The following is a 61,207-nucleotide window of genomic DNA, read 5'->3' as shown; positions in this document are numbered from 1 at the left end:
AATATCTGACTCAGGAGTTTTATTGTTTGAAAATCCAACAAATTAAATCAAAGAAAACAAAAGGAAGGAATTTTAAAGGTAAAGGAGATAAAATGAGACTTGACTTTTTTAAAGTAGAATACATAAATACAAAATTTAGTTCCTTGAAAAGAAATTTAAAGATAAATAACCAATTTACTAAGAAAAAAAATAAGAAAACAAGGGGAAAATCATTACTCAAAACAGGAGATTATAAAAGGAAAGTCACAGAAACAGAATTAAATAAATCATAAAGGAATAACTTGCACCACTCTGTACCAATAAATTTAAAGGCATGAATAAAATAGTCTTCTAAAGAAAATATACTTTGTAGAAACTGAACCTAGATGAGATAAAAAAAATCTAAACACACTAATTACCACAGAAGAATTAGAATTAGGAAATTGTCAAATAATACTATCTTATATTTTCTGCACCCAACTTCCAAAAGCACCCAGATGATTTCTCAGGGAAATCTATCTATCCTTAAGAAGCAGATAATTCCTAGGTCACTCGATTAATTTATCCAGCTGACGAGTTGACTGCAACATTACATGATTTTGCAAAGGTCATTGTTGCCCATGAGCGTCTGAGCTCGTGAGTATCTGACCACAGTAACTTCACGGTCTGGAGAATCTCAGACCCTTCAGCTCAGGACTCCTACTTCAGATCATGAAAAGCAGAAAAGCACCTTCCGGTTCCTTTAGCTTAATTCTTGTAAATTCATGGCAGTTGCTAAAATCACATTCTTTATATTGATTCACTAGACATGTGATCAGTGCTTACTGTGTCCCCAGGCTTGTCCTAAATGCTGGAGTTAAAGCAGTGAACAAAGCACATAACATCCCTGAGCTTGTGGAGCTTATATTCTAGTTGGGGAGATAGACAGCAAGAATAAAATAAAACATAGCCTGCCAAATGATGATAAGTGTTTTGGAAAACAAGCAGATAAAGGTGCTAGGGACAGCTGGTGGGGAGAAGTGCTGCTATTTTGGGTGTCATAGAATTCATTGATAAGGTAATATTTGAGCAGAGACATGAAGGAGGTGAGGGAGGGAGCCTGGACATCTCAGGAAGAGCATCAGAGCAGAGGGAACCTTGCTAATGTGGGGATGCACCTGATATGATTGAGAAACAGCAAAAAGACCACCCAGGAGGGAGCACCATGGGTTGGGACGAGAGTAGTAGGAAATAAATTTAGAGGTAATGGAGACTGGTTATATAGGGCTTAGTAAGGGACTGTAAAAATGTTGACTTTCAATCTGAGTGAGATGGGAAGGCATTGCAGGGTTCTGAATAAAATGTTCTATTCTGACATTTAATAGGAACACTCCACCTGATGCAGAGAACAGTGACAGAGTCAGGCAGACCAGTGAGGAGGCTGTGGCCACAGTCCACACAAGAGATGATGATAGCAGGTTACTCAAATGCGTACAGTGGAGGAGGTGACAACCAGTTGTATTCTGGTAATGCCATGAAGATCTTTTCAGGATCAAACAATATGTACAAACATACTGGTGCATAGGCATAATGGTTGATGATATCCAGTAGGAGTTTCAAGGTGACCTTGGGTGAAGAATAATCAAAGCTACATATTGGGTACAATGTACATTACTCGTTTGAGAGGTGCACTAGTATCTCAGACTTCACCACTGTGCAATTCATCCACTTACTAGTGCAAATGTAACCAAAAACCACTTGCACTAGCACAGCTATTGAAAAAAAACATATAATTTTTTTTTAAATTACCACTCCTTTATGTTTTGGTTTTCAGAAATAAATTTTAAAAAAAAATTTAAGAATAATCAAAGCAAAATCAATAGCATCTTTTATCCAGAAAAATAAGAGTGAAGAGCAGGAAACGTTAACCTCATGAAGCCCTAAGTCCTATGAGTGGAGATTTTAAGTAACATATTAGTCATCACAGTCCAAAACGAATCCAAATTAAACTGACTCAGATTATTCATTGTGCTTATCACTTGTGTTTGAATAACAATGTTTCTTTTCTTTTCTGAATTCAGGTTCACAAACTATTTTGAATTTTTGCATGCCAATTATTTCCAGAATGCAGAACTGCTTAAAGGACACAGGTATTACTCGGTGGAGTTATTAAGGTCCCAGCAAATAAGAAAGAACAAGTTGTTTCCTTGTTGTTGGCTCTACAGCTCTGTAGTTTTCCAGAGAGAAGGGTGGTTTTCAGATTATCATCCATTATGAAAGTTTTAAAAGATGCTCAGCTGCCCACCAAATCATAGGATGAAGGAAAGGGCCTAGCAGAAAGACAGTCGCTCTGACTTCCCTTCAATGGACAGCACCAAAGTCATACTGAACACCAGTTTTTAAAGACTTTTCTGAAAAAAATAAGAAACACTTAGCCCTTTGCTACCAAGACCTGGTTGAAGAAAATGCTGTTGGTTCCCTGAGGGCTGGCTCTGCCGTCTTGTTCATTTCTGCATCCCTGATGTCTAGCACAGTGCCTGGCATATAACAGATGCTCAGTAAACATTTGTCTGAGTGAATAAACAATTCAAGAAGCCAATGGACAAATCTTCTTTCACATCATTCTATCCCTTTATGGAATGTCTATTACAAGTGAAGAATAACACAATAGCGGTTTTATAATACTCCTCAGGCCCTGAGGCTAACCAGACCTGATTTCAGTCCTCACTTTATCACTACTCACTATAGAGCCCTAGTCAAGTTCTCTCCACCTCTCTATCTATGTCTCAGTTTCTTCATCTGTAACATCAAACGAATAATAGTACCAACCTCCTAGGCTTCTTAAGAGGATTAACAAAGACAAAATATGGGAAAAACGTAACATGGTGTCCCATAATTATGAGATCTTATTATTGACACTACAGTGGCATTAAAATTACCAAAAGGAAGACAGCATCTTGTAGGTAACCTTTATTTATTTATTTATTTTTTTGAGATGGACTTTCGCTCTATCGCTGCCCAGGCTGGAGCACAGTGGTGCAGTCTCGGCTCACTGCAAACCCCACCTCCTTGACTCAAGCAATTCTCCTGCCTCAGCCCCACCGAGTAACTGGGATTACAGGTGCACATCACCATACCCAGCTAATTTTTGTATTTTTAGTATAGACGGGGTTTCACCATGTTGGCCAGGCTGGTCTGGAACTCCTCACCTCAAATGATCCACCCACCTCCACCTCCGAAAGTGCTGGGATTACAGGTGTGAGCCACCGTGTCCGGACACATCTTGTAGATAAACTTTAAAAATCTTTTTTCTTTGTTATGAACAATTTTAACTATATACAAAAGTAGAGTGTAATAAACCTGACAACCAGTTTCAACAATTATCAGCTCATAGATGGTCACCCCCTTTCCCAGGCCTTTGTATTATTTTTAAGCAAATCCCAGACATGATGCCATTTCATCTGTAGTACTACAATAGGTAGCTCTAAAAAAATAATAAAAATAAAACCCAAAATTCCATATCACACCTAAAAATAATGAATAATGATTCCTTAATTAGATAAATGGTTGGTCTACTGAAAGCCACAAGAAGAAAGGAAGAAGAGAATCAAGTCTGTTCAAGACAGGGGCTTAAGCAAGTTCTCTCCAGAGTCAACACGATGATGGAAATACCCATTGTCACCATCAAGGTGGACTCTCCCTGCTGCGGAGTGGGGCTGAGGAGGGGGAAGGGCAGGGAATGAAGCCAGCATTTCATGCCTGAAAGGAGTCAGAGCGGAGATCCCCTAGTGATTAAAACTTTCTTACTTCCCAAACAAAACGGCATTTCATTTGAAACAATTCTGTACAAATTCTTCTGCTTCCAGATTGATGGGAAATTAGAATTTAATTTTATCTTTTCATCTACCTTGAGGCCTTGTTGACAGTGTTGGTTTTTATGCAGGTTCTATTACACAATTAGAGCTAATTGAACAGTGACAGAACTGGTCTGGTTTGTGAAATTTAACAGAGCATGAAAGCTCATGTTTTGGGGAGAATTCAATTATTAAATACGTTTTGCTTATCCCACTTCCCCTAATTTCCCCTCATTTGTTTGACAAAGCAACCCAGTGGAAACCTCAATATCATTCACTGCTGCTCTCATCATAAAACGTCGAATTTAAATATTTTCCTTTTATTCTTAGCTGGAACTTGGAGCAGTTTGATTGCTTCAAAATGAGATCTATTGGTATTGAAGCTGTTGAACATCAATAGTTCAAACCCAGATTATCATCCCCCATTTAAATACCAAAGTCAATGTGAAGTCTAGAGCTCAGTGGGCAACGTTAGCAGGGAATTGAATACCAATGCTGAGAAGGTTGCAAGCTAAGGAGCATGAGGAGGTGAAAAGGGAACATAAGATGTGCTGCATGTTTCTTCTTTCAAAGCAGAAGCTACCTTATAATCACCAAAAACTTCAGTTGGAGGAGATACAAGCCTGGATTCAGAAGACTGACATAGAACAGAGGCACTGGGAAACCTGATGTTATCCTCACAAACCTTTCCATATAGGGCTGGCCTTAGAAAGCATGCATCGCAACTGCCCTCCAATAACTGAAATTTGTTAAATGACAAATGATAGTGGCCTGGTCCACTGGGATCTGGTTTCTGAAGAAATTTCTGATAGGCTGTCTTCTAAGACCCTTTGATCAGGAATAAGGTTTTCCCTGCGTGGCCCCAGCTCCACCCAAGGCCTCACAGTCTCAGGCACCCAAGTGTCTAGAAATGTTCACAGGTGCTGGGTCATGGGGTTGGGATGGAGGGTCTACACTTGAGAACACCTCCTCTGCTCCTGTCTGTATGCAGAAGGCCATCCTTCCCTTTCTCTTTGAAGACTCTGCCTCCTCCACTTCAGCAGCACCCAGTCCTCTCCTTTCAGCACTTGAATTTTACTCCCTTCCCCTCCCACATTCTAGTCTTGGTTAATGGTTGTGATGGAGGGTGGGAGGCAAAGTGGCTTTACAAGCCGGCTTCTGACTTTTCATCTCCCATTTAAGAAGGAGAAGAAAGACACAGAGAAGGCTAGATGAATAGAAGTCGTAACCCTGCCATAGCTCCTTATTGTCTACTTTTCCCTTGAGAAGCAAGCTTAAGGAAGGTAGGGGCAATGTCTGTCTTATCTGCTGCTGCATCCTTGCTGCTAAGACTAATTCCTAGTTTATGGTGGGACAGCAAATATTTGTGAAATGTTATTGGATAGGTGGACGGATGGATACTGCTTAGAAGCCATCATTATTCCTTACTAAAGGAGTTACTCTACCAAGAACTTGAAAGAGAGTATACAAGAGAAAGTAGAAACCAGTATACATTTCCCCTTTTGAGCTAAAGAGCCTCTCTTTTTAACAACAACAAAACCTTTATGAGTTGTGGAGGCCGAAGCAACTTCATCTTAGATGCTAATCTGCCATGTTGACTTCTGATTAATCCTTCTCCAGGAAGCCTTCTAAGATATCTGGTTTATCTATTGTTCCTTGTATGAGAACACATACTTGTCATAAGTCCTGCCTGTACGTCAAAAGTACCTTGATGTTATCATACTTCAATTGTCATATACATTCCTTCTGAATCACGCAGGCCCCTTCCCAGTGGTATGTAAGCCCTGGGTCTGTTGCGGGACAATCAAAGACTGGAGCAACTGAAAAAAGTTCAGGAAAGTTTATTAAATTAAGGTGATCACCGGCTCAGCTAGTCTGAGCCCCAAACAAAGGGCTTTTCCTACTTTTAAATATCTTAAGGTGGGAACCACGTGAGGCAGGGAGCAAATTACAGAAGCAAGAAACAAAGGCAGCATTACAACATTTCTTACATTTTGAGAAAGAAATGTCTTGCAACCTAAACTTATCACTCTTGTGACCCTGCAGCCACGCAGGAATTCACCGGGTCTTAGGGGCATTAGGGGTTGACCAATTTGGACTTCAAAGAAGAAGTCATAGAACAAGAACTCTGGGTCACAACATACTTGGGGCTGCCCGTTTCCAGGATCACAGACTGAGTAACTAGTCTGGTTATAAACACAAGTTCCTGTATGAGTCCCTGTACACTCACAGTAGGTCTGGTACAACAGAGTTTTAGTCACACGTTTTCCGGATCAGGCTTCTATCATACAGTGATGACAGTCATCCTGGTCCCCTTTTATAACCATAGGTGAAAGTGTCCATGGCTTCAGTATTACTAATATGATTAAGCTTATACTATGCATGGGCACCTTTCTAGGCAACAAGCTTGGCAGCATTTGCAGAGATAACAGGACAGCAAAATAATTACTACAAGTAAGAGTATAACTATGTTTGTAAATTTAAGCCACATTTACTTATGTATCATTGACTTCCTCAGGCTTCAGCCATGCATAGACTAGTCAGCTTCCGTTTGTGTGACTAGAGCAGGGCTCAATGTTTCCTCAAGCTTCAGTCATGCGTGGACTGACCAGCCTCCGGTGTGGTCAGAGCAGGGCAGTTGTCCTTGTCAGCAGTGGCTTGATTTCACCACAGGATCAACCATGTCGGGTGGTCTGGGTTTTGTTGACTGGTCCACTGGTCCTGGGCGGTGGCTGTTGCTGGTTTCAGCCAGCTGTGATGAAGTCAAGGTGTGATACCTGCAACTCTAACAGCAGTGGGGGTAGACAAGATCACAATATGGGGGCCATCCCATAAAGGCCCTAAAGTGGTTGGGTTCTCATCGTTTGACCCAGACAGAGTCTCCAGGTTGGAAGGGATGTACTGCATCTGTGAGGCTAACAGGTATTCTTTCTCTTACTCACCCTGTATTTCCTGCATGGCCTCACCTAAGACTTGCATTTGCCTTCTTAAGGTTAATTCCCCAATTTTTAAAATCTCCTTTTATCTGAGTTATGATGGGGTGTCAGCCAAACACTATCTTACAGGGTGAATACCCAGTTAATTTAGTAGGGGTACACCTGACTCAGAGAAGGACCATGGGCAGCACCTGATCCCACCTTAGATGAGTTTCATGGTAGAACTTTTTCAAAAGCTGTTTGAGTGTCCAGTTTATTCTTTCAACTTTCCAGAACTCTGTGGGTGATAAGCTGTATGCAGTTTTCATTGGATTTTTAACCTCTGCGTTAGCTGTTGTATTATTTCTGCCACAAATGCTGGGCCATTGTCTGATCCTAAAGTTAGAGGCAGTCCAAATCTAGGAATAATGTCCTTTAATAAGATTCTGGTTACTTCCTGAGCTTTCTTTGTCCTGATGGGAAATCCCTTGACCCAACCTGAGAAAGTGCAGACAAACACTAGCATGTACCGGTAGCCTCCGGCCTGAGGCAGCTCAGTAAAGTTCACATGTAGGTTTTCACAGAGTGTAGCTCCAGTTTCCTGAATCCCTGAGGGCCATGTTGGCCCCTCCTATGGATTGTTTGGGGCACAAGTTAAACGTTACTCACAAATGGCTTGAGTGATGGCAGTTACGCACAGCAATAGAAATGCCATCCTACAAGAGTCTCTAATGCAGTTTTTCCCATATGTGTTCCTTGATGAAACTGTTTTATGAACTGGGGGCTATTGCTTCTGGGATGGCTGGTGAGCCTCCCGTTTGAGAACTTCCACCAACCTCCTTTCTGGTAACTTCCACTTTCCTGCTCAAACCAAGCCTTTTCATTAGAGGAGTAGTTAGGGGGTTCCTTAAGGGGAAGCTCCAATAAGGGTATGGCAAAGGTTTCCTCTTCCTTCTTAGTTACCTCTGTCATTGCAGCTCTTTTGGCTTCTCTGTCTGCCTTTCTGTTTCCTCTAGCCTTGTCACCTCCTCCTGTTTGATGCCCTTTGCAATTGATGATGGCTACTTCTTTTGGAGCCCATACAGCTTCTAAGAGCTGCTCTACTTACTTTTTATTTTTGATTTCCTTTCCTTCAGTAGTTAACAACCCTCTTTCCTTATATATGGCTCCATGGGCGTGCAAAGTGGCAAAGGCATACCTTGAGTCAGTATAGATGTTCACTGATTTTCCTTTGGCCAAAAGCAACACCCTAGTAAGAGCTATTAGCTCAGCTCTTTGGGCCAAAGTTCCAACCGGCAGAGGGCAGGCTTCGGCTATTGAATTCAGTGTTACCATTGCATATCCAGCCCATCTGACACCTTTAGATATGAAGTTGCTTCCATCAGTAAACTATTTAACATGTGGGTCTTTTAAGGGCTAGTCCTTTAAGCCTTTTCAGCTTGAGAAAACCTCATCCACAGTTTCCACACAACAATGATACCCTGGGTCACACAACAGGGGCTTTCCATGCTCCACCCATTCTATTGGCAGCAGTGTGGCTGGATTTACAGTATTCACAGTCTCCAAGGTTATGTAGGGGTTTTTACACAAAAGTCCTTGATATCTTAACATCCTAGGGTTAGAAAGCCAATGATGCCCCCTCTGCTCCATCAGGGTAACAACTGTTTGGGGCACCCAAATTATTACCATTCCTCTGTTGTTGGGACAGTAATGGTCATTATCATGGCTTTTCTTTGACCTAGATTTAGAGTCATGTCCCCTTCTGGTGCAAAGGAGATTTGTGCTTGCAATTTCTGGAGCAAGTCTCTTCCTAACAAGGGCACTGGACAATTTGGCATTCATTCTTCTAGTGTCCCATCTGCTTGCATCTCACACGTTGATCTCTCTCAAGCCTAGGTCCGCCCTCTTGTCCTGGCTTAGCTTCCCGGTTTTGCCTAGTTTGTCCTCTATCATGACCGCAACTATGACCACATCCTCTCACAAAACAAGTTTCTCTTCCAACTAAGGCCGCTGCCAGCAAGTCTGCCTTTTCCTTAGTTCTGCATCTAGCTTTTCTCTTGGCCTCCTCATTCTGATTTACAAATACCTTAGTAGCCACCTAAGTTGGGTAATATTCATGCCTTCAAACTCTTCTAACTTCTGAGGCTTTTGCTTTATGTCTTCTTGTGCCTGGCTTACAAATGCCACATTAACCATACACTGATTACCTGCAGCCTCTTGGTCAAGTGGCATGTAAAGCCAGTAAGCCTCGCAGAGCCTCTCATAAAATTCACTGGGACTTTTATCTGCCTTCTGGCAGACCTCTGAGAGCTTTCCGATATTGGTGGACTTTTTCCCTCCAGCCTTTATTCCATTTAGGGGTGCTTCTTGATACCGTGGCAAACTTTGTAGCCCTTGAGCCTGGTTAGGGTCCCAGCCTGCATCAGCCTCTATCTGGAGTGCTTGTTGTATATACTGCCTGATATCTCTTGTGCCTGCGGGTACATTGTTCTCCAGCCACTGGAGAGTGGCTTGTATAACTCTACAGTGCTCTTCCATATTAAATAATGACAGAAGAAGTTGTTTGCAATCAGCCCAGGTAGGATTGTGAGTTAGGAAAATGGACTGCATTAGATCTATAAGAGCCTGAGACTTCTCTGTATAGGATGGAGTATGTTGTCTCCAATTTAAGAGATCAGTAGTAGAGAAGGACTGATAAATGAAGAGCTATTCTCCCCCTTGGACTTCATTCTGTGCATTCAAATAAATTTGTCCCCAGGTTTCTCAGAGTGGCATCTGCATTGCTTGCACACGAACTGACCTAAGGCAGCTGACCATATCCCCCTGGAGTTCCTCCCCTGGCTTTTCAGGCAAGGGCTCTGGCTCCTCTCTGCATGGTGTTGCCTGAGGGGTGCTTCCTTCTGAGTCTGAGTCTCCGGAGGTAGCCAGGGCAGCCTCCTATCTAAGCCTTGCCAGGGGCCAAGGGAGGATAAGTTGGTGCATAGTGCGGTGGAATTTCTAACTCTTCAGGTGGGGCCTGTAGGACAGGTTTTTTGTTTTGTTTTGTTTTGTTTTGTTTTGTTTTGCTTTTGCTTTTCCTGTGACTCCTTTTCTTTTCCTGATGCCTTGCAGTTTCTTTCTATTGCTTCTGGTTTTGTCTTGGCCATTAGAGTCTTACAGTAGGTCTCAAAGCAGGCCTGCAGCCACTTAGGACGGGTCTGAACTACATTTAGCCAGGAGTCAATATATGGAAACTGATCCAGCTGCCCAGGCTGTTCTCCAAGCCTGGTAACCACCTGAAACACTCAGCCAGTTATCTCCCTGTCTATTGTCCCCTTGGCTGGCCACCCTACATTAAAATATGGCTATTTTATCTCAAAAAAGGTTCTCAGTTTCTGTGGAGTTAGCTTAACCCCATAATCACCATTAAAATCTTTTTTTAAAGTTTTTCAGCATGCACTCCAGCGGAGTAGGCTTTGACGCTTTTCCTCCCATTTCCTCCCTCACGACATGCTTTCACTCTTGGATCCCCCAGACCAGGTCCTATTATAGGAGGTTCGGACACTGCTTAGCCAGGAGCATGCCTTAATTCGTGTCACAGCTACCTGCAGCCGTGGAGCTGGTCCTGTGGGCCGTATGCAGTGTCCTAGGTCTGGTTTTTCCCACACTCACCTCGGAGCACACAGTCCACACTAAGAGATTTGTGCCTCCCCACATCAACCCTGCCTTGGTCTCTCCTGAGACCATCTCTTTCACACACTTTCACACACCTCCCCCATCCCCAAAATGATTTTCCTTTCTGACCGACTCACAAGCCCCACCTGCGTCTGGTGTCAGTTAGAGTGTGAGTTTCATCTGAATCAATGGGCCTCTCCCATTGTTCCAACCCCCTTGGATTGGACTAGTTGTCACGCCCTGGGAGGTGACCAGGCTCCCCTTCCATCCTTATGGGACAGGTCTTGCCTTAGGGCCCAAACCTTACCATGGTTCATATGTCTGCATACTGTTCCTGTGACTGTCCTGCAACCCTTTCCACTGGTTCCAGTTGTGCCGTTGGGGGAAGGCTCCGGAATGTGGAACGGCTGTTCTTCTGGGCTAAAATTCTCCCAGCAGGACCAAGGACCCCAGATCTCCCACATCCTGGGACTCTAGCCCACAGGCAAAGGAGACAGAAAATCTGCCATCTCTAATCCCGGACTGGCCCCCAGAAATGTTGTGGGACAATCAAAGACTGGAGAGACAGAAAAAGGTTCAGGAGAGTTTATTAAGGTGATCACCGGTTCAGTAGGACATAAGTCCAGAAAGTCTGAGCCATGAACAAAGAGCTTTTCCTACTTTTAAACATCTTAAGATGGGAACTACATGAGGTGGCAAGTGAGTTACAGAAGCAAGAAACAAAGGCAGCATTACAACATTTCTTACATTTTGAGAAAGACATGTCTTGTAACCTAAACTTATCGGTCTTGTGACCCTGCAGTTGTGCAGGAACTTGTTGGGCCTGTAATAAACTTTGAGGAATGTGGAGTTGGGGAGTATAGATAAGGTCCACTGTTTACAGAGAGAAGACAGGCTGTTAATATTCCCTTTTAACTTCAGTGTAACAGTGGCGGGGGGTGGGGGGGTCACACTTTGCAGTAACTTTAAGAGGATTTTAACATTTCTATTACTACCACTATTAGGTTATAGCTGATTTCCTTAATTCCTTCTTCAGGTCTACAGGGCAATGGCATGAGGGTCCACCATCTTGTCTTGCCACTGTCCAGGACACACATATGGCTCTGTTCATAAGTCCCTATTAAATGCTTCTTTCTGAGAAACTGGATATGTCAGCCTTTTTCTTCGGCCTCTCAGCTTCCTTGGACTTTAAGGGTAGGTTTGCACAGACTTGCTCACTATGGAACATGACTTTTTTGTTCTTTCATGTGTAATCTTAGTACCTCTAAACACATGGAGTAAAAAAAAATGGTAAGAAGAATGATATAATGAATCATAGAGAACAGATGAGCTGGTTCAATCAGATTTGAAAGACAATGTGAAAAAGATCTAATGTAGCTCAAAAGGAGTGTCTTCCCCATTCATCTTTTAAAGGAATCGTGCAGTTTGACGGGCTCAAAATCTTTTTCCAGCTCACTGGAGACTGCATGTGAAAATGGAAGAGGAATAGGCATTAGCTAAACGGAGCCCAGGGCCACTATGGAGTGGAGAAGGCTGAGGGGTATGGCAGGGAGCCCTGTGGAGAGCTAGAGGCAGTGGGAGGGTATGGGGCATAGCACGGAGATTAACTGGGGAGCTACCAAAAGGGGAGGAAAAGAGTGAATCAACGAGAGACCCCTCTTGCTTTGAACCAGTGGGCCCGATAGCTGCAACTGCCAAGCATATTACTCAAAATCACACTGGCTGCCAAGTCTTAGTCTTTGGCAGCCTCTCCGCCTCCTGGGGCCAGATTCCCTTAAGGCCCCACAAGTCGTTTCATTCACTCACCTGCTTGCCACTTGCACAATCCCTGCACTGCCCTGCCCTTTGGGTCTGCCCATCCTCAGTGTTTTGCCTTTCCACAGCTAACAAAGCCCCAACAAAAAACGAGCTTCCCAATAAAAACAAGCTTCCACATAAAAGTGACAGCAAATGCTTTTGAAGTGATTTTATACTTTCATAACTTGCCTAAAATAAAATAATATAATGCCGTATCAAAATAAAACTGTAGTTGCTTCAAGGAACCATCTGCCTCAAACCCAGGAGTGATGGTCTGTTTGTGGATTTTAGTTTCCTTTTTGGTCCTGAGCTGGTTAAAGGGAACACTGGTTGCCTGAACAGTCACACTTGCAACCATGAGGCCTAAACATTGCTTTCTAGGCTTCCTCATCAGTTTCTTCCTTACTGGTATAGCAGGTAAGTGCTTTGTTTCTTTTTAATTGCTCATAGCTTTGTCATCTGAGTCCGATCAAGGATCTGTTAGAAATAGCACTGGTGCTTTTTTGGACTTTATAAAGACTGCAGCTTTTGATGTCACTAAATGACCAGAGCAGGCATGGGGTTAGTGTCTATCTGCAGCTTGAATAACCGCACATATACTTAATGAGTACCCACTAAAGAAAAGGCTCTTTAGAGCGTGCAGAGACTCCATACAGAACAAATGCACATCCATTTCTCTCTCTCTCTCTCTCTCTCTCCCTCCCTCCCTCCCTCCCTCCCTTCCTCTCTCTCTCCCTCTCTTTCTCTCTGGCTCTCGCTCACCTTAGAATGTCTTTTACCTTGAAGGAACACTATATCATGGTGGTTACCAGCATAGGCTCCTAAGCCAAACTGTCATAGTCTGGATTTCAGATCTGCCATTTACTATGTAGGAAAACTTGGGGACTTTACTTAACTGCCTCAATTTCCTCATTAGTAGAATGGGGATTCTAGGTCACTGTGAAGATTAAATAAGTTAATATATGCCAAATGCTTAGAGAAGTGCCTGGCACAGGATAGGGACCACAAACAGCAGGTGAGAATTTGCTTCTGGTATTCGTGGAGGACACTGCAGGAGTGTAGAGCATCTTATCACCACCACATACTTCTGAGCAAGCCTGTAAGAATCTAAGTTTACAGATAGGTACCCCTCAGTGTAAGTGATTCAAGTAACTTGCCAGTTGTCTAGTGACTAATACATAAAAGCAATTCAAGCCTTAATCTTGCAGAAATGTTTGGATTTGAGAAGACTCTGGTCCTTGGTAACAGCAAGGGCACATTTAGCAAAATATGGCAGGAATTCAAATGCTACCAAAATGTTCCTGGCTCTGCGTCTTACCAAGCCTGTAACCTTGAGTATGAGATGCAACTTTTTAAAGCCTCAGCTTCCTCATCTGTAGAATGCGATAATAAAAATATTTATCTTACTTAGTGGCTGTGGGAATTAAGTAAGTTGTAAAGCTTTGAACATAGTGCCTAATATAAGTTAATGTTCATATATGTTCAATGTTTGATGAATGCCAGCCAGAAGGAGGAGGAGGAGGGAAGAAGGAAGAATATAAAGTATACCCTCAGCTTCTAATTGGTCTGTCTCTTTCATTAGCTCCTCTCTCCCATGGCTTTGCTCTTGGCTTTCTGTTGGAGGGAAAAGGCAGGCTCTACAGTCAGACTGTCTGGGTACAAAATGAGCTTCACCATTTGCTGCCTGGCAAGCTCCTTCGGGTCTCCAAGGCTTTGTTTTTTCAGTCTCTAAGAGGAAGACCATAATGCACAGTACTTTCCTCATAGAAGAGCTGGGTAAATTAAATGAGTGAATGCAGATAAAAGTCCCTTAGTGCCTAGGCCAGTGTTATTACTGTTGGTGGTGGTAGCACTGATGTTACAAAAATGAGAGAAGAAATCCATAGACAGAGAGATAAAAGGCATTAAGCCATCTATCTTCATGTTAGCAAATCACTTCTAGGCAGGCCTTCAGGAAATTGTGCCTATCATCTCCTGAAAACTCCTGGAATTTTTATGTTCTAAAGATGATTGATCAGGCAGTGATTTTTGTGAGCAAAATCAATTGTGGCTGTAGACTCTTTCCAAGAACACAACACCATTTGATGCACTGATGGTAGTCCAAACAATAAAAGTGAAAACAAATTAAAAAGCAAATAACAGTATTCATACTATTTGGTTAGTAAGAAGAAAGGCCTGAGGAAACAGTCTTGTTCATTTGAAAATAACAAATCTTGAAAGTTCAGAGCTGAGAACATGGGCTTGGGAGTATTTTTTTAACCATCTCAATAATGTGATACAAACGAGCAAAGACTTGAAGGAGGTGGAGAAATGAACCATGTGAGATCCAGGGGAAGGCAGACCAGGAAAAGGGAAGGGCCAGTGCAGAGGCCCTAAGGCAGAGTCATCAGGGTCATGGTGGAGCAAGTGAAGGAGACAACACTGCAAACACAGGGGTCGCGGTGACAGAAGATGAGGTTAGGGAGAAAACAGAAGATACGCTCCCTGGCCGGGTGCAGTGGCTCACACCTGTAATCCCAGCATTTTGGGAGGCCAAGGCGGGCGGATCACTTGAGGTCAGCAGTTCAAGACTAGCCTGCCCAACACGGCGAAACCCCGTCTCTACTAAAAATACAAAAGAATTAGCCGGGCGTGGTGGTGGGCACCTGTAATCCCAGCTACTCGGGAGGCTGAGGCAGGAGAATCACTTGAATCCAGGGGGCAGAGGCTGCAGTGAGCTGAGATCACGCCACTGCATTCCAGCCAGGGCGATGAGTGAAACTCCATCTAAAAAAAAAAAAGATATGCTTCCTGACTCCTCCTCCTTCTGCCCCACTTCTTATCCCTTATAAGAAACCTTGAACCCTAAACAAAATTTTGCCAAAGTTCTCTTGCCTCCATGTGACTAAAGGCAAGTGAGGTTGTAGCACCTATGTTGCATGATTCGAGGAAGAAAGCACAAGTCATGCCAGTGCAAAATTATCCCATCCCCTGCCATGATTAGTCTCAGAAACACTAGCCCCCCAGCAGGGTCTTGGTCTGTTTTCCTCATTAGCATGGCCATTTCATCTGAGGGATTATGCTTGGATACTTGGAGCCAGGATGTAGGCAGGTAAATACAGCCATTCAAGAGTGGGACAGCAAAGGCAGACCTACTTGGAAGCAGGACCCAGAGATTGAACAAGAACCTGTGAAAGGAGGGACTGAGTGCTGGGCTGAGATCCTGGAGCCAGAATTGGTCCCTAGCAAATTTTGCTTGAGTAGTACCAATATAGTGGTTCCTAAGAAGATGGTTGTTGGTCTCAGTGTGGGTCCTTTATCTCAGTCATTATATTCCATCACTATTTGGGGATAAAGTAATAGCAATTTTTTTTCTTTTTTACTGCAATTTACTTCCCCCACAGCCTGGGAAATAGGGTGGGAAGATAGCATGTACATGTTTATGATCTGGAACTCATCATTCTGAGACTTTAGCGTGTATCAAAATTGCACTGAAGATTCAAAATGTTGATTTCTGGGCTCCACCTCTACTATCTGCACATAGAGCAACTGCTTTAGGGAATCCTGATGCAGCTATTCCATTGAAAACTACTGCTGGGAACAACAGTGCTCCTAGCAACGTTCAATGTTCTTCCTTCTCTTATTATCTTAGGAACTCAGCCAGCACATGAGTCTCTGAAGCCTCAGAGGGTACAATTTCAGTCCCGAAATTTTCACAACATTTTGCAATGGCAGCCTGGGAGGGCACTTACTGGCAACAGCAGTGTCTATTTTGTGCAGTACAAAATGTAAGTAAATTGAGTCTCCTTCAGCTGACAGAGATGGCACTAGGATAATATGTTCTAGAATGCAATGGAGTGTTAGTATCCGAGCTTTTTCTCCATTTCAGAGGGGTTGAGAAGAAACCAAGGTCAGTATAGCAGTGACTTGTCTCCCCTGCAGGCTGCCTGGGGACTCAAAATGCATGATGGTATGCAGTGCATTGGGCAGATACTTCAGCCCTAGACCTGCACCAAGACCTCATAGGCTCAGCCTTCACCTCCATAGTGGAGCCTGGCACATGGTGGATTCTCAATACAGATTTATCAAGCGAATGTTGGAAGCAACTTATTTAGCCCATAAAAAGTACTCAGTGAATGAAACTATTGATAGTTGAAAAAGAAGTTGTGGCAAACATGGAGGTGAGTGTGTAAAATAAATTTTTAATTTAAAAGTCACTTTCAGAGTGGATTTACAATTTAGAAAATTCTTTTCAAAAACTAATGAGTCTCGTAAGCATGAGCACAAACTAGAACACGCTGCTGCATGTTCCTCTCGTGTGATCCTCAGGCTACCCCTACTGGATCATTGCCAAAACTCAAATATAATCTACACCTTTCCTGGCTCAAGGCTTGGAAACAAATATTTCTGATTTGAAAATGTCAGGTTTTTCCCCCTCATATATTTTTGGGGCGCAAGAGGGGTTGAGGCTCAATCCTGTCTCCTGACAGTGAGACAGGAGATATTACAGTTTAACTTTCATGGTTTTTCACTAGAAATTCAGAAAATCAAATGCAGCTATGGCCAAAATAGCAATTTGTATCCCATAAATTCATCCATGTCTCTCCAGCATGGGGTAGGTCCTAGGTCAGATTTTCCCTCTAATTACTTTCAGAAGGAATATCCCCAGAAGCATTTCCATCTTTAACCACTGTTACTTCTCTCTACATATCTTATGTAATGATTGTAAAATTCGCAAATCTTTACAATGCTCATTTCTTCATTACAAAAGTAGATTTGTGCATAGCTGGAGATACTTTCAGCATGTAGGAAGTAAAGTTTGGTACTCTTTTTATACTTCCCCTTGAGCAGTATAAATAGGTCAAAAGTGAACCTATTTGTGGACTAAAGTACTAAGAAGATTAGAAACTGTTTTACCATGAATCTAAGGAAGATTAAACTTCAGGACCTCATGCAACGATTTTATATTTATAAATCTTTTCTTAAAGAGGACTCCCAAGCTGCTATGGTTTGAGTTTGTCTCCACCAAAATTCATGTTGAAATTTGATACCTAGTGTGGTGATGTTGGAAGTGGAGCCTCGTAAGAGGTGTTTGGATCATGGGGATGGAGTGCTCATGAATGACTTGGTACCATCATTGCTGCAGTTGAGTGAGTTCTCACTCTTGCAAGACTGAATTTGTCATGGAAATGTTTCTATCAGAGTGGTTGTTGTAAAGCCAGGATGCCCCTTGAGTTTGGCCTCTTCACATGATCTGTTTTCCCCATGGACCTTCTCCAGCATGTTCTTATGCAATATGAAAAGCTCTCACCAGAAGCCAAGTGGATGCTGGCAGCACACTTCTTGTAACTTCCCAGGCTGCTGAACATGGGCTAAATAAACCTCTTTTCCTTATCAATTACCTAGCCTCACATGTTCTGTTATAGAAACACTAAATGGACCAAGATTATATAAATTTCAGACCCCAGAATACCTGAATCCATTCCTGTCTCTAAGGGATTTTCAACAGCACAAGACAAATTTATAATTTTGAAAACTTTCACTTTGGTGTATCCAGTTCGTGGACTATAGTACTGTTATATCCCTTACATTTAGAATGGGATAAACAATGAGAAGTCAGTCATTACAGCTAAGTTAAGGACTTATTATAAATAAATAATAATTTTGAAACATCAAAGTATACTCAATACATGTTGTGGTACTGCTTTAATTGTGATAGAATGAAATTGCTATCACCATGTAGATTACTGAGTACAGATACTGTCAATCTTCCTTATTATGTGTCTAGAAAGTTAGATTTCAAGTCTTTCAATAAATAATTTGGGAAACCTTTCTCCCCAGACTCCAATTCCTTCTCTGTTCCCCACCATCACTTTGTTGCATTGGTCTGATTTATGGCAGGTAAGGAAACAAAGCATGAATCTTCTGTTTGACTATTACACCATCCTGTGGCCTCAGGCTGAGTCAACCTCTCTGTCTCTTGCCTCACTACCTTTTTTCATGGGTTTCACTCCCCCTCTCCCAACCCCTAATTACAGGGCTCCATATATAGTCCTCACTAAAAGTTCCCGTCAATTTTCAATAAAGAGATTAATCATGTATGTTGGGTAAGCAGCACCTGAGATGAAAAGTGGTAGCAACTTCTCAGAAGCAGCCGCATTACTCAATAACGAGCTGATGAGAAGTAAAGAAAAACCACAAACACTCAAAACCACAGAGCATTAAGGATGTGGAGAGTGAGTATTCAAAAATGGAAGTCAGTCCACACACCTGAAAGAACATTATGCCAAGTATTAAAAAATAAGTTAAAACCCTTATGTTAGTGATACAGAAAGTGTCAGGGATGTTTATCTTCCAGCAAGACAGCACTTTAGGTAATGCTGTGGCTTCTATGTGTCCCCCAAAAGCTCATGTGTTGGAAACTTGATCCCAATGCAGCAATGTTGAGAGGTGGGACTTTGGGGAGATGATTGGGTCATGAGGATTCTGCCCCCATGAATGGATTCATCCATTGATGGATTAATGAATTAAAGTGTTATTGAGGAAGTGGGCTAGTTATAAGAAAAGTCGGTCTGTTTTTCTGTTTTTTTTATATATATGTATTTAAAGCCATCTCTCTTGAATCCCTATGATGTCCTCTGCCACCTTAAATCTCTGCAGAGAGTCCCCACCAGCAAGAAGGCCCTCACCAGATGTGGCTCTTAGACATTAGACTTCCTAGCCTCCAAAACTGTAAGAAATAAATTCCTTTTCTTTATAAATTACGCAGTCTCGGGTATTCAGTTATAGCAACAGAAAATGGACTGAGACAGTTAATAACAAGGAATTTTTTTAAAGATTCTGAAGAGTAGCCATAAGCTATCATGGTGATATTGATACTAGAATCAGGTATAAAGAATTATTAGTCTGAAAATATTGAAGACTCCTTGAGTGGAGAAAAGAAACTCAGATCTTTGCCTTTTCCCTGCTACAGATATGGACAGAGACAATGGAAAAATAAAGAAGACTGTTGGGGTACTCAAGAACTCTTTTGTGACCTTACCAGTGAAACCTCAGACATACAGGAACCTTATTACGGGAGGGTGAGGGCAGCCTCGGCTGGGAGCTACTCAGACTGGAGCATGACGCCGCGGTTCACTCCCTGGTGGGAAAGTGAGTTCCATGGAGTTTCTTTGCCCTTGTTCTTCCTGCTTTTGGACAGCCCTCCCAGAGCACGGCTAGTGACTAGGCCTTGTGCTTTGCTGAGGGTTCTACATAGTTATCTCATTTGGTCTAATTCTCAGAACAACTCTAGGAGATAGCTTTTATTATCCTAATTTTCTAGCCCAGAACATCAAGATGTAGAGGCTTTAGTCATTGGTCCAGTCTCATGACCTGTATTATACAAGTCAGGGTTCACATTTACTGCATCTGACTGCAGAGCCTGTGTGTGTGTGTGTGTCAGGGTCTTGCTTTGTCACCCAAGCTGGAGTGCAGTGGCACGATCTTGGCTCACTGCAACCTCTGCCTCCCGGTTCAAGCGATTCTCCGACCTCAGTTTCCCAAGTAGCTAGGATTACAAGCGTGTGCCACTATCCCTGGCTAATTTTTGTATTTTTAGTAGAGACGAGGTTTCACCATGTTGGCCAGGCTGGTCTCAAACTCCTGACCTCAGGTGATCCGCCCCCCTTGGCCTCCCAAAGTGCTGGGATTATGGGTGTGAGTCACCATGCCCAGCCCCCAGAAAAGTATTTTTAGACAGCAGAATTTGTCATAGTGCCCTAGTCCTTCCCCAAACATGAGGGTTAAGTTCATGAAAATACTCATTAAAATAATTTTCTGTTGAGGAAATTAGACTTTCAGTCTCACCTCCCCAAAAAGGCAGACCAAAAGTGCTTTCTCAGTATCCATCCTGAATGATATTTATTCCTCTTTTAGTTTAATCACAATCATAGAATAATATAATCTAAGATATAGGTGATAAAATGAACCATTACCAACAGACATTGGCTAAAATAGTAGGGAAAAGAAAAAGAGAGAGAGAAGGGATTTAATGTATAGATATAAAGATGTGTATAAATAGAACAAGAAAGAAAATAAAGATATTTACCACAGTCCTCATAACTGCAACTAGTCATGAAGCTGTAGTTAATATTTATGACTTCTTCTCTCATTATAAACTCAACATTCACCTTCTTTTAAGCACTTCAGCTTTTTATCCATGAGGAGTTTCAGTCCTTTTGGTGTTTCCTATCTCAGCTTGATCTAACCTTATATTATTTTTAGAGCTGAATAGAGAAGCTCTAAGAGGTACACCAGAGGCTACCAAGAATTCTTCCACCTGACCCCAATGTATTTATTACTGTATTATGCCTTGAAAATCAGAATAAATCACCCCAGACAATATAAAAACCTCATTTGGAGCTTCACAAGGAGCTCCAAATGGTCAGGCAAGAGCCTCAACTTCCAATTTTGGAAACCATTTTTGTTATAAACCAGAAGAATTCAAGGCCAAGCATATGGGAAACAAAAACATGTCATGAGTTGTTCTCTATGGGTAACAGTCAGAGTTGCCCCTCTCACTTCCACTTCTTGTATCCTAGACCAGTGAATTCTGTCTATGGAAGAAATAGCACCGTATATTAGCCCCAGGCTTAGCGAAGCATTTACCAATTGGAGCATTTACCAATTCATATGCCAATTCACAAGACATCTCTCAAATTGAGTTTTCAATTACCCATTTCACCTTCCTATAGAGTCATGGATTTCTGAGTGACAAATATATGACATTATATGACATATATTTGTCCTGTGGGTCTTGAGACCTTACTTCACTCCTTTCACATTAACTTAAGTTCTTTGTCATAAGCAATATATTGTGGAGTACTATGCTCATGAATAAGGCATTGACTACATCTATGGGTGTATGTGTGGTTCCAGGAGTGGTGAGGGGTCTGCTGATAAAAGCATTGAAGCAGTAAATAAAAATCTATAAACAGAATCTGTTACCAGAATCTATACCCAGCAGTAAAGAAAAACTATAACCAGTGTCTCTTGCCCCCTCCGTTTTGGAAGGGAACAAAAAAAACCTACCTGCAACGAGATGGAAGATGAGAGCCCCTGGAATATGGCACTATACTAGGGGTTCAACATTGATCATCCTTCCTGGAAAGGAAGATCACTCTGCAATGACACTCTGAAGGTCAGACCAAATTTGATAAGAGGAGATCCATATTGTTAAGTCTCCATATATCCTCCATCATGTAATTATTTTGTTCAAGAGCCCATAGAGCAACTATAGGACACTGGGGAAATAGATTGTCACTGCATCCACTTAGATTTTTTTAAACAGCCTTATTGAGGTATAATACACACAGCTTATACTTTAAGCATATAGCATACAGTTTAATGGTTTTTACTATATTCACAAATATGTACCACCATCATTCACAGTCAATTTTAGAACATTTTTATCACCTCAAAAAGCAACTCCATACCCTTTGGTTATCACCTTCCAGTCTTGCCATTCCCCTAGCCCTCAGCCCTGGCAACTATTAATCTTTCTGTCTCTATAGAGTTCCCTGTTCTGGATAGACTCATAAAATACATGATTTTTTTTTTGACCAGCTTCTTTCACTTAACATGTTTTCAAAGTTCATTCAGATTGTAGTATGTATCAGTACTTCATTCCTTTTTGTGGCCAAATAATAGTACATTATATGGATATACCACGTATTATTTATCTATTCCTCAGTTGATAGACATTTGGGTAGTTTCTACTTTTTGGCCGTTATGAATAATGCTGCTATAAACAGCCATGTAAAAATTTTTGTGTGGGAGTTTTTTTGTTTTTTTTCTTGTTTGTTTTTTTTTTGAGAGACAGGATCCTACTCTGTCACCTAGGCTGGAGTGCAGTGGCACAATCATAGCTCACTTTAGTCTTGAACCCCTGGGTTCCAGCAATCCTTCCACCTCACCCTCCCAAGTAGCAAGGACTATCAGGCATGTGCCACCACGCACAGCTGGGCATACATATTTCTCTTCAATATATACCTAGGAGTGGAATTGCTGGGTCTCAGAGTAACTCTATGTTTAATCATTTGAGGAAATGCCAGACTGTTTTCAAAGCATCTGCACTATTTTACATTCCCATCAGCAATATATGAGAGTTTTGATTTTCCACATTTTACCAATCTTTTTTGACTATAGCCATCCTAATGGGTATAAAATGGTATCTCATGTGGTTTGTATTTGCATTTACCTGCTAATTAATGATGTTGAGCTTCTTTTTTATGTGTATTGGCTATTTTGTACCTTCTCTAGAGAATTGTACGTTGAGATCCTTTGCCCATTTAAAAATTTAATCGTATTTTTTGATTTTTGAGTTGTAAGAGTTTTTATATATTCTGCATACCAATGTCTTATCAGATATATGATTCTCAGCTAGCTCTTCCCATTTTGTGGGTTGTCTTTTTTACTTTCTTGATGGTATCACTTGATACCAAATTTTAAACTTTGATGAAATCCAACTTATCTATTTCTTCTTTTGTTGCTTGTGCTTTTGGTGTCATATCTAAGAATCCTTTGCCAAATCCAAAATCAGGAAGATTTACCTTATATTTTCTTCTAAGAGTTTTATAGTTTTATGTCTTACATTTAAGTCTGATTCATTTTGAGTTAATTTTTGTATATGGTGTGAGGTAAGGGTCCAATATTATTCTTTGACATATGACTATTCAGTTGTCCCAGCACCTTTTGTTGAAAATTATCCCCATTGAGTGTTCTTGGCACACTTGTTGAAAATCGATAGACCATAGAAGCATGGTTTATTACCAGACTTTCAATTCTATTCTATTGATCTATACATTTATCATTGTGCCCATACCACACTATTTTGATTATTGTTGCTTTGTAGTAAGCTTTGAAATTGGGAAGCGTGAGCCCTCCTCTTTGTATGTCTTTTTCAAGATTGTTTTGTCTATTATGGGTTCCTTACAATTCTCTAACCACCTAGATTTTTTAAGACTGCCTTTCAGTATGAGCCTTTTGCTTTGCATTCATATGGCCACAGAAATATTCACATTCTGTATCGTAGTACTTAGGGATCCATCTATACACCTCTTCTAACTGGTGCAAGGTCCAATTAGATCCAAATTAATTGGATCATGTCCAAAATGCTAGATGCATTTCCCCCCAACTCTCTAATTAGCAAGAGGGTGGAATAGAGTTGAGCAAACTAATTCATGGTAACTCTCACGTTGTTTCTTGGATACATTGAAATTCAAGGCCAATACACTCAACCAGCAATTCTCTAGTTGAGGAAAAGGAGATTTCATGACTAAACTGATGAACAGCAGTGAAGGGAATTTACAGATCAGTTTGATTATTATATTCAAGCCTAGAAATAGGGTCACATTCAAATTAACTTATCAAACAGAGCTTCCTTCAGTCTAAGCCATTAGGCCAGTCAGGTAAGAATAGCCAAAGACGTTGACACAGCTTTAGCTCAATTCTATTTAAATTGGGATAGTATTGAGTTAAGAAGGGTTTGTGTGTTTTCTGTATGACCATTCTCCCTAAAAGAATCAGAAAAGAAAAGAAAAGAGAAAACTTTAGACTGGGTCCTTTAAAAAGTCATTTGATTTCAGGCCTCTTAGTAGAAGAGTAAGAAACCCAGTCTATAGCTACTACTCTTGTTGATGCAGTAGTGAGAGAATCACCCATTCAGTTGCCTCCTCACCCCCAGCTTTGCACTCTCTTACCACAGCTCCTAAGAACTTCTGAAGGACGTATTTCAAAAAACATGTTTCTAGGTCCTCAGGACAGCATGTTCCTGGCATCTGTGATATAGACTAATGAGCCAGCTGCATGCATTGGCTCCTCTGACACCTGTTTTTGAGCAGCAGGATGTTATCTTAGATTAAGAAGTTATGATTTATGGTTTCTATCTAGAGACAAAGCAATATTTTAAAAATAAAATAAAACAAAATAAACTTTCTTCAGTTAAAAGCAGCATTTGATACTTAGTGAGATTTCAGTATTATTTGACCCTAGAATTGCTTGGATTAAAAATAGATGTGAAAGCCAGGTGCGCTGGCTCCATGCCTGTAATCCCAGCGCTTTGGGAGGCCGAGGTGGGAGGATCACTTGAGGCAAAGAAGAGAGCATTCCAAGCAATGGAACAGCGTTTGCAAAGGCCCTCTGGCATAGCAAATGCAAGAGACTGAAAGACAAGCAGTATATTGAAGAAGAGCATGCAGGAAGGGGTCCATAATGAAGTGAGACTGGAAAGGTAGGGCAGGTACAATAATTTTTTAAAGAATTGTGACTTCCTCCAGAAAAAAGTAATTTTACTCAGGAGCCATATGATCAGACTTGTGTATAGAAAAGGTCATTTTGACTATATTTGGAGGAACAGGTTGGATGCGGATAAGTGAAGTAGTAGGTTACTAATAATAGTCCACAGGAGACAGAATTTGGCTGATGAAAAGGACTAGAGAAAATTTATTCCTGGAGGGACATTTAGTAAGAAAAATTGGCAGGACCAGGTGATAGACTGGATATAATGGTGAAGAGAACATGTCAAAGACTACCTCTAATTTTCTTGCATGCATAATTAGCTGAATGGGTGAGATGTTTTTGATGGGGTTTGATGAAAAAGACTACTTTGGTGGGATGCAAGGTAATAGAGATTATGAGTTTGGTTTTGAATATGTTAAGTTTAAGATGCTTTTGAGAGATCCAAGGGACAATCTCTTCAGATCCAAGACTCAAAGGTAAAGTCTATTAGAGACAAAAATTTGTGAGTCATTTCATGCATACAGTACAGCGGGCGTTGATAGGATTGCCTAGGGAGAGAGTAGTGAGTGAGAGGCAGTTTTGAGTAAGACCAGACATTGAGGGCTGAGTAAGATCAGATATTGATGCCTGAGTAAGAAAAATCTTAGAAGAAGACTAAGAAGGAATAGCCAAAGAGATAGGAGGAAATCTGTGGGCTGATACATTCATGAATAGTGTGGGAAGGTAATATTTCAAGGAGAAAGCTGTTAACGAGTAAAGTGCTATGAGGTCAAATAATCTTGACTTGGTCTTGTAATACAATCACAATCAGTGAATGGGTCAAGAAATCTAGCATCACAGATCATAAGTCAGGAGCCCTGTGATGTCTGCAGCTGACTCACTGATAGGCCAATGCCTGAAATATGTGCCTGACTACAAAAGAGACATGTGTATTTAAAGTTAACTATCACATTATTCCAATATAGTTGGAAAGTGGTTTAAAAACTTTTGGTTCCAAATTAAGTAGCCTGGGAGTAGGAAAGTCTCTTCTTCTAAAACACTTAGAAATTCTGGACAAAATAAAACACATTCTCCAAACTCCACAGAGGGGCAATAATGAAAATAAAGGGAATCCTCGGGGGGCCAAAACAAAGTACAGGGAAATCAAAGGGGAACCAGAGGATCGACATAGTGACCCAGCTGCCCTGAGGGCATTTGCTGGATGTGGTAACTAGACCCTCAGTGGTAACAGCCACTCCCAGGACTAAAGACAAGGTTTTAGGCCAGCACAAGGCAGAGAGTTATAACTAATACCCCCACAAAAATCTTAGAACCTCCAAGGGCTACACTGTCAATAAAAAGTCAGACTAGCCTGGGTGTTGTGGCATACACCTGTAATCTCAGCGACTCAGGAAGTTGAAGGAGACTCACTTGAGTATGGGAGTGAGAGACCAGTCTGGGCAACATAATGAGATCCTGTCTCAACAAAAACCCAAAAGCAACCAACCAAACAAACAAACAAAAGGCGGACTAAGAAAGCCCTTCCAATAAACAGAGGAAAGTAATTTGTATGTTTCCATCTTTACTCTGATAAGAATCTTTAACACCCCCTAAATTTATAAAGGTTTGAGATTCAAATATATGTGCAATTTTCTTTTTTCTTTTGTTTTGCTTTTGATGTGGGTCTCACTATGCCGCACAGGCTGTAGTGCAGTGGCATGATCATAGCTCACTGCAACCTCAGCCTCCCTGGGCTCAGGTGATCCTCCCACCAAGCTGATTTGTCATTATACATAATGTGTCTGTATATAATACATTCATTTGATGATATGTCAATTTTTACGTTTTTTCTCCAGCAAAAATAGATCCTCCAGTCATGAATATAACCCAAGTCAATGGATCTTTGTTGGTAATTCTCCATGCTCCAAATTTACCATATAGATACCAAAAGGAAAAAAATATATCTATAGAAGATTACTATGAACTAGTATACCGAGTTTTTATAATAACCAATTCACTAGAAAAGGTAAGTTCAGATGAATAGATATATTTAGTGTTTTTTCTTTTGTTTATTTAACCAATATTTTGGTCATATGAGATGCTCTCTTCTGCTACTCTGCCTCCTCTTATTTTTCCTTATCTTTAATTTCTTCTTACTCTCAACCAGTATTGATCCACCGTTGGTGCTCGCATCACCATCGAATGTGTGTGTGCCCTTTCCATCCTTCGGTTTGTCTCCACGGTTTTCCCTGCATATCTAAAGATTGGTATTAACAGTATTTAATTCCATGTGACTGCCACAAATAATCATTTTTATGGGCTTTGCACACCTTATTTATTTATTTATTTTTAGACCAGGTCTCACTCTGTCACCCAGGCTGGAGTACAGTGGTGATCATAGCTCACTGTAGCCTCTAACATATGGGCTTAAGTGATCCTCCTGCTTCAACCTCCTGAGGAGCTGGGACTATAAGCATGCACCATCACATCCAGCTTTTTTTTTTTTTTTTTTTCTTGTAGAGGCGAGATCTCACTATGTTGCCCAGGCTGGTCTCAAACTCCTGGCCTCAACCAATCCTTCTGCCTTGGCCTCCCAAAGTACTGGGATTGCAGGCATGAGCCACTATGTCCAGCCTCACACCTTATTTTAAAATAGCTTTTGAATCACATGATTATTTTTGCGCCAGTTTTGCTATTTTTTTTTTTTTTTTTTTTTGACACAGGGTCTGTCAGACTCTGTCATCCACGCTGGAGTATAGCGATGCAATCACAGCTCACAGCAGCCTCAACATCCTGGGCTCAAATGATCCTCCCACCTCAGCCTCCCAAGTAACTGGGACTACAGGTGCATGCCATCATACCCAACTATTGTTTTTTGTACTTTTAGTAGGGACAGGCTCTAGCCACGTTGCCTGGGCTGGTCTTAAATTCCTGAGCTCAACTGATCCACCTGCCTTGGCCTCCCAAACTGCTGGCACTACAAACATGAGCCACCATGCCCGGCCTTGCTGTGGTATTCTAATCTACCATCGGTGCTTCTGTCTGGACTTGGTGGATAATTGAATTTGTTCCTTTTTTGGTGTCATCTAAGATTAGGGGTTTTTGTTGTAAGGAGCAGAAACCACAGTCCAACTGGTTTAGAAACAAAGGAGGGAGGGATTATTAGGAGACAGGCAAGCAATCTCAGGGACAGAGGCAGGACATGGAGTGCCGGCAGGCTTAGTGGTGACTGGGAAGGGAAACAGAAGCGAGTTCTAAGGGATCCTGCTCTGTCTCTTGGACTTTCTGTCTCTCTGTGGCCACAGCTGCATGCCTGCAGTTATCTCTGCTCATCTCGCTGCACACTTCAAATTCTTAAAAAGAAAGCCAAGTGGGGTGGCTCATGCCTGTAATCCCAGCACTTTAGGAGGCTGAGGCAGGCAGATCATTCGAGGTCAGGAGTTCAAGACCTGCCTGGCCAGCATGGTGAAACTCCGTCTCTACTGAAAGTACAAAAATTAGCCTGGCGTGGTGGTGTGCGTCTGTAATCCCAGCTACTTGGTAGGCTGAGGCACGAGAATCCCTTTAACCTGAGAGGCAGAGGTTGCTGTGAGTCGAGATAGTGCCACTGCACTCCAGGCTGGGCGATGGAGTGAAACTGTGTCTCATAAAACAAACAAAATTCTTTTTTTTTTTTTTTTGAGACAGTCTCGCTCTGTCGCCCGGGCTGGAGTGCAGTGGCCGGATCTCAGCTCACTGCAAGCTCCGCCTCCCGGGTTTACGCCATTCTCCTGCCTCAGCCTCCCGAGTAGCTGGGACTACAGGCGCCCGCCACCTCGCCCGGCTAGTTTTTTGTATTTTTTAGTAGAGACGGGGTTTCACCATGTTAGCCAGGATGGTCTCGATCTCCCGACCTCGTGATCCGCCCGTCTTGGCCTCCCAAAGTGCTGGGATTACAGGCTTGAGCCACCGCGCCCGGCCCAAAATTCTTAAAAAGAAGACTCTGACCACAGGGTCAACCAGCCAGCAGCCCTCAAGGAGAAGTCAAGTTGCACCTACACAGCTACTTGCCTTGTCCCTTTACCTTTACCTAGGCTATGGCCTAGGACTCTAGGAAAGAAGGGTGTGTCTGGGAAGAAACCCCACAACCCATCTACTGCTGTGACCATGTACAACTTGTTAATTTAAACAAAAATACAACTGTGACTTACTGACAGCCATTTACCAACTGATTATTTTCTCTCTTGTGTGTAGGAGCAAAAGGTTTATGAAGGGGCTCACAGAGCTGTTGAAATTGAAGCTCTAACACCACATTCCAGCTACTGTGTAGTGGCTGAAATATATCAGCCCATGTTAGACAGAAGAAGTCAGAGAAGTGAAGAGAGATGTGTGGAAATTCCATGACTTGTGGAATTTGGCACTCAGCAATGTGGAAATTCTGAAGCTCCCTGAGAATGGGATGACTCGTGTTTGAAGGATCTTATTTAAAGTTGTTTTTGTATTTTCTTAAAGCAATATTCACTGTTACACCTTGAGGACGTCTTTGTTTACCCATTCTTTCATCCTTTATATTTCATTTGTAAACTACATTTGAATGACATTCCCCCAAAAAATTGAAATGTAAAGATGAGGCAGAGAATAAAGGGTTCTATGAAATTCGGAACTTGATTTCTGAATGTAACATCCCTAATAACAACCTTCATTCTAAGACAGCAAAATAAAAATTTAACAACCAATGAAGAGTATTTAAGAAAATGTTGAAATAATTTTTTTAAATAGCGTTACAGACTGAAGCAATCCTGAAGCAATCGGTTTTCACTCTCTTCTTGAGCCAGTTAAATTGACATTGCTATGACAATTTAAAATTTCTATATGGATGAATATTTTTCATGCATTTCTATTTTATATGAATATACTTTTATGTATTTATTATTATTAAATATTTCTACTTAATGAATCAAAATTTTGTTTTAAATTCTACTTTATGTAAATAAGAACAGGTGTTGGGAAAAAAACTTATGATTTCTAGATTGATATCTGAATTAAAACTATTAACAACAAGGAAGTCTACTCTATACAATTGTCCCTCATTTAAAAGATGTATTAAGGTTTTCTTTTCTACGTTTGTTTTTGTTTTGTTTAGTTTTTAATCCTGTCTTAGAATAATTTATCTTTATCCTCAAAATTAAATGTAATTTTTTTAGTGACAAAGAAGAAAAGAGACCTCATTACTCAACCCTTCTGGCCAAGCATGTCTTGCTTGTAGCGCCTTCCTCATCTCTATACAGGAGGATCCCATGAATGATGGTTTATTGGGAACTGCTGGGGTCCATGCAGAGCACTCAGCTTGAAGCTGGAAGCACACAGTGGGTAGTAGGAGAAGGACTGGTGTTGGTGGGTGCCTACAGAGATTATAGAACTAAACAAAGCCCTCCAAACTTGCCCCTCCTGCCCACTGCCTCTCCTGAGTAGAAATCTGGTGACCTAAGGCTCAGTGTGGTCAACAGAAAGTTGCCTTCTTCACTTCAGGCTAAGTCTTTATTATGTTTAAGGTTGTCTTTCTAGTGAGGAGATACGTATCAGAGAACATTTATACAATTCCCTATGAAAATTGCTCCAAAGTATGATTAACAATATAGTCAGTGCTTCTGGTTATATACAAGTACTCAGTGATAAATGGATTAAAAAATATTCAGAAATGTATTGGGGGCTGGAGGAGAATAAGAGGCAGAGCAAGAGCTAGAGAATTGGTTTCCTTGCTTTTCTGTATGCTCAGAAAACATTGATTTGAGCATAGACGCAGAGACTGAAAAAAAAATTTACTTTGATCTCCGTTTTTGAATTATTATTTATATCTTGCTTACTAACTTTTTTGCCTTTTGTCCTCTTGTGGGGAGGGCGATGAATTAAGAGTAGTGGGGTGGGTGGGGAGTAAGTAAAATTTCAAACAGCATTTTAGTGAATGCAATTCAGTAGTCCTGAAGCCTGATTTAATAAAACAAAATTCATTTATGGTTGTTTCATGAAACTTATTAGATATCATCAAATTTTGTTTGTATGTTGTTCGCCTTGCTCTGGTTTTGCTTTTGTGCTTAGGCAAGTGCAAAATACTATGTGAAAATCATAATTGTCATCTTCTTCATTGTGTTAGGGATATATTGTCACACGATTTCAATAAATCCTTTAATTTTTTGCTTTACATTTTAGAATATTTGTTATTTGAGCTTTTAAAAGAAGAATACAATGTTTACGTCTGCCAGATGAAATTCCAGTTAAACATCTGAGGCCCACATGAAGTTCCAACTAGGAAGGAGCAAACGGTGTTGAGCCCGACTGAGCTTGCCCTGTGATCAAATACAATCCCAGCCTTACAGCTGCTCAGGCCAAAAGCGTTGAGGTTATCTTTGTCTCCCCGCTTTTTTTCACATCATATATATTCAATGCACCAATAAATTCTATTGATCTACCTCCAAAATACAACACTTCTCAGAACTACCTATTCCAGGCCGCCATCCAGAAATCTCCTCTGGATGGTCACTATGGCTACCTCACTGGTGTCCCCAATTTGCTTGTCTCCCTCCAGTTTTGTCTTAACAGGGCGGCCAGCATGAGCCTTGGAACGTAAATCAGATCATGTCACTTTCCTGCTCTAAAACCACCAATGGCTTCCCATCTCATAAAGGTAAAAACCAAAGTCTTTATAATGGCCTCCAAGATGCTGTATGACCTGTTTCCTTTCCTCATAATCTCTCCATCCTCACTCTCTAATTCTCACCTTGCTCACTCTCCTCCAGCACACAGACCCCTTGTTTGCCCTCAAATACAAATGCCTTAGGCTTCTGGATTTTTGCACCTGCTATTTGCTGGAAGGCTGTATCCCCAGGTTTCCATAGATTCACTTCCTCACCTCTGTCAGATCTTTGCTGGAAGACTGCCTTATCAGTGAGGCTAACTTCACTATTCAATTTAAAATTGCAGCCTACCCTCTGCAATGATCTGTACCACTCAGTTTCCTTCCTGGCACTTAAATCACCTGACATGCTATAGTTTGCTTGTTGACCTTGTTTATTATTTATCTTCCTACTCTTCCACTAGAATGTAAAGGCAGGTTTCTAGTTCTTTTTCCACAGCCATATCTTCATTATCTATAACAGAACTCGGTACCTAGCAGACAATTAGTATTTGCTGGATAAATTAATGAAGCAAGAGTAGAAGCACTGAGAGCATGAGGGGGTGGGTCAGGAGATCAGGAGGGAAGCTTTTGTTGTAATTTCTTACAACTGGCTGCCTCATCTTCCTCCGTGGGTAAGGGTGGGAAAGTGAGCCATTTTTTACCAGGATGCAGACACCAACATGTGCAGAGACCAGATCTCGTGCAGTTCTGGTGCAACAGCAGAGAGCAATTCTAGAATAATCGTTCTTCCTCCAACTGAGTGTCACTTCCTAGGCATTGTTTCTTCTCCCTGGCTGGTGCTTAAGCCCAGAAGTCCTGTCCAAGATTTTCTTCAAAAGAAGAGAGGGAGTAAAATTGGGTATGGAAAAAAGACATATCCATATTGACAAAAAAGAATTTTAGAGTCTTCTCTAAAAAGGTTGAGGCAAGTAGATAAAACCATGAAAAACCAGGATGCCCTATGTGAGGGTTAATATTGAGTGTCAACTTGATTGGATTGAAGTATTATTCCTGGATGTGTCTACGAGTATATTGCCAATAGAGATTAACATTTGAGTCAGTGACTGGGAGAGGCAAACCCACCCTCAACCTAGGTGGGCACCATCTGAGCAGCAGCCAGCGCAGCTAGAGTAAAGCAGGTAGAAGAAGATGGAAAGAACAGACTTGCTGAGCCTTCTGGCCTCCACCTTTCTCCTGTGCTGGATGCTTCCCGCCCTCGAACATCAGACTCCAAGTTCTTCAGCTTTTGGACTCCTGGACTTAAACCAGTGGCTTGCCACGGGCTCTCAGGCCTTCAGCCACAGACTGAAGGCTGCACTGTCACTTCTGAGGTTTTGAGACTCGGACTGGCTTCCCTGCTCCTCAGCTTGCACACGGCCTATTGTGGGACTTCATTTTGTGACTGTGTGAGTCAATACTTCTTAATAAACTCCCTTTCATGTATACATCTATCCTATCAGTCCCGTCCCTCAAGAAACCCTGACTAATACACCCGATAGGCAGATGAGCCTATTTCACCTGGGGTTAGATCAAAGTTGTTTGAGGGAGGGGGGAACAGAAGAGAGCTAACTTCTTTTGTGCCAATGAGACTGAAGGAAAGATTCCAATAGACACACAAGATGTATTTGAAATTTGGAGAAATGGTACTTGAAATTTGGAGAAATGGTTCAACAGGGAACACACAGCTCCTAGTGAGGATTAAGCACCCCCAGTCCTTACATTCCCCTGTGAAGACAGGGCTGTGGCTAATGCCAGTTGCTTGGAATAACGCTCTGGCATGTGAGAGGCCCTCTTTGCCATCCTCACAGGGATTTGAAGCCCCTGGGTTCTCCCTCACCTGTCTTTTGAGGGGTCTGGCTAAAGGTCTGCCTGCTCACAGGAGCAAGCAAATGGTGACAAATAGTCTCACCCCAATCCTGCAAACTGGCTGTGAGAGAGGATATAGTGATAGTCATTTCCTCAGGCATATTTCTCAGCAAGTTTAGGCTTTGGCCTGCCCAAGGTGACACTTGCACGTATGCTGTTTTCTATTTCTTCATACTGCCTACAAGGTAGTCATGATTGTTTCTACTTTACAGGTGAGCCTCTGATGGTTTGAGAGATTTGCCAAGGTCTGGAAACCGTATCTGTCTAATTCCACAGCTTATTCTCTTTCTATCAGACCCTTTAGAACTTCCTCTCAGCCTTTGTACATAGAGATTTCCCTTTAGTCTCTTAATTAAAATTTCTTTTTAAAATGTCAGTTTTGCCCTGTTGAACTCTGGGACTCTTCTTCCTGTATGTTGAAGGGTGAGTGTTAGATAAGAGAGCATGGGACAGGGAGATCTGATAAGGCAGCTGGTCAGGTGGTGGGTGGCTGTCGGCTCTCAGGGACAAAGAAGAGCAGTGCCTTAGAGAGCCTATTTGTTGGCCAGGTGCGGTGGCTCATGCCTGTAATCCCAGCACGTTGGGAGGCTGAGGCAGGTGGATTGCGAGGTTAAGAGATTGATACCATCAGGCCAACATGGTAAAACCCTGTCTTTACTAAAAATACAAAAATTAACTGGGTGTGGTGGCACGCAACTCTAGTCCCAGCTACTCAGGAGGCTGAGGCAGGAGAATTGCCTGAACCTGGAAGGCAGAGGGTGCAAAGAGCCAAGATCGCACCACTGCACTCCAGCCTGGTGACAGAGCACGACTCTCTCTCAAAAAAAAAAAAAAAAAAGGCAAAGAATCTATTTATCCAGCATGAATGGAGGTACATATGGATGCTCCTCAACTTACAATGAGGTTACATCCTGATGAATCCATCGTAAGTCAAAAAATCTTAAGTCGAACCATAGTAAGTTGGAGGCCATCTGTACTCACTAGAAAGAGCTCTGAAGTCTACACAATTACTGGCAAACATTCACTCATTGCTAAGTTCCATATCTAACTAGCTTTTAAAAAAAAAAAAAAAGATTGTATTGCGTATATTTAAGGTATAAAATGTGATGTTATAAGATGCATGTGTGTAGTAAAATGGTTACTACAGTGGAACAAATCAATGTATTCATCTTCTCAGTTACCATTTGATATAATTTGTCCCCTCCAAACCTCATGTTGAAATGTGATCCCCAGTGCTGGAGGTGAGGCTTGGTCGAAGGTGTTTAGGTCCTGGGGGCAGATCTTTCATGAATGGCTTGGTGTCCTCTTTGCAGTAATGAATGGGTTCTTTCTCTGTTTGTTCACATGAAAGCTGATTCTTAAACAGCCTGGGAACTTACCCCTTGCTCTCTTGCTCCCACCTTCATCATGCAACACACCTGCTACCCTTCACCTTCCACCATGACTGAAAGCTTCCTGAAGCTTTCATCAGAAGCAGAAGCTGCCGTGTGTGGAACCATGAGCCTCTTGTACAGTTTGTAGAATGGTGAGCCAAATCAATCTCTTTTCTTTATAAATCACCTAGCCTCAGGTATTCCTGTATAGCAATGCAAAATGAGCTAATATACCATGTTTCCCCTTGTGGCAAGCAACTATAATCTACTTAGTTTAGAAAAAAATCCTGTATATAACACTATTATTAATTTTAATCCACATGTTGTTGTACATCACATTTTTTGACCTGTTTATTCTATATATTTGCTACTTTGTAACGTTTTACCTAGATCTCCCCATTCTCCCATCCCAGACTTCAGCACTGGTAACTCTGTTTCATTCTCTCTATATATTTGATCTTTTGGGGAGAATACTACACATAAGTGAAATTATACAATAGTTTTCTTTTTGTCTCTGGCTTATTTCTCCTAGTATAATGTCCTCCAGGTCAATCCATGTTGTGGAAAATGGCAAGATTTCCTCATTTTCCTCTTTTTAAAGGCTGAATAATATTCCATTGTATGTATATACCATAGTTTATCCATTGAAGGACATCTAGGTTGTTTCCATATCTTGGCTATAGTGAATAATGCTGCAGTTAACATAGGAGTACAGATATCTTCATGAGGTAATAATTTTATTTCCTTTGGGTATATACCCAGAAGATTAATTGCATATAGTAGTTCTATTTTTAATTTCTTTAGGAACCTCCGTATTATTTTACATAATGGCTGCATCAATCTCCATTCCCACCAATAGCAACAAGGCTTCCTTTTTCCCCCTCATTAACATTGTTATCTTTTATCTTTTGATAACAGCTATCCTAACAGCTAAGAGGTAGTATCTCATAGTGGTTTTGATTTCATTTCTCTGATAATTAGTAATGTTGGACACTTTTTCAACTAATACTTCCAAAGTATCTGCTGTCCATTCTTATGTCATTTTAGAGAAATGTCTATTCAAGTCATTTGTCCATTTTTTACTGGGTTATGTTTTCTTGTTATTGATTTGTATGAGTTCTTTATAAATCTTAGATATCAACTCCTTATTTGATATAAAGTGTGCAAATTTTTTCCCCAGTCTGTAAGTTGTCTTTTCTATTTGTTGACTGTCTCATTTATTGTGCAGGAGCTTTTTAGTGTGATGCAGACCCACTTATCTATTTTTGCTGTTGTAGCCTGGGCTTTTGACGTGATATCCAAAACACAAAATAAATCATTGCGAAGGCCACTGTAAAGGAGTTTTTCCTCTAAGTTTTTTTCCTAAGAGTTTTTTGCTTTAAGGTCTAGTGTTTAGGCCTTTTATCCATTTTGAATTGTTTTGGGTATGGGGTAAGAGTCCAGTTTTATTCTTTTGCATATGGAAATCCAGTTTTCCCAGCACCACTTACTGAAGAGACTGTCCTCTCCTCCATTGTTTCTTTTTCACGTCCTTGTCAAAAATTAGTTGACTATACATGTTTGGATTTATTTATGAGCTTCCTACTCTGTTCCACTGGTCTATGTGTCCATTTTTTCCCAGTACCATTTTATTTTGATTAGTATAGCTTTGTAATATAATTTTAAATTAAAAAGTGTGACATCTCCAACTTAGTTTTTCCTCTCAGGATTGTTCTGACTATTTAGGATCTTTTTTGGATTTATACAAATTTTAGGATTTGTTTTGTCTATTTCTGTCAAGAATGACATTGAGACTTTGATCAAGATTGCATTGCAACTATATATTGCTTTAAATAGCATAGGACATTTTTAACAATATTCATTCTTCTCATCCATGTGCATGGACTATCTTTCCATTTATTTGTGTCCTCTCCAATTGCATTCATTAATGTTTTATCATTTTCAATGTAGAGTTATTTTACCACCTTGGTTAAATTTGTTCCTAAGTATTTTTTTGATACCGTCATAAATGGGATTGTTTTCTTGATTTCTTTTTCAGCTGGGTCACTATTTGTGCAAGGAAATGCCATGGTCTTTTGCATGTTGACTTTGTATCCTACAACTTTATTGAATTCATGTATTAGATCTAATAGTTTTTTGGTGGCGTCTTTGGGGTTCTCTACTTACAAGATCATGCCATCTGCAAATGGAGATGATTTTACTTCTTTCTTTCTGGATTGAATACTTTTTATTTCTTGAGAGTACTTTTGGTACTGTGTAGAATAAAAAAGTGGGCATCCTTGCCTTTACCAGATCTTAGAAAAAAAGCTTTGAGTTTCTTCACGTTGATTATGATACTAGCTGTGGATTTTTCATAAATAGCCTTTATTATGTTGAGGAAATTTCTTATACCTAAACTGTTAAGAGTTTTTATCGAAAAAGGATGTTGAACTTTGTTAAATGCTTTCCCTGCATCTATTGATATGATCATGTGGATTGGGTCTTTCTACCTGTTAATGTTATGTATCACACTGATTGACTTGCACTGATTGACTTGCCTATGCTCAACCAGCCTCCCATGCCAGGGATAAATCCCACTTGATCATGAGGTATAACATGTTTGGTGCGTTGTTAAATTTGATTTGCTAATATTTCATTAAGGATTTTTGCATCGATGTGCATCAGTGCTATTGACCTGTACTTTTCTTTTTATGTGGTATCTTTGCCTGGCTTAGGTATCGATATAATGTTGGCTTCATAAAATGTGTTAGGGAGTATTCCTTCCAGCTCTATTTTTGAAAGAGTTTAAGAAATATTGGGGTTCATTTTTCTTTGAGAGTTTGGTAGAATTCAGCTTTAAAAGCCATCAACTGGTCCTGGGTTTGCTTTGTTGGGATGTTTTTAATAACTACCGTAATCTCTTTGTTTATTATTATATTCAGACTTTCTATTTCTTCCTGATTCAACCTTGGTAGGTTGTATTTGTCTAAGAATGTATTCATTTCCTACAGGTTATCAAATTTGCTGGCATATAATTGATCACAATAGTCAGTCCCTTATGATCCTTTTTATTTCTGAGGCATCTGTTGTAATGTTTCCACTTTCATTTCTGACTTCACATATTTGTCTTCTTTCTTTTTTTCTTAGTCTGCCTATGGGTTTGTTAAATTTCTTTTTCAGAAAAATTTTAATCACTTTTCTATTCTCTATTTGATTTATCTCTATTCTCGTCTTTATTATTTCCTTCTTTCTGCTAAATTTGGGTGTAGTGTGTTCGTTTTTCTAGTTCCTTGAGGCACAATGTTAAGCTGCTTATTTGGGATTTTCTTACTTTTAACACAGGTACTTATTGCTGTGAGCTTCTCCCCTAGAACTGCTTTGGCTGCATTTCATAGGTTTTAGTATGTTGAATGTGCTACTAAAATAAGAATAGAGATAAAAGAGTTAAGAATAGATTAAGTAGCAATATCCATCATATACCTATCAAAAATATAACAATGATATGCAACACTTGCAGGGAACTAAAAAAGAAGAAAAAGATATAATATCAAACTAATGCTAATATTATTCCAATAAAAAATCATAGTTTTGTATTCTCATCAGTTCATCATTTTCTCTTTTCTTCTTTTCTTGAGACAGAGTCTTGCTCTGTTGCCCAGGCTAGAGTGCAGTGGCATGATCTCAGCTCACTGCAACCTATGCCTCCCGGGTTCAAGCAATTCTCCTGCCTCAGTCTCCTGAGTAGTTTGGATTACAGGCACCCGCCACCACATCCGGCTAATTTTTGTATTTTGAGTAGAGACGGGGTTTCATCATCTTGGCCAGGCTGGTTTCGAACTCTGGACCTCATGATAAACCCACCTTTGCCTCCCAAAGTGCTGGGATTACAGGTATGAGCCACTGTGCCTGGCCCATCATTTGTCTTAATTAATTCTTGCCTCACTGGATATTGAGGAGCAGTCTAGTTTCAAGAGTTCATGTCTTTCTGGACTGGAAAAAGTTCTGGAAATCTTAGTCCCATGGAACAGTCTGACAGTTGTCTAAGTAATGTCCACTCAGAAACCATGTTTGCATGAGTCCAGTCTTGCAAGTAACAATAGGTGTAGAAGTTTCTGGAAGAGTTCTTTCTGCTAAATTTCTGAAACTATCCTTTTTTGATAACAATCCATTTCTAGAATTGTAGCTTATAGCACAGCCTTTAGGCAAGTATAAGAGAAGGGCTGAGGCCACTGGTTTATAAGAAGACAGACTGGATGCAGTTATTGTAATGACTAACAAAATCAGAACGAAGGACAGTAAAATTTTCTACTAGTGTATAATACATAATTACTTTCTGAGGATTTGATCAATGTTTCCCCTGAAGATAAGAATAGTCTATAAACAGAGTTTTTAACAAATATCCAGGGCTTTCCAATCCATCCTGCCAAGTTGTAACAAGCTCTGAAACAGACTTATCAGTAAGACTTTACCAGCACAGAACTAATCTAGGAAAAGCTGAGCCTCATTTATTTAACCTTTTCCATGCCACTCTTACGATAGCATTGAACGAGTTAAGAAAAATAGACCACCCCAAAGTTAATTATTTTAGCCCCCCACTTTTATAAAGTTAAATAAACAAACAGATCAATTTTAATCTGGGAAGAACCTCAGAGGAACCACATAGTTTGTTTAGGTGCAAAACGTTTTTAAGAAAAAAAAATTTATGAATCTAAGATATGATCTTGGGAAGGCAAAACTGAAACAACATAGGTGGATGTGTTGAAGGATTGTGATTGAATAAAATAATAATCAGATTTTAGCCAGGGCCAGATTTCCATTTTAGAAACATCACTCTGGCTGTAATATGAAAGTTAGATGGAGGAGGTAACACTAGAGAGGAGACCAGGCAGGAAGTCAGTGGCAAACCCTGACAGCGGACACACAGCCATGGTGTCCAAGGTTTTGGACTAAAATCCCACCCTCTTCAGCAAATAACTAGTCTCATTCTGGAAAACGTCTGTTGGCTTATTACTCACCCTAAGAGAGGCTGAAAGCCTGACCGGGGGGTCCCCTGGGACCATGTGGCCCATACTTCTCATCGTGAATGGGTCTTCTCTGGACCATCAAGCCATGAGGCAAGAGGAGCATAGCAAGATTGGATCCAATCTTACAGCACAAATAAAACTGCAGGATGTCAAGGATCAATGGACAAGGTGACCTGCTCTGTGGACATGTGATCTACTCAGTCTCTTTCCCAGACACCCTGGTGTTTTCTCAATGTGCTCATGAGCAAATGTCCATGCAGTAGGGACAGGGGTCCCACATGGCTCAGAAGCACAGGCCTCCTCTCACTGAGGCTGACCTGGGCTGCTGTAGGCCCAAGCGTCCTGTCAACCAATGGCAGGAAGCAGCCTGTGAACATCTTGGATGTTAGCGTATTGGGGAGGGGGCAGTGATCTATCCCCAGTGGGGTAGACACATCCAGATTTGGGTTTACCATCCTAGCTTATCGTGTTTCTGTCTGGGCCAGCACCTGTGGACTTATTGAGCGTCTTATTGGCCATCATGCTTTACCACGCAACACTGTTTCTAATAAAAGAACTCTCATTGCAAGGAAGAAGTAGAGGAACTATATCTAATTTTCAACCTTTTGGATGTTTTGGAGGCACCTCATGCTCAACATAACAAAACACATGATCTTCTCCCAAAACTCAATTCCCTCCCACAATTTTCTAAGTGAATGGCACCATCACCAATCCAGGTACCCAAACCAGAAACCTTGACCTCATCCTTAGCACCTCCCTCTCATCCTTCATATCTAATTATTTCCAAGTGTTATTAATTCTCCCTTCTAAATATTTCTTAAATCCATCCACTTTCCTCTATTTCCACCATTTATGCTGGGTAGAACTTTCAAGAAGACTTTATGTTATTAAGTAGGTACTGCCACAACTTTCACCCTTACCTCTTCCCCCTAGTTCCTGATAGTAGAGTTGACAGAAGGCATCTTGTGAGGTGCAGAAAGCATCTTTTAGCCCTGAGGCAACAAGAATAAGGACAAAAGCCCCTACATACAGGAGGATGTGAAAGTAGAAAGATAAGCTGTGCCCAGATTTCCAAGGGCTTGTTGCACTACCAGGATGTGCCTGACCCACCTGCCTCCATGCACAAAGCCCTCTTTGTATAAATTTCTGAATGTATGTAAGTAACCTCATTGCCACTTAAACTAGTGTCACCAGAGCTCCCTCTAGACTTTCTCTCTGACTTGTAAAGCAGTGGCCATGTGGGCGCATGTTTTGCTCATTCTTAAGGAATTAGAATTTTGTTTTTGCTTCAAAAAAAAAGCTGGCAAAAAAGAGTGATGGTTATATACTATTTGTCCTTTTGACTCAAGCTAAAATGCTTCTAAAACCAACACACTCAAAAGCAATACTAACCACTACCCTAATTCAATCAATATCAAAAGATAGGAAAAAATAAAACTTTACATCAAAAATTTCAAGAATGTTTGGGCATGCCATACCCGTCTTAGCTTAAGTCTCAGCCAATCTCCCTCTTCTTATCCCAACACATGCACACGCAACATACACACAACACATATACAACCCCCAAACACATACCACATACATACCATACACCACACATACATCACATTACACACACACCACACACAGAAAACACACTACATACACACTTCACACACACCACACACACACTGCATCCACACACATCACTACATACACACTAACTCACACGACACACACACCACATCCACACATGTATACCACACACATCACACTACATGCACACCACACACACACCACATCCACACACATAGAGTATACACATCAACACACTATGCACACACCACACACATACACCATATGCGCCATATGCATACACCACACCCCCACTACACACACCATACATATCCATGCATGACACACAATGCACTACACACATACAAACACAGACACCACGCTACAGACACACCACATATACCATCCATATACACCCACCACACACAATGCACTACACACACATACCACATGCACACACCACACACAGAAAACACACTACATACACACTACACACACACACCACACATGTGCCATATCCATGCACTTACACCACACTACACACATAACACAACATACATCATACACATATATCACACCCCACACTACACACACCATACATATACACCCACCACACACACAATACACTAAACCACACACACAAACACACACACACAATACACCACACATGCCACACACCACACCACATACACACCATACACATATACCCACCACACACAATGCACTACACCATGCACTCACATACCACATACCGCATACTCACACATTACACACATACCACATACCACATGACACAACATATCACATACAAACACACATACATACATACATAAATCTTTTCCTCTGGATGACCCAGCTGGAGGATCTCACTAATCCCCTAAAAGCACATTCTCTCTTCACTAAGCTCTGCTTTGTCACTGTTGAAAGATTTTTTTGGGGGGCTCTGTCACCCAACCTGGAGTGCAATGGCACAATCTCAGCTCACTACAACCTCCGCCTCCCAGGTTCAAGCAATTCTCCTGCCTCAGCCTCCTAAGTAGCTGGGAGTACAGGCACGTAGTCCCTAGCTAAATTTTTTTTTTTTTTTGAGATGGTGTCTTGCTCTGTTGCCCAGGCTGGAGTGCAGTGGCAACATCTCAGCTCACTGCAACCTCCGCCTCCCAGGTTCAAGCAATTCTCCTGCCTAGCCTCCAGAGTAGCTGGGATTACAGGCGCCCGCCAACATGCCTGGCTAATTTTTGTATTTTTGGTAGAGACAGAGTTTCACCATGTTGGCCAGGCTGGTCTCGAACTCCTGACCTCAGGTGATCCACCCGCCTCGGCCTCCTAAAGTGCTAAGATTACAGGTGTGAGTCAGGGCCGGCCTGTTGAAGGATATCTTGGTGGGTCATAAAACCATTGACTATAATTAAAATGAGATATGGCACTAGCATAAATTTGGAAGATTAATGTGAAGCCATAACCTTAAAAATATCTTTACCTTTCGTTCAATCCATAGTAGCAGTGACAGCTCTCACCCTTCACAATTCTCAGATGCATCCCAACCCTCAGATTTAGGTCTCTAACACTAAACTCCAATTCAAAGATACAGGACTCTTCAATGAGTCCGTATGGAAGAAAAAACCCAGATGTTTCTTATGATACTATTTTTGTCATAAGAAAATTAGGGGCAGAGCTAAAAGGATGAAGTAGAAGGCAGCTTACTTCCTGTCAGCCAACTTATGCCAATTTGAGAATGAGTTCAAAACAAAGCTCAAACGAGAAAAGTCAACATAGCATGCAGAAAAAATTGGTTGTAATAATAAAATGAAAATAATTGGTTTTAATTTTAATGACTTTTAAATATATAACATATAAAATATATATAAATACAAATATAAAAATATTGAAGAAATCATGAATATATGAAAGGGTGCTATTTATGGAGATTTTGTTCTTCAATTAAGCATCTATATATATTTCAAACTGTATATTTGTATTTGTTTCTGTCTATGTAAACAGGAAAGGGTGAACAAAAACATGTGAGTTAACCAAACAATCCCAGAAAAGTAGGAACCGTGCCAAGAACAGGAAGATCCGATCAGCTCTGCTGATTTTATACAACAGGCAGAGAGAGGAAGGCCCAGCACCTGTGGGTTCTCTTAGTAAGATCAGTTACAAAGACAGGCAACAGGAGGCTTCCGAAAGGGCATATTCACCAAATGTTAAACTACCCAGACAAACTCAAGCTCCTATTTTCGAGGAAAGGAAAATTTCTACCAATTATAGCTAATTTTAATAAAATACTGATAAATACTTGTATTTTTAAAATATCAGCAATCTATATCTATATACCAAAATGTACAGCTATTCTCAAAACTTAAAGGATGCCCCGTTTAAAGAAAGACATGTCTCAAAACTGAGAATCTTCATAAAAGGCAAGGACCTGCGAGTCCCATGATGAAATGAGTGCATTTTTATAGAACAGGCTCAGTCTGCTACCAACACTTGGGTTTGAATTTCTTGGATGTTGCCACTCAAGAACTTGTGATTTCTACCCAAGAACCTGCAATATCACCTATTCTGCAATAACCTTCATTTTTCTTTGGGTCTGGTAGGGTTACAAAAATCATAAGCTAGTAATAAAACAATGGCTGGCAGGATTATTGAAACCCCTAGAAAATGTAAAAAATAAAACCCTGGGAAGGTGCAGGATAAGAACAAAAAGTAATATTTTGTCTCTTCTGTTCATAATCATTTTGGTATAACATCTTTAACTGGTTTTGTAAACTTTGCAATATTTTATACATTTGTGTTTCTTATGGGATTTTAAGTACTTATGAATCTTCGTTTAAATTAAAATGTAAAAGGCCTTTAATTAAATGTTTAATAAATGTTTAAATATTTGGCAAAATCTAATTGGTAAAACTCATAAGACTTTTTTTTTTTTTATCACTTGTGTAAGTGTCGTGTAATCCTTTTGGAAAATGTCACCTTTTTAAAAATGGCAATTGATTGGCCGGGCACAGTGGCTCACGCCTATAATTCCAGCATTATGGAAGGCCAAGGTGGGTGGATCACCTGAGGTCAGGAATTCGAGACCAACCTGGCCAATATGGTGAAACCCCGTCTCTACTAAAAATACAAAAAAATAGCCAGGCGTGGTGGCGCATGCCTGTAGTCCCAGCTACTCGGGAGACTGAGGCAGGAGAATTGCTTGAACCTGGGAGGCGGAGGCTGCAGTGAGCTGAGATTGCACCACTACACTCCAGCCTGGGTGACAAGAGCGAGACTCCATCTCAAAAAAAAAAAGGCAATTGATTAATAAATTAAAATTATTTCTTAATTGAACATTAAACAATTTACAACCATTAAGAACATATTTTCTTCAAACATTAAAGCTCCTAGGACATTAAAGAATCTTTCAATATCCTTCTGCTTTGAGTCTCATGGCCTCAGCAGCACTAGATCCAGTCTCAGTTAAGGTGAACTAATTAGTATAGATAATTTGACTCAGTAAAAATACATTGAACATATATTGTACACCACATCCAATGTGCTGGCATGTGTAACCCATAACTCAAAACACCTGCTCTCTTGACCAATACCAGTTATACCCCAGGAATAACTGTGGTTCACACCTCTTACCCTATGGCTAGAAATAAAGTAGGGTGTAGAGTGATGGGTTCTGCTATGGAGTATGCCAGAAAGACATCAAGGAGGACTTGTGAGGTAGAAGTGCTTAGAAAGAGAAAAGAAAAATATGTTTGCCAAATCATTCCTTCCTCACAGCATTAAACTAATAAATGTTTGCATCATGAAGCACCATGTTCCAGAAGCATCCATTTACTTGCTTCTGTTCATGCTCCAAAACATGTTTTAGAGGCTTTCACAAATCAGTGTGAGATGTGCAGCAGTTGCACATATTAGTAGCTAAAAAATACTTTTCTACACTGAACAATTTATGTTTTTCTTAAAACTGTATCTAATAGGTGTATATGTAGTATCTCAATTACTTATCTAGACAACTAAAGCAAGATGGAACACTAGAATTATAAATTGTGTTATTTTCATTAATATATGTAGTAAGATTTAATTAAAATTAAAAAACATTGTTTCAGCTTAGATCATCTTGATTCTAAAATCTCATCAATCGTACATATAATTTATTATAGTTCTATTTTACCTTTTATTTTAACAAGATATCCCAGATATGTTAGTGAAAATAACTTTTAAAATATTATACTTTTTGTATTTCACTTTAACATTTATTTCAATTGTAGATAAATATAGATTCCAGTCTGAACACAATTGTATTTTTTAAAACTAAATCATTGAGAATAACTACAAGTCAAGAATATGGTAGGAATTAATAATCTGGATTTCATAATATAAAACAAATCTTATATAATTTTTTCATCTGCCTAATGATAGAACTTGATCAAACATGTATCAAAGGGGTGGGAGATGGGAGCTGAACAATGAGAACACATGGACACAGGGAGGGGAACGACACACACTGGGGCCTGTTGGGGGACGTGGGGTAGTGGGAGGGGGGGGAGCATTAGGAAAAATAGCTAATGCATGCTGGGCTTAATACCTAGGGGATGGGTTGATAGGTACAGCAAACCACCATGGCACACATTTACCTATGAAACAAACCTGCACATCTTGCACATGTACCCCAGAGCTTAAAATTTAAATTTTAAAAAAAGGAGATGGGGAGGTAAAAGAAAAGATGTATAATAAGAACATCTTCAAAGAAATGGTTAGCTTAAACTCAAAATCTGAAAACAATGAGAGAAACTAGACTTTAAAATCTTTCATAAAAATTTAATTACTGGTGAAATCAATGAAAATAAGCAAGAAAAATATTATCATCAAATGCACAGCTTAATTAGTTCAGACAGAATCCCTGCAACTTCACATTCTTTATTAAATGAAGAAGTAATTACTGATCACGACACATCACTTGCACACATAAAATTATTTAACTGAAAAGACTGAACAAATGGCAGTCAATCAATAGTATTAAACAAAGGCAAGTAAACACCAACAGAAAACACCGATGTGATGTTCTTAAAAGAGTAATATTGTATGTCTATTTGATCAAGTATAATGATGCTTATATGGAAATAATAGCAAAATAGTTAAAGAAAACAAACAAAGGGAATTTTCTAGACTCTTCTAAAGCGGCTCATGATGGCAGCACAAGGGTAGAGTTGAGGCAGGAGCACAAGTCTGTGTCTCTACCACTCGATCAACATGGCAGAGACAACAATTTTCTCATGAGACGAATTGGTAGCTGGGTATGAGCTGTCTTGAAGGAACTCAATACAAGAGGGCTACTGGAGCTGGAGGACTCGGGGGGAACTTGTTGTGGGTAGGCTACTGAGGGTTGAAACTTGAGGGGTCACAAAGCATCAGTAGGTGTGGTAGCCAGATTCCAAGATTGCCCCAAAATCCCTGCCTCCTGCTATCCACACCCTGTGTAGTCCCCCCGCAATATTATGTCAGACCTGACCATTATAGCAGACGTGAGAGCATGTCACTTTTGAGACTGAGTTATAAAAGACACTATATACAGTATTCCCCATCCCTGTTTATCCACGGAGGATCTGTTCCCCAGTGGAAAACCCTCGGTAGATGCCTGAAACTGCAGATAGTACAGAACCCTATATATACTATGTTTTTGCCATCTGATAATTGACCCAGCTACTAAGTGACTCATGGCCAGGCAGCACATACGGCATGAATCCACTGGACAAAAGAATGATTCATGTTCCAGGCAGGATGAAGCAGGACAGTGCAAGATTTCATGATGCTACTCAAAATGGCATGCAACTGACTTACGAAAGGTTTATTTCTGAAATTTTTCATTTAAGAGTTTTGGCCTGCAGTTGGCAATGGTAACCGATATTACAGAAAGTGAAACTCAAGATAAGAGGGTACTACTGCATATCTACATATATATACTTGTCTATCTCCAATCTTTATCTCTCAGATCACTTCTCTAAGGAAAACCAGCTGCCATGTCATGAGCAATGTTATGGAGTAATCCATAATGTGATGTACTGAAGCTTCCTGCCAGCAACCACCTGAATGAGCTTGGGTTTCTGTTTATATCCTCCAGCCTCAGTTAAGCCTTAAGAAGGCTGTATCCCCAGCTCAGCTTGAATGCAACTTCATGAACCAGAACCACCCAACTAATCTGTTCCAAATTCCTAACTCTAAATTATATGAGAAAGCAAATCTTTGTTGTCTTAAATTGCTACCTTTAGGGATCATTTGCTATGCAGCAATAGATAAGTAGATTAGACAGACAATTCCTCAAGGAATTGTGCAGGATGGATCAATAGCCTTATAGGAGCAAAGAAAGAAATCACTAACATGCATTACAAATTATTCACCTGTTGATGGACACTTGGGTTGCTTCCATTTTTTGGCTATTACAAATAATGTTGCTATGAACATGGGTGAACAAATCTCTCTTCAAGTCCCTGCTTTAAATTCTTTTGGGTATATACCCAGAAACGGCATTGCTGAGTCATATGGTAATTGTATTTTTAATTTTTTTAGGAACTGCCATAGTTTTTTCCATAGAGGCTGCACCATTTTACATTCCCATTAACAGTGCTTCACTCCAATTTCCCACATTCTCACCGATACTTGTTACTTTGCAGTTTTTTCTAATAGTAGCCATCCTAATGGGTATAAGGTGTTATATGGTTTTGATTTGCATTCCTCTAAAAGATTAATGATGTTGAGTATCTTTTCATGTGTTTATTGATCATTTATCTATCTTCTTTGGAGAAATGTCTATACAGGTCCTTTGCCCATTTTTTAATCAAGTTTTCTTGCTTTTGAGCTGTAGTTCTCTATATATTTGGAATATTAACCATTTATCCTATATAGGATTTGCAAACATTTCCTCCCATTCTGTGGACTGACTTTTCGCTTTGTTGATTGTGTTTTTTGATGCACAAAGTTTTTAATTTTGGTGTAGACTAATGTATTTATTTTTTCTTTTGCTGCTATACTTTCAATAGTTTACCAGCCTTTGACCTACATGATCTACAGAGTGAAGAGAGACACTAAGAAAAAAAGGTGTTGTCAGTGATGAAATAAAAGTTATTCAAACCTAAGGATGAAATGAACAGGTAAACTAAATCTGTATTGAATAGGGTAAAGAATATGAATCTTAAAACCTTGAAGATTTTGAAAATCTTAACTGTGGGCTGGGCGTGGTGACTCAGGCCTGTAATCCCAGCACTTTGAGAGGCTGAGGCAGGCAGATCACGAGGCCAAGAGATTGAGACCATCCTGGCTAACACGGTGAAACCCTGTCTCTACTAAAAATACAAAAAAATTAGCCCAGCTTGGTGGCGGGTGCCTGTAGTCCCAGCTACTTGGGAGGCTGAGGCAGGAGAATGGTGTGAACCCGGGAGGCGGAACTTGCAGTGAGGCAAGATCGCACCACTGCACTCCAGCCTTTGGTGACAGAGCGAGACTCTGTCTCAAAAAAGAAGGTAACTGTATTAGTCCTAGTTCTTCAGAGAAACAAATCCAGTAAGATATAGATATATAAAAGGAGATTCATAATGGGAATTGGCTCACATAGTTACGGAGACTGAGAAGTCCCACAATATGCCATCTGCTAGCTGGAGAACCAGGAAAGCTGATGATGTGTGACTATAAAAGCCAGAAAAGCCAATGGTGTAACTCAGTCAATGGCTGCTAGTCTGGGTCCCAGAGTCTGAAGGTCTGAGAGCCAAAAGCTCCGATGTCCAAGGGCAGGAAGAAATGGGTGTCCCAGCTCAAGAAAGAGGAAAACCCCTCCTTCTTCCACCTTTTTGTTCTATCCTCGCCCTCAACGAATTGAATGACACCTGCCCACACTGGTGAGGGTGGATCTTCTTTACCCAGTCCACTGATTCAAATGTTAATCTATTCCCGAAACACCCTCACAGACACACCTAGAAATAATGTTGTGCCAGTTATCTGGGAATCCCTTAGCCCTTTCAGGTTGATGTCTAAAATTAACCATCACATTAACTAATATTCACTTTTATTAAGTCAAACATCTCAGTGTGTGCATTGTGTTTAAAGGACATCTTAATGCAGGATCATATATAGCTCTGCACATGGCTCAAACTGGGCATGAACATAGAATTCCCATACAGTGAACTTACCATAAGATATTCAGAACAGAGGCGCCCTGGTCAGCCCATTAAATTCCATAATTCCTTTGCTAAGAGCCTAGAAATCTTATGAAGCACCTAATTTCTTTTTCTGAATAATAATAATAATTCCATTTCTGGAAAAATCTATTAATTCTATGATCCAGAGTACTGTTTCTAACATAACGCACCTATTAAATGAAACATAGTCCCTTGAACCTTTGGCCCTAAATGCACCATCTGAAAGGAAATACCAATTCTAAACTCCAAGCTGAAGGAACATATGCAACGCCTACATTGTTTTTGGTATGCTTCAATTCTACCTTTTAAGTTACAGAATTGTTTGAAATTCTAGTTCACACATAAGAAGATTCTAGGCTATCAGTGTAACATATACAGAATTTCCTCCTCATTTAGGATATTAAATCTGTTTACATTTAGGGAAAAAACTTTATATGAGCATTTGCCTGAAATTCAGGTGGTATTGAAACATTTCCTGCAATGAGAGAGAAAATCACACAGAAAATAAATGCTGCTTTAGTGACTTATATAATAACTGCATGCCATCACCTGGAGTGTTTTCTGTCCTTAGGAGCAGAATCCTATTGCACTTTGTTGGAGTGGAATGAGAGTAGGGACAAAATATAAATACCTTTTAAAGAGGCTCTAATAAAGTCACGAATAACAGAGTCAAATGGAGTACTAAGGGAAAGTAGGATCATTCAGACTCATCCTGTAACTTTGAGATTGATGTTGAGATGAAAGCTTCAGATGTTTAATTGGATATTTCCTTGTTCATGAAAGGTTTTGTTGGGAACAGGCCCCCCCAAAATCTGGCCATAAACTAGTCCCAAAACTGGCCATGAGCAATATCTCTTCAGCACTGTGACATGTTCATGATGGCCATGACGCCCACGCTGGAAGGTTGTGGGTTTACCGGAATGAGGGCAAGGAACATCTGACCCACCCAGGGCGGAAAACCACTTAAAAGCATTCTTAATCCACAAACAATAGCATGAGCGATCTGTGCCTTAAGGACATGCTCCTGCTGCAGATAACTAGCCAAACCCATCCCTTTATTTTAGCCCATCCCTTTGTTTCCCATAAGGAATACTTTTAATCTATAACCTATAGAAACAATGCTTATCACTGCTTTGCTGTTAATAAATATGTGGGTAAATCTCTGTTTGAGGCTCTCAGCTCTGAAGGCTCTGAGACCCCTGATTTCCCACACCATACCTCTATATTTCTGTGTGTGTGTCTTTAATTCCTCTAGCGCCGCTGGGTTAGGGTGTCCCCAACCAAGCTGGTCTTGGCAGGTCTGAGAGTGGCTTGGGACATGTACTAGAAATAATATACTGGACTTTCTGAATCATTAGTTTGATCCCAAGTAGTGCTTCCAATGTATATGTTTCCATGTGTGTTATGCATAAACATACACACACATCATTATGCAAATGTATGCATGTCTAGGCACACACGTACAACTGTGCATATCAATATTATTTTCTAAAGAGAAGAATTGCGTTTTCTTTTTTAGCATGCAAGAAATGTCCATTTTTTGCTTTTGCCCCAAATTTTTACTGTTTATAAAGTTTTACTACAGCTAAGAAATTTTGCAATGCCTGAGTAATAAGACAGATTATTACTAGCCATACTAACTTGGAAACCCCCTAGATGTTTCTCTTAAAACTTTGGTTTTGGGGTGGTCAGATGTGGAAAGAAAAGGGGAAGAAATGCAGTGGAGGTGAAAAGGAATCTGATGAGAAACTATGTCTTTCTGTATTCTACTACTAACTAAATCATGTTTCTCAAACTTTGGATACTTTTTTCCCAAACATGCTTCTCAAACTTTGGAAACTTGGGAAGCTTTTTTCAAAATATATGTGTGCAGCCCACAACACTGGAGATTCTTTCAGGGAATCTGGGGCAAGAATCAGCAACCTTTTTCAGTGTAAAGTTTACAGAGTAAATATTTTAGGCTCAAGGCCATATAATATTTGTCAAAACTACTCAGTTCAGCCATTGTAGGGCAAAAGCAGCCATAGACCACATGTTAACAAATGAATATGACTGTGTTCCAATAAAACGCCATTTACAGGGCAGATTTGGCCTCCAAGCTGTAGTTTGCCCACCTCTGGTATTTAGTGACACCCAGGAATACTATATTTGGAAAAGCATTATGCATCTATAAAATTCTCATTAAAATTTATTGTTAAAACTTACCAAAAACTCAACAGGAAGATGATAAAGGATTAGAATAGGCAGTTCCAAAATGAGAGAGAGAGAGAGAGAGAGAGAGAGAGAGAGAGAGAGAGAGAGAAGGAAGGAAGGGAGGGAGGGATGGATGGAGGGAAGGAAAGAAGAAGGAAGGAAGGGACCTTCCTTCTTTTACAGACGCGGTGGCTCACGTCTGTAATCCCAGCACTTTTGGAGGCCGAAGCGGGTGGATCATCTGAGATCAGGAGCTCAAGACCAGCCTGGTCAACATGGTGAAACCCCATCTCTACTAAAAAATACAAAAATTAGCTGGGCGGGGTGGCAGGCACCTTAATCTCAGCTACTTGGGAGGCAGAGGCAGGAGAATTGTTTGAACCTGGGAGGCAGAGATTGCAGTGAGCCAAGATGAAGCCATTGCACTCAAATCTGGGGGACAAGAGTGAGACTTCTCTCAAAAAAAAAAGAAGGAAGGAAGGAAAAGAAAGAAAGAAAGAAAGAAAGAGAGAGAGAGAGAGAGAGAAAGAAAGAAAGAAAGAAAGAAAGAAAGAAAGAAAGAAAGAAAGAAAGAAAGAAAGAAAGAAAGAAAGGAAAGAGAGAGAAAGAAAGAAAGAAAAAGAAAGAAAGAAAGAGAAAGAAGGAAGGAAGGAAGGAGAGAGAGAGCAAGACAGAAGGAAAGAAAGAAAGAAAGAAAGAAAGAAAGAAAGAAAGAAGAGAAAGGAAGGAAAGAAGAAAATGATTTTATAAAAAAAGGAAAAAATGCTAAACATAATTTTTTAAATGCGGGCTAAAACAGGAGACTATCTTTTACCTAATAAATTGGCAAAACTAAAAGTCAGATAAGACAAAATTTTGTGAAGCCATGGTGAAGCCAGCACACCCTTAGTGTGAGGATAGGATAATACAACTTCAGAGGGCAGTTTGGACACAAATTATAAAATTACAGGGCACAAATATTTATGCATAAAGAGGGATTATAATAGCAATACATTGGAAACAATCTAAAAATCCTCCAAGAGGGACATGGTTGAAAAATTACAGTATGTCTATTAAGTCGTATGCTACATAAGCACTATAAAGAATAAGGTAGACCAGCATGCTGACTATAATTTTGGTTATCCCCCCAAAACTATTCTCACTTTTTCTTGGGTGGGGCTGCCCCGCTTGAGATGACTTTTTTCAAACTTTTTGCAGCTAGATGTAGCCAGTTACCTGAGTTCTCACCAAATGGAAATGAATGAAATTGGTATGTTCATCTTCCAGTTCCTCTTCTGAAAGATGTTTACTTTCAAATCACCCTTCTTTTTTCTGTCTTCAGTAGCTGTGGAAGCTATGATTTGAAGACAATTGCTTGACTTCACTCAAATGAGTCCCTGAATGATTTCCTAGAACAGAACCTGCACTGTACTGCACTGTAATAAGTGAGGTAAATAAATATCTATCATATTTAAACCAGGGCATTTTGGCTTCTCTTTACAGCAGCTTAGCACTTGCCCTAAATAATGCAGAAACGTGCATGGTGCTGCCAAAACTGAAACTTAAGATGTGGCACTGGTATGATGACAGAATCGCAGGTGATGGGGACGTGGGTATTTCAGGCTAAAATGTTGACCACCCTTGTTCTGTTGTCACAAAACATTTGGCAAAACTATTACCTACGATAACTGGAGAAGCAGATCACAGCTCCTATTACTTCAAATGAAGCTATTGGAAAGAATCCAAATGTCAATCTGTGTTGGCTGCTCTTTGCTGTCTATAAACAGGTTTTTAAAAAAGTGATCAACTAAGACAAGAAGTGGCAAGTTTGCAAGCAGAGTTGGAGGAAAGTAGAGAGCATCCAAAAAGATGAGACTTTAAGTGTTGAAAAGCCAACTGATACGTAAAGAGGCTTACAATAGCACTTAACTGAACCAGAGCTGCAGATGATAAAACCATTACTCACGCCCTTTCTCAAAGGCCTGTTAAGACTTCTCAGCCAAACAGAGAGGAAGCCTCAGGCAAAGAACAAATCCAGGGTGTTGCCTTCCTACCCAAGCCAATTTTTTTTTTTTTTTTTCAGGTAGCTTCAAGGTACCTACCACTCAAAGAGGAAAGAAAAGTGTGTCAAACCTACAAGCCAGGAAATAGGTCAGCCTGAAGATCCACGTGCAGAAAAGAACATTGAGAGTGGTCAGTGGCCCAGGTAACTGATTGTAAGTAAGCAGACCCAAAGCCAACTGAGTTCTTAGTCAGAAGCAGTGTTTGGTAAAACACCCGTGGTGACTAAGACATTCAATAAGTCACATGAGTATGATGGGCTCAGAAGGCAAACCCAAATCTGGATGGGTCTACCCCTTTGAGGACAAATCACTGCCCCCTCCAAGATGTTCACAGGCTGCTTCCTGCCATTGGCTGACGGTACACTCAGGCCTGCAGCAGCCAGATCAGCCTCAGTGAGAGGAGGCCTATGCTTCTGAGCCACATGGGACCCCCATCTCTACTGCACAGACATTTGTTCATGAGTACATTGAGAAAATGAGAGCTGACTAGGTCACATGTCCACAGAGCAGGTCAGCTTCTCCATTGATCCTTGACATCCTGCAGTTTTATTTGTGCTGTAAGATTGGATCCAGTCTTGCTAAGCTCCTCCTGCTTCATGGCTTAGTGGTCCAGAGAAAACCCATTCATGATGAGAAGTGTGGGCCACATGGTCACAGGGGACCCTGGGGTCAGACTTTCAGCCTCCCTCAGGGACCACTAATAAGCCAACAGATGTTTTCCAGAATGAGACTAGTTATTTGCTGAAGAGGATAGGATTTTAGTCCAAAACCCTGGAAGCCACGGCTGTGTGTCCACTGTCAGGGTTTGCCACCGACTTCCTGCTTGGTCTCCTCTCTAGTGTTACCACCTCCATCTAACTTTCATATTACAGCCAGAGTGATGTTTCTAAAACTGAAATCTGGCCCTGGCTAAAATCTGATCATTAATTTGTACCACTTTAATAAGCATCAATTATGTGCCTGTTCTAGGTCTCGAGGATTCAGTAGAGACAAAGTAGAGGGTCCTTGTTTTATCCTTTGAATCTGTGAAAGAAGCTAACCTCATAATGTGACACAAGGGACACTAGCCCCACACTGGTGGCAAAATTTCACCATTAGACATTCATTCTTTGAACAACTGTTCACCTTATGCTAAAATGCAAATGTGCTTAAAGCTTTGTCATTCATGGTCATAAACAATTTTGGGTTAATTTATTTATATGATGAGTTCCAATATGACAACCCAAGCTTATCTAGATGAGTTTTGTGGCATCCTTGATAGGGGCTTTTATAGGCAGGAAAAAGTACTAAGGCGATACTGTGATTTTCTTAAATTAATACTTTATTTATTAAAATTACAAATTCAAATTCCTCATTATTCCTTGAATTTTTAAGTTCAACTCATAAACCTTATTACTTTGTTTATGAATCTGGCAACTTCTAACCATCGCTTTTAAGGAGTCTTTTATAATTTAATTGAATTAGTTTAAATATTTAAGAACTTGATATATTTTTTACCCTTTTTGAATACTTCAGTTGTACAACAAAAAAGTTGTCAAAACTGTAAGATATCTGAGCCTTTACCCTATTTGGAGACTAATTGACTTGTCAGTGTTTCTTAGATGCTGGCAGAAGACATGAGACTCTTGGATCAGAGACAAAGGGCTTTAATACTCACAGCAATAGCTTTAACCAGAGTGTCATTCTTTTGCATCAGTTCACTTTTTATTAGGTCTGGAATAGAACCCAAATACAACGTGATGACTAAATTTATGTGGTACCCTAAATGGGATCCAGGTACAGAAAAGAAAAGAACATTAAGTAAAAACTAAATAAAGCACAGACTTTAGTTAACAATAATGTATCAATTAATTTAGTTCATTATTTGTGACAAGTGTACCATACTAATATAAGATTTTAACAACAGGGGAAACCAGGTGTGGGGTATATATGTGAGAACTCTCTGTACTATCTTCACAATCATTTTGAAAATATTCTTAGTTTTTTTAAGTCGAGCAAATTAAAAATATTAGATAAAATGACAATACATATTGTACTTGAATTTAGAAACATTGTGAAAATTATAGCCAAATGACTGAAGTTTGGGAACACTGGTTTTGAGAATAACAGGGATGGTTGAACTATGCTGAACCCTTGATCCTTCCCACCAGTGTGACAAGAAGATGTGTGATTACACCACAGTACTCTCTACCCACAGCTTGCAATTCAGATGGTTCTTCCATAGTGCTAAATAGAAGAGTCTTTCATGAACCATCCTGAGAATGAGCAGGCAGTAACCACCAAAAGCAGAGCTGAAACTTCTCTAAGAGTGAGACACGACTTTCTCTAGAGGAACTGGGGCTTCTTGGTGGCTGGGTTCTCAGGGGATTTCTTAGTGGAGAGTTACTATAAACATCTAAGCTCTAGTTTACCACCAAAGTTTGGCCCTTCAGACACCTAGTGTCTTTTAGCAGCACCCTCAGCAAACATGAGTCCTTGTCTACCGAAAAGACCTCCGGCTCAGGGAACAGGAATTGGAAGTTGAGGGTCACACCACTGATGCCCCATTCTCAGGAGCCCTCTACCATCTCTCTTCTCACCCTGTTCACAATTACCTAGGGATTGTAGCACTTGTCCCACTCCCCAACCTCAGCACCCAAGGTCCCAAAGTGATAGACAGAGTGCCAACATTCCTTATCTGTAAAATAGAGGACAACAGGAGAGGGCTGGTCTATATCAGTAAGTCTGGAGTTTTAGCCTATGCAAGAATTGTCTGGAAGGCTTGTGAAAACACGGGGAACTGAGCCCCACCTTCAGAGTTCCTGCTTCACAGAGTCAGTAATTTGCATTTCTAACAAATCCCAGGTGACACTGATGCTCTGGTTGGGAGCTGCACTTTGAGAACCACTGGTTTAAATGATCTCAGGGGCATCTTTCAACTTTCATAGTCATTAAATACATGTGTCTCAGACTCATGTGATCATGAGACTCACCCGGAATCTTGGTTAAATGCACAGATCAGCAGGCCCCACCCCAAACTTTCTGACTCAGAATTACAAGGTGAGCAGCCCAAGTGATTCTTATGATCAGAGGAGTTTGGGAATCTTTATAATACCAAAAGCCAGTGAACCATCAGTGAATACGGTCTTTGAGCAGGACATGGTGAGAAATTGAGGGCATTCAAAGATGGCACGCGGGCCCAGGAGAAATGGGTAAAGCTGAAGAAGGGTGTGAGAAGGGATCAACAGGGTCAAAGTTTTGCCCTGACCCTTGCCCATGTCACACACAGCCCTGAAAAAATCATCTCAACCACTTGACATGAGCCTTTGCTACTCCACTGTCCATTGGATGGGGAGGGCAGGAGGCTCAAGGGAATACAAATGGCCAAGGTGATGCTGGGTCAAAGGGAAACTTCAGAAGGTCATAAATGTAACTTTCATTGAGTGTTTTGGCCATAAACACTTTGGGGTAAATTCATTTATATGATGAATTCCAATATGACAGCAACCTAAGCTTGTCTATGAGTTTTACGGTATCCTTGACAGTGGCTTTTGTACACAAACAGGTCAACCCACTAGCACAGTGTACTGGGAAGGCTGGAAGAGCTAGAATGGTAGTGCCAATCAAAATACAGCTCAAAGACCCCAGTCATTTATCCAACAGAAAACAACCAATCAAAATACAGCTCAAAGACCCCAGTCATTTCCCCAACAGAAAACAATACCCAATTAAGCTGGAAGCAAGAAAGGGCGTAGTGTCTGTAGTTAAGGGGCTGCTTGCCCATGGACTTCTAAAATCCTGTCATTCTCCCTGTAATACTCTCATTTTACCCATTTTAAAGATTTTGGGGGAATACCATGGTACAGGATCTCGGGGCAATGAATGAGGTCGTGATCCCAGTCCACGCGTTAGTGGCAGATCCATGTACTCTTCTGACTCGAGTGCCAGGGAATGCAAAATGGTTTTAAGCTTTTTTGGTCAGATGCCTCCTGGGTTGGACTACACACAAGAAGGTTATCTACATGTTAGAGTATACTCCCACTTTCTAATTGAAGGTTCCTCAGATCCCTTTCTAGGGCTCGGCAAAAAAATGAAAAAATAAAAAAGATAAAATGGGTGGCTGGTCTTTTCTGTCCCAAAAGCCTCGAGGGAGTAATGTCCAAGTGTATTGTTTTGCTTTTCTCTGCCATTCAAAAGGAAAAAGGTATTAAGACTCTAGGCTCAGAGGGATTAAGTGGTGTGACCAATGTCAGAGGCTATAATAGTGGCAGAATAAGGACTAAAATCTCTTCTAATCCCTAGAGCAATGAGTTTCTTTCAGAGAGTGTTATTCGAAGCTAACGTCGTCCATTTCTTTAAACTATTTTACCTATGAGTTCCAGAAAACGAAATTCCATCATTAAGATATTCACTCCTTTGAGCCTTTTAACATCAGTGTCAGATGTCTCTTTTAAAATCAAAATATTTTAAGCCTCTATCAACTAATACATCAATGGGGCTAAACAGAGATGTAGCAGAAAGCTGAGCCTAATGTAGTAGGTAATGAAAGGCACACCACCACCATAACCCCAACCTGCATGGCAGGAAGTCGAAAGAGAAAGAGTGAGAGGACAAAGAATCATGAGTAGGGAGACACGCCTTTTCAACGGGTGTTTGGGAAGTTCCTGGGCCAGGAGGGCATCATAACTCCTGTTTCTCAATTTTGCCTGTGTAGCCCCCTGAAAATACTAGTTGATTTGAATTAAGTAGAAACAATATTATCTCTAACTGAAAGCTTTAGTTTGGCCTAAATTCTCCTCTTATAGACTTTTTTCTTTTAAAGACAGAGTCTCGCTCTGTCACCCAGGCTGGAGTGTAGTGGCATGATCTCAGCTTACTGCAGCCTCGACCTCCCGGGATGAAGTGATTGTCCTGCCTCAGCCTCCCGAGTAGCTAGGATTACAGGCATGAGCCACCACGCTTGGCTAATTTTTCTACCTTTATTAGAGACGGGGTTTCACCATGTTGGCCAGGCTGGTCTTGAACTCCTGAACTCAAGTGATCCACTCACCTCGGCCTCCCAAAGTGCTGGAATTACAGGCATAAGCCATAGCGCCCGCCTCTTCTAATAGATTAAGGAGCAGAAAGAAGCTTTCTTCTTATAGAGAAAGACACTATCCAGTGATGGCAACCCAAGATGCCCTATTTAAAAGAATGATTTCAAAATGACACTATCCAAAAAAGAAGGTTTAGTCAGGATAAGACCAAGTATCAAGGACTTTCTCTCTTTTTTGTCTGAAAGTCAGGATTCTGGATGGTGTCATTTTTCCCTGGTGATAACCCTCCTTTCTTTCCTGCCACATCATGGGGCTGCTCTATTAACCCAGAGACCCAAGGATAAGGTTGTTAGAAAATTGGAGAGTGGCAGCGAAAGAGCAGATGCTCCCGCCTTATAAATTAGCGGAAGATTATGCATGGCCAGCTGTACCATGGAACTACCCGGGTTTTATACCACACCGTGATCCTCTGTGTTTATCATATGGTCCGGCATCTGGTCAGTTCTGTCCCCAGCTCCCATATATCTATTCAAATCAAGCACTGGCTAGGGGTTTATTTATGTATATGCTTCAGTCTCCATCAGGATCCCTCCTGAGGTCTTAACTTGCAACATGGCAGGGAATTAACCCAGCAAGTCCTTTGTATCACAACTCTAAGTTACTCATTCACCTGAAGGTAACCCTTTTTTTTTTTCCTGTCAGGTTTAGGAAGTGAGGGGGTAGTCAAATGAGGAAGATATGGATGTGTGATAAGAGACAGTCAGAGAGAGAGAGAGAGAGAGAGAGAGAGAGAGAGACAAGCCTCAAAGTGTTTATATATCAACAAAACCAGACATGAATACTCTGAAATACGGTAAAAGTAATGTACTGTATGCCTGAATAACTAAGAAAAAAAGAAAAGAGATTTTCCTGTGTTTAAAAAATCTTGGGCTAAACCTGAAGTTATATGAAAGTTTCCTAAGCTTTTTTCCTTTGTAACAAGATAGTATTTCCAAGAAGAAAATCTATTAATCAATTTCTTGGCTTTGAGTATTTGCCTTGGATGTCTTTTTTCATTTATTTTAACAGGTAGATATAAGGGCCTGTCATTGTGGTTAGGCCAAAAGAAAGTTCTCATTCTCCTCTCACACCGTGCATCAAAACAAATTACAGATTAACCAAAGAATTAAATTGAAAAACAAAAATAAACTTAGAAGAAAGCACTTTACCATCTTTCTGATCTCTGGAAGGTAAATAGCTTTTAGAATATAAAAACAATGGAAGAAGTCATAATGAAAAAAGACTAATAGACTTTATAACCCCATAAAGCTATAAATTTTATGAACCTTAAAACTTACCATAAACCAAATTAAAAGACAAAAGAGAGGTGTAAATTTTGCAACAGTTAATGAATAAAAGTTAATATACTTAGCATATGAAGAACTCTTATAGATCAATAAGAAAACATGAAGACAATAAATAAATAGGAAAAGGCATAAGCAGTTTTATAAAAGGAAATACAAATTTTGGTAATTTTTTATGATTCAATTAATTAGTAATTTTAAAACTTTAAGCAAAATACTATTCACACCTATCAACAGAAAAGGGATTAAATTATAATACTCATTTTGCAACACAAACAAAAAGTAGAAAAAAATCTTAAGGCGCTTCAACTATAGGGAAATGGTAAGGTGCATAGCTGTGTCCTTTAAGCTGTTAGATTCTCATTAAAAATCATTCTTCGTGGCCGGGTGCGGTGGCTCATGCCTGTAATCCCACCACTTTGGGAGGCCAAGGTGGGTAGATTACCTGAGGTCAGGAATTTGAGACCAGCCTGGCCAACATGGTGAAACCCTGTTTCTACTAAAAATACAAAAAAGTAGCTGGGCGTAGTGGCACTCGCCTGTAGTCCCAGCTACTCAGGAGGCTGAGGCAAGAGAATCCCTTGAACCCGGGAGGCGGAGGTTGCAGTGAGCCAAGATGACGCCACTGCACTCCAGCCTGGGTGACAAAGCGAGACTGTATCTCAAAAGAAAAAAAAAAATCATTCTTGGCCAGGTGCAGTGGCTCAGGCCTGTAATCCTAGCATTTTGGGAGGCCAAGGCAGGAGGATAGCTTGAAGCCAAGAGTCTCTGACCACCCTAGGAGACATAGCAAGACCCCTACAAAAAAATTGTTTTAACTAGCTAGGCATGATGGCACACACCTGTAGTCCTAGCTACTCAGTAGGCTGAGACAGGAGGATCACTTGAGCCTAGAAGTTGGAGGCTGCATGAAGCTATGATCCTGCCACTGCACTCCCACCTGGGCAACAGAGTGAGACCCCCATCTCAAAAAAAAAAAAAAACAGAGTCCCTTTTATGAGAATTTAAAATGACAGAGGAAGGAGGAATAAATTCACATTTCTGTGGCCTAATTCATGAAGTGCCTTTTCCATATAGACTTGATCTGCGTGAAACGACAAGTCTATATCAAATGGAAATTTTTTCAAGAATCTTAGCTATTATTGTAATTCTCATATAGTCTTTGAAACAACTCTATAAAGTTGCCATTGTTTTTCCCATTTCATTAGAGTGAGCCAAAGTTCAGAAAGTTCAAGCCCCAGGACATCTACTGAGCTGCTGTGGTGAAGTCACACAGTCCACGTTCTTCCCAGCCACATTTTGCTGCCAAAGGCTGAAGAATTCAGCAAGATTCATCACAAAATTCAACATTATGCCCCATGAAAAATCTGTCTTCAACTGTTGGAGGGTGGGCATTTTGTCCTTTAGGACAGACATGGAAAGAGGCTTCTAGATATGACTCTGATATGAAAGGATATTTTAGGATATTTTAGGATTTTAGGATGATTTCTTATAAGAAAGAGCTGGTATACTATCAGTAATTAATCTTTTACTTGCCAGAGGGAAAAAAATACTTTATAACATCTTCACCA

General features: G+C 40.5%; 1 protein-coding gene across 2 annotated transcripts; it reads left to right on the top strand.

Moving 5' to 3' along the window:
- The first annotated feature begins 2,681 nt into the window (after positions 1-2,681).
- On the top strand, positions 2,682-30,593 carry IL22RA2 (interleukin 22 receptor subunit alpha 2). 2 transcript variants are annotated; one of them, XM_017863429.1, is made up of 6 exons: positions 2,682-2,917; positions 12,470-12,595; positions 15,810-15,945; positions 19,131-19,309; positions 26,272-26,441; positions 28,649-30,593. In XM_017863429.1, the coding sequence occupies exons 2-6, from the start codon at positions 12,535-12,537 to the stop codon at positions 28,796-28,798; spliced, it is 696 nt and encodes a 231-aa protein (XP_017718918.1). In that variant the 5' UTR covers positions 2,682-2,917; positions 12,470-12,534; the 3' UTR covers positions 28,799-30,593. The 2 variants fall into 2 exon arrangements, with proteins under 2 accessions (XP_017718918.1, XP_017718919.1); XM_017863430.1 differs by lacking the exon at positions 26,272-26,441.
- The last annotated feature ends 30,614 nt before the right edge of the window (positions 30,594-61,207 follow it).

The sequence above is a fragment of the Rhinopithecus bieti genome, unplaced genomic scaffold, assembly GCF_001698545.2.
Source record: "Rhinopithecus bieti isolate Rb0 unplaced genomic scaffold, ASM169854v2 scaffold_65275, whole genome shotgun sequence".
Classification (NCBI taxonomy): Eukaryota; Metazoa; Chordata; class Mammalia; order Primates; family Cercopithecidae; genus Rhinopithecus; species Rhinopithecus bieti.
Note: the sequence above shows the minus strand (reverse complement) of the source record. Positions and strands in the feature narration are given on the sequence as shown.

Bases quoted from the DNA above. Each gene is read 5' to 3' on its own strand.
- IL22RA2 (XM_017863429.1), top strand. From the start codon at position 12,535: ATGAGGCCTAAACATTGCTTTCTAGGCTTCCTCATCAGTTTCTTCCTT. The intron at 12,596-15,809 runs GTAAGTGCTTTG...TTATTATCTTAG, and splicing joins CTTCCTTACTGGTATAGCAG to GAACTCAGCCAGCACATGAG. The intron at 15,946-19,130 runs GTAAGTAAATTG...TCCCTGCTACAG, and splicing joins TATTTTGTGCAGTACAAAAT to ATATGGACAGAGACAATGGA.